Source organism: Erpetoichthys calabaricus, chromosome 7 (genome assembly GCF_900747795.2).
Source record: "Erpetoichthys calabaricus chromosome 7, fErpCal1.3, whole genome shotgun sequence".
Classification (NCBI taxonomy): Eukaryota; Metazoa; Chordata; class Cladistia; order Polypteriformes; family Polypteridae; genus Erpetoichthys; species Erpetoichthys calabaricus.
This window is the reverse complement of record NC_041400.2, coordinates 25,108,826-25,180,914: the sequence shown is the minus strand read 5'-3', so window position 1 is coordinate 25,180,914 and position 72,089 is coordinate 25,108,826. Positions and strand designations below refer to the sequence as shown.

The 72,089-nt window shown below is 40.5% G+C and overlaps 1 protein-coding gene across 1 annotated transcript; it reads right to left on the bottom strand.

Annotated features, from left to right (window-relative positions):
* Positions 1-24,210: 24,210 nt before the first annotated feature.
* LOC114654410 (endoplasmic reticulum metallopeptidase 1-like) lies at positions 24,211-67,298 on the bottom strand. Its single transcript, XM_028804955.2, has 15 exons — positions 66,929-67,298; positions 60,096-60,397; positions 57,565-57,692; positions 56,589-56,694; positions 53,703-53,849; positions 47,509-47,601; positions 47,004-47,216; positions 36,411-36,631; positions 31,838-32,021; positions 30,828-31,006; positions 28,672-28,824; positions 27,001-27,194; positions 26,052-26,167; positions 25,709-25,866; positions 24,211-24,442 (listed from the first exon to the last, which is right to left on the bottom strand). The coding sequence occupies exons 1-15, from the start codon at positions 67,252-67,254 to the stop codon at positions 24,275-24,277; spliced, it is 2,688 nt and encodes an 895-aa protein (XP_028660788.2). The 5' UTR covers positions 67,255-67,298; the 3' UTR covers positions 24,211-24,274.
* Positions 67,299-72,089: the final 4,791 nt, after the last annotated feature.

The window sequence follows — 72,089 nt, the reverse complement described above, 5'->3', positions numbered from 1 at the left end:
GTTGTATCACTGCATGTAGCCTCTTGCTCTGAATGTGTGACTTTATTTATTTATTTATTTTTATATATATATATATATATATATATATATATATATATATATATATATATATATATATATTGTGATGGATGGTCGGCTTCCTATTCCGGCCCTCACCCCCAGGCCGCCAGGAGGAGCTCTCCCAACAGCATGGACGAGCCCCGAATTCCAGCAGGGCCTCATGGACTATGTAGTTTTTATGCACAGCCCTGCTGGATACCTTGGGGACCACTGGGAGTCGCTGTCGGGAGGCCCAGGGTCTCATATATGCCCTATAACCCGGAAGTGCATCATAATCCCGGGACAGGAAGAAATGACGTGCTTTCGGGGTGAAGACAAGGACTGTTTACCCTGACCCGGAAGGAATAAGGAATTGTGGACTGTTGGGCAGGAACACCTCCAGGTCAGGGTGTATAAAGGACACTGGGAAAGCCCAGTACACGGAGCTGAGCTGGGAGGTAGGGTGGCGAAGTGTCTGGGAGAAGAGGATTGGTATTTGTGATAGTGTTTATTGAGTACAGTGATCCCTCGCTATATCGCGCTTCGCCTTTCGCGGCTTCACTCTATCGCGGATTTTATATGTAAGCATATTTAAATATATATCGCGGATTTTTTGCTGGTTCGCGGATTTCTGAGGACAATGGGTCTTTTAATTTCTGGTACATGCTTCCTCAGTTGGTTTGCCCAGTTGATTTCATACAAGGGACGCTATTGGCAGATGGCTGAGTAGCTACCCAACTTACTTTTCTCTGTCTCTCTTGCGCTGACTTTCTCTGATCCTGACGTAGGGGGTGTGAGCAGGGGGGCTGTTCGCACACCTAGACAATACGGACGCTCGTCTAAAAATGCTGAAAGATTATCTTCACGTTGCTACCTTCTGTGTGCAGCTGCTTCGTGAAGCGACATGCTGCACGGTGCTTCACATACTTAAAAGCTCAAAGGGCACCTATTGATTTTTCACTGTTTTGTTTTTCTCTGTCTCTCTCTCTCTCTCACCCTGCTCCTGACGGAGGGGGTGTGAGCTGCCGCCTTCAACAGCTTTGTGCCGCGGTGCTTCGCATACTTAAAAGCCAAACAGCCCTATTGATTTGTTTGCTTTCCTCTCTGTTTCTAACTTTCTGTGCTCCTGACACGCACTCCTTTGAAGAGGAAGATATGTTTGCATTCTTTTAATTGTGAGACGGAACTGTCATCTCTGTCTTGTCATGGAGCACAGTTTAAACTTTTGAAAAAGAGACAAATGTTTGTTTGCAGTGTTTGAATAACGTTCCTGTCTCTCTACAACCTCCTGTGTTTCTGCGCAAATCTGTGACCCAAGCATGACAATATAAAAATAACCATACAGTAATCCCTCCTCCATCGCGGGGATTGCGTTCCAGAGCCACCCGCGAAATAAGAAAATCCGCGAAGTAGAAACCATATGTTTATATGGTTATTTTTACCTGACGGGTCCTGCGGAAACCAGAGCCGAGATCGACATAGTGAGAGAACGGGGGCTTAGGCACAAACAGAGCAGTGAACGGATGACTGTACTGGAGCCTGAAGCAACCCATCGTATGTCGGAGGTATGTGTCGCGACAAAACCCGAGGCGCAAGGAACTGTGTTTTCTTCTTTTACAGAAGCCGAGCGATTCGGGTTACCCTATGAGAAAGACACATGCCTCATACCTTGGCAAGATGGCCGCGAAGACGAGGAGTCTACTGAATTACAGCTGGGGAGCCTATTCGTTGACGACGATCACATGGACTATCCTGGTGCAGGCTGGGTAAAACGTCATCAAAATACAAAATCTCCTGACCAGGAAGGGATCTGTTTATTCGCCGACACATGTCGCATGACCTCGCGCGGTGGATGCCTGGAAGGAGAAGGTCAATTGCGATCTGTCGGTGAGGTCGTCTTCTCCAGGACGAATCCGAACTCCTTGAAGGGGAAGGGGGAGGCGAGCGAAGCATCGCCGAATTTAAATAAAGAGAAAGAGGGGCGGGATGTGACCGAAGGGTCTGCCGTTAAAGAAAAAAAGGCAGATCTCAGTCGGCTCGGAGCAGCCAGCCGTCCCTCTAAAGACTCCAACACCCGAGAGCCTTTGCGCGACCCAGCCGAACACGTGTCCAGAGGGGATGTGCTCATTGGCTCTCGGCCAGTAGGTAAGGCGAAAGCGGAAACAGACTTACCTCCGGCCGAATTAAATAACATTTTGGACATGCAGGATCTCGAGAAGTTGCTCGAGCCCGTGAATCGTCTCTTGCAGGGATTACAGGAACTGAAGGAACGCGTGGAGGAGCTGGGAGCTACAGCCGAGGCGCCGCTGAAAGGACTACTGGAATACCTGCGGTGATTAGGCCAAGAAGCCCCAGTCTTGATTGATTCAGCAGTACAGGTAAGCCGTACCGTATATAATAAAGGGACACAGTGCGATCCGGCCCCGCGGTTAATAAGTAGCGGGTGCCAAAGTGCTGTGTGCCTGACAGTAGAGCATGGTATGGTAACCAAAAGGTCGGGGGAAGGAACGAACGAGCCGGGGCAAGCGTATGATGCGGCCTCCCGGAGCGAATCGAACCTCCAGACCCCGGAGCGATACGGTGCTGATGACGCCGCCTCCTAAGAACCATAAATCAAAGGGCGTGCAGACAGCAAAGGGGCTCTCTTTTTCCAGTAGAGAGTCCCCAGCTGTGCCCAAGCCCCACAGTAAGCAGGAGATCCCCAAAGTAAAACGCGAGTGTCCTGACAGGATGGAGAAACGGGCTGAGAGCAGCGAGGCGGCCATAAAACCCCACTTGGCGGAGGAAAGGGCAGAGTTGACAGAATTCCCGAGATGTTTCCGGTCTCGGGGAGAAAGACAACCGGGAGGACGACGGCGGTGTTACAACTGTCATCAGCCGGGCCACGTTTGGCGAAGTTGTCCTCGGAGGACAGGGGAACGGAAGAACAACCGCTACACCGTTCCCCTTAGGTTCTCTGGGGGACCTAGACAACAAGGCCGAGGCCCGACTGACGCATCCTCCTGGAGGAGGACGTCCCTCGCAGGGCTGGACGCTCTGCCCCAGTTGTCATCGCTAAGGGTGGGGGGGGGGGAACTGTGATAGACGGCCAGCTTCCTATTCCGGCCCTCACCCCCGGGCCGCCAGGAGGAGCTCTCCCGACAGCATGGACGAGCCCCGAATTCCAGCAGGGCCTCATGGACTATGTAGTTTTTATGCACAGCCCTGCTGGATACCTTGGGGACCGCTGGGAGTCGCTGTCGGGAGGCCCAGGGTCTCATATATGCCCTATAACCCGGAAGTGCGTCATAATCCCGGGACAGGAAGAAATGACGTTCTTCCGGGGTGAAGATAAGGACTGTTTACCCTGACCCGGAAGGAATAAGGAATTGTGGACTGTTGGGCAGGAACACCTCCGGGTCAGGGTGTATAAAGGACTCTGGGAAAGCCTAGTACACGGAGCTGAGCTGGGAGGTAGGGTGGCAAAGTGTCTGGGAGAGGAGGATTGGTATTTGTGATAGTGTTTATTGAGTATATGAATAGTGTGGAGTGAAGGGTGCTTTGTGCATGTAATTATATAAAAATAAAGAAGTCTTGTACTTTTGCCTGGTGTTTGGAGTGGTACCTGAGGTTTCAAGAGCTGGCTCGATACCTCAACTGCTACAATATATACACAATATAATATAATGTATATGTATAACCGTCAAGGTGTGAACGCGACATAATGGCAAGGATAATGCTTATGCACAACCTTGCTCAACAGGCAGTACTTGTCTGACTGCAATTTTACTGCAACACGAAAATGAAACTTGTATAACTGGTTTGATTTTAATTGTTCTTGTATTATTCACTGCACTTTGAACAGCTACTGTATAAATTAAACAATGAGCATGAAAACACAGGACAAATTGCGTCCCATATTGATTCAATACAGTACACAGCATTATAAGAGACGGGTGGAAATCCTACTGGTGTATGTGGATGAAGTCCGTTATGAAAAAGGAACATAGGAAATGAATTACCTCCAGTATCCCACTACTATAGACTTGGATTCATTTGGCACTGCTTCAAATTGACCTGAATAAATTAACACATTTAAGGGATGAGTTAAAATTTTTAATCACAGAAATTTGTTACACATTAACAGCAACTAATCAGCAGCTCTAATATATACAATGGTTAACACTTTAATATAGAACACTAGGCTTCTATGTGTCTGGTTATGCAGGAGCTTAGTGTAATTTTCTTTTCTTTTTTTTCATGGATGAAGAAAAATCAGTTCTAGTAACATGAAATTGGTGATTGGTATCGGCCCTAATAAAACCTGATTAGAGCATCCCTAGCTCAGATAGGGGAAATCACGTTTCACTAATATGCTGGAATTTTATGAGGTCACAACAAAAAGAGATTATCAGAGAGCTGAATATGAATTTTAAGAAAATGCTTGAAGGTACCATATCAGAGATTTGTGATCAGACTGTGGGAATTCAAGGTGCAGTATGAGGATGGGTGCAAAATTATCACAAACACTGGAAGCAAAGGGTTATTGTCCACAGAACCCTTTTGTAAACTGGGCATATATACAGTTTTTGTATATATATAAAAGAAAATCCTGGAATGGAAAGCAAATGCAAGGCTACAATACGTGATAATCTCGAAAGACATTTTAAAGACCCATGAGACCAAGGAGACTTGCCACGGTGCATCTCGCGGGGACCGTAAACATGAGACTTGGTGCCAAGAGATTGTCCCAGGGCCATAGCAAAAAGGACAGCGGCTGTACAGGCTTTAAAAAGATCGAAGGGTAGAGCGACAGCAGCTACCCCAACTGAACGTGAGCAGCGTTATACATCCTGCAAGAAAGAATTCAGCCACACCCGCGGCCAGAAATAAAAGACAGGTATTGCTTTTACAATGTCACGCGAGGCCAGGCAGTGAGCCATCATTTAAAACAAGTCAACAGACCTCTAAGCTAGCAGTTGTAAGGCTCAGAATAAAAAGACAATGAGTAAAATGACAAAGTAGAACTTCATAAAGATGTTTACAAACGTTGGCGTTAAACACATGCAGAGCAGGTTAGAGACTATGAAACCAGTGAAATTAGAAAGGCTCAAAAAAAAAAAAACGTCGCTATACACATGTGGAGAAAGTTAAAGGATATGAAAGTAGGAAAATTAGAAAATATAAAAAAAGAAACTAAGGATCGCAGTAGCGCAAACAAACAAACTGCCTAATTTAACTATGCACCAGTCTAACTTTGGTTTTGCACAATAATCACTACACTATTGCACCTTAACACTTAATTCTACTTTATTCACATAATTTTACTTATTTATTATGTTCTACTATACTGTTATCTTTCAATCTATGACTTTTTGTTAATCTAACTGATATTCTTCTAACTTTGCACAGTTTTTGATAAGCGGATCAGGATGCATTTCACTGCGTGTTGTCCTGTATAACTATGCATGTGACAAATAAAGAATCTTGAGAATTTCAAAAACGGAGTTTATCGCACATGCATTTATTGGTTACTTTGTTAGTGTATATATATTTATCTGTCTGCTTATTTAAAAAGCTACATTTACCCCAGGAGTCAAAAACGTTCTGTCTAGCCCTTGTACAAAAACCTAGACAAAAGCTGGGGTATCACCTTGGTAACCCCATGTACTTTTGGAACTGTGAGAGGAAAATAGCACGACTTTACAGACAGGAGTCCAATGCAGAACTGTACTTACTTTTTTTAAAAAAAATTATTAACTGCTGATGATGTAGATCGTTTTGTCTGTGCTGAAATTCCAAACAGAGAAACCTGTCCTGACCTCATTAAAAAGATTCAGTATATTGGGACTCGCAAGATTACAAATATTGTTTTTACAGACGTTCTGAAATAAAAGTGAAACTAATGAAATAGCAACAATTCAAAGAAAAAAAAAATCTTAAAAGTGTGTATCCGGAAAACCAAACACAGGGGTTGGCGAGCGAAGCCCCCTAGTATATATATATATATATAATGTCACACACGTGCGTTTAGGAGGCAGCCAGAGTGTCAAAATGAGAGTGAAAGTACAACAGAGAGAGGGTTGGGAACAAGTACTAACACATTTCCCCTTCCCAAACAGACTTAAAGAAGAATAACAAATCTTTTCCAGATGACCACAACGTTACCTTTCCGATGACGTCACTTCCGATCCCCAACTGATGACTTCACTTTCATCTTCCTCCAATAATGTCACTTCCGGTCCCCCATCTGATGACATCACTTCTGTCTCCTCTTTGACAACATCATTTCCAGCTCCTGTGTCAATGTCATTTCTGCTTCTTCTGTTTTATGCCATTTCCTTCCTGTCTTGCGTCGTATCAAATAACCATCATGACTGTGACATTTTGTCAATTGTAAACCTTACATATGACCAGAAGATCAGTCCTAATTGACTACTCTTCCCCTGAAGATTATAAGGGGACGCTTTCCCAACACTTTATCTTTGTGTTCTATTTTTGTGACAATATAAAATATAGTGTGGAGGATGGCCGGGAGTAATTGCCCAGCCGGGGTGCCTCCACGCTTGAATGACCAGGGGAACAAGTGTGGCCAGAGTGTTCCCTCCCCTGGAGCACTGAGATGGCAGCCCCACTGGGTTGCAGCAGTGACTAGGACTCCCACAGGGCTTCATGGTGGGAGTTGGAGTTTGGTGCAGCCCTTTTGGGATCCGTGGGCACCACCAGGGGGTGCTGCAGCTGCTGCTGAGCTCTGGAGAGCAGTACTTCTGCCACACCTGGAAGTGCTGCCGGAATTAGGTCAGCGAGCACCTGGAGCACTTCCGGTTGCCTTATAAAAGGAGCCAGCAGCCACTACTCAGGAAGCCAGAGTCGGGAGGAGGGAGACAAAGCTTGTCGAGAAGGAGTGGAGGAGAACGGATAGAGAGAAAGAGAAAGAAAAGTACTGTGCTTGTGCTAATTGGACTATGTTGTGCCTGTGGGAAATGGGGAAGGCGTTTCCCATGAGTGGAAGAAAAAGAAAATAAAAAGTATTGTCTTTTTATAAGTGTGCCTCTGGTGTCTCTCTGTGTCGGGTTGTGTGGCATGTACACTCCCTATTGTCACTATATTTATATATATATATACACACACACACACACAATCTACTTAACAATATAAATAACAAACTGATCAAGGTTGCAGATCATACTGAACTAGGTGGAAGGCAGAAAATTAGCCAAATTAGTACAGAGGAATGTAGACAGAACACATGTTTTGGTAGATTTAATATAAGTAATGTAAAATGGTACATGTACGGAAAAAAAATTACATTTAAATAAATAATGGGAAACTTCCAAATAAACCTTATGAGAAAGACCTTAAAGTTGTAGAGGGACTCCTCACTATCTAAAGTACATGTAGAAAATGTACAGAAGTGTCATTAAGAAAGCAAACAGGATGTTAGGTTACCAACATGTAGTGTAAATATCAAAGAAGGGTATACTTAAGCTATTTAAAGTATTTGTCAGGCCTTAAGTGAAGTACTATAAACAGGTTTGGTCTCTGTGCTATAAAAAATATTGCAGCACTAGAAAAAGTCCAGAGAAGAGCAACTAGGCTGATTTCAAGAATGTAAGGTATGAGTTATGATGTAAGAATAAAGGACTTAAACCTTTTCAGTTTAAGAAAATGGCGATTAAGTGGTGACTTAGTATTGTGAATCCCAGAGGTTACTTTAAAATGAGTTCAACAAGAACACTGGGTGACAGATGTAAACTTGTTAAAGGTAAATTTCACAGAAAATATTAAAAAGACTGAATGAGAGGAACATCTTTGAAATATCACAATTTATTAAAAAATATGTTTGTGGCTTTATTTTTCCATTTTGCATTGTGTTTTTTGCATTTCTATTACATGCATCTTTTTCATCATATATACAATGCACCTACAAAAGTTGTAATTCACTGTTGATAATTATGTCAATAAACAAAATTTGAGTATAGAAACATGACTACTCTTGATCAAACAAGGATTTCATAGTACAAATGTAACATTTACTGACCCACATTACAGGTATGCAAACTGCCAAGCAGCATTATGTCATTTTGAAGTGTGTATTTGCAACTTTCCAAAACGTCAGACTTTTACTATTTTGTAATCACTGTAGCTTTAGCAGATCTACATTACTAAATGAAGGTTGTACGGATGCCAGACGCCAAAAGCAAACCGTGCTGAAAGCGCATGCGCACAACGCCTCAGCGCCCCAGAGTCAAACCCAGCGGCTTCCCAGAGTCAGTAGGTGGCACCCAAACAACACAACACAACCTGTAAACTAAACTTGAGGTAAAGCGTGCATGCCAGGTTGTATATATGTATGGATGCCAGAGGCCAGAAGCAAGCCATGACCCTAAGCCTAACCCTAATACAACCGGCGCCTGAATGCAAACCCGCACACCACCGCATATACAACCTTCGTTTAGTAATGTAGATCTCCAAGCCCAGATCCGCCGCCATGGTCACTTCAGCACGCGAATCTGCCGCCGTCACCATCAGGGAACTAGGTGGCACTGCAACCGCACGCGCACAGCGCGTCAGCGGCCCAGAGTCAAACCCAGCAGCTTCCCAAAGTCAAACCCAATGGCTTCCCAGAGTCAGTAGGTGGCACCCAAACAACACAACACAACCTGTAAACTAAACTTGAGGTAAACCATGCATGCCAACAAGTTGCCATGATGACATATTTAAACTTGAGGTAGTGGTGACTACTGACAGTGCCAGCAGTACTCCACTCCACAGTGCCAGCAGTCAATGTTCTCCACTCCACAGTGCCAGCAGCTACTCCACTACACAGTTCCAGCAACAACAACAACAACATTTATTTATATAGCACATTTTCATACAAAAAAGTAGCTCAAAGTGCTTTGCATAATGAAGAAAAGAAAAATAAAACACAAAGTAAAAAATTAAAATAAGACAACATTAGTTAACATAGAATAAGAGTAAGGTCCGATGGCCAGGGAGGACAGAAAAAACGAAAAAAAAAACTCCAGATGGCTGGAGAAAAAAATAAAATCTGCAGGGGTCAAACAACAGTCAGTGTGCTCTAATCCACTGTGCCAGCACTCAGTGTGGCAGCTGTCAGTGTGGCTTATTTGAATCACATTAAGGTAATTCAGTGTTAAAAGTAAGTTCAATTATGATTCCTAACAGCAAACAACTTTTAGTTAATGACACAGCCATAGAAAAACAAAAACAAGACCGCATGGATAAAAACAATGAATGAAGGTGCCTACAACACGCTTCTGAAACACAAGAACCAAAGGAGTCACGGCTCTAAAAAGAAACAGCTTTAGTACAAATATATTTATTTAATTAAATGAAAACTTTCCCAGGACACTCCCACCCTCCATGATTTTTCATCCCTCCAAAGATCGGAGGGAACAGAAAGTGATTGCCATTCTTGGATTTGCAATTCTTTAGAGAATCGGGGGTTTACTGGTTTACTAAGATTTGTCATTTTTTTAGGCTGTGCTGTTTAGTGATTAAAGCGAAAACCGCAGTTCACAGTTAAATCCTGAATGCTGACTCCATGTTTGACTGTCACTTAGCCTACCATGACTAGTAATAGGGATATGATGTAAGTATTATATTATTTCAATTACGACAGTTGACAGCTAAAAAAATAAAAATAAGGTAACACTAGCCTGAAGAAAAATACGCCTGGGACATGGGCTGTCAGGATCAGAAGTATATGGAAAAAACAAACCTCAAGAAACTAAAACTCCATTATAACAAAAATTGACACCAACCCATTTTTGAGGATATTTTTCTTATGGCAGAGCTATGTGCTCCATTTTGATTAGTGCTGCTGCATTTTATTTTTATGCATAAAAACCCTTTTTATTTTTTATAACATATGGCTGTGTGCCTCCTCACTCATATCCACTACTGTTTTGTTTTGTAAGTACATATTGGTTTAAGATCAGGACCTTTTAGCTTTACTTTGACAGCAAGTCTACACGGAGGACTTTTTGTCCAACAAGCTGCTCTACCAAATACAAAAACAGCTCCTCACAGAACAAAAATCTAAACTAACATTTATTTCATTCTTTCTCTATTGCTTTATTAGTAGTTACTCGGCCTGCTACCCCTCCTAAATGTGTACTTAAACTCCAGTTTGCTAAAAAAATTCCAATTTCTGTGTTTTTGATGAAAAGCAAATTAATCCTCCAACCCCATTCTTTCTTCTGCTTTACCACCTAATGGTTTAACTGCTAAACTATCACATTCTTTAAAATAACTTAAAGGAATACTCCAAACAAAAATTACATTTTTTTATATGCTACTTATTGCATGTAGCTTGTAGTGACTGTTATGAAACATTTTGATTTCATGTTTTCATGGAGAACAGATATAGCAATGTTTCTGATAGAACAGGAGCCCACGAAGACCAATGCTTGACAACAGCAAATAATGTCAAAAATTTCCAAGAAAAAAGTCCCATGTCACTCATAAGCATACACTTGGATGGCTTAAAATGTGGATTATGAGACAAAATTTGCAAAATACAAATTTTTTGCTAAAATATTGTTAAATAAATACCACCTCTAAACAAAAGGCAGACCACAAATGGGAAGCACTGGATGGTGCTTTTCATTTGAAGACTGGATTCTTGACCAAGAACAAGGGGGAAAGGCAGGTGTTCAATTCAGATGGGTAATTTGACATGTGGATTATGTGACACAAGTAACATGAGATTTTCCTCATGGATGTTTCAAGGATGACAGCTGGAGAACTGTAAATGTTAGTTGGGTCACCAAAACTACAATCAGAAGCCACCTGTGGCACCAACTTTGTCTGTTGTTTTTTCCTCAGTGTGGAGATGTTTTCTGAATATGACCCCCTAGCCACACCCTTCTGGGCTTCAGAAGCACCGCCCCCTCCGGGAGTGGGCCATTATAAACATGCAGCATAAAAACAGAGGTTGGCTTTTGACTAGATTGAGAAACAAACGGAGTTCTCATAGAACCAAATTACATTAAAATGTGCAAGGAGCACAAGAAGCCTTTGTTTTTCTCTGTCCTACAGAAAGTTATTTTATTTTGTAAACCTTCTCTCATTAAACAGGGACTTGGCTAGATTGGAACTCCAAACATTTTAAAGCCTGACGCTTCTTTGCTTCACATTTGGAGTAGTCTTGCAAATTGCCTGGAGAGGAATGGACAACCGGGCGGACCAAGGGATCACAATGTGACACTTGGCTAAAGAAGTCATGCAGCTCCAGATGCAAATGGCAGCTCAACCAGTTGAACTTGCATTAGCTGGAACTGGCTGGAGCAAGTCAGTACAGGACCATTCACAATTGCTATTGCCCCTATGCTCGTGTGATGATATTCATACCTACTTTTTCATTTTGAGAAGATGACCCAGGGACAGCACTGGGCATAAGAAAATGGGCCCAAATACTGGCCACTTTCCTAATGGGCAAAGCACAGTGCACTTATTTCGATCTGGATGAGCGCACTGCCAAAAAACTACTTGGCCCTCAAGCAAAAAATCCTTGCCTAGTACAGACAAACTTTGGGCTGCCTGGCCCAGAAGTACGGAGAGTGATGGTTTGATGCCTTGCAGCCTGGTTGGGCCTAAGCATTTCAGCTTTGGGGAAACCCTGCGTACAGGCTGTAGACCAGAAAATGCCATGGAACAGGTCATGGAGATGGTTGAGTGCAACTATCACATCCATGCTCTCCCGGAACACCTGGCCTGTCCAGTACACTGACACATCTGGGCCAATATGCAAGTGCTATTTAAGACTATAGAGCACCATTGAACCAAAGTTGAATCTGAGAAGCCAGAGGAGCAGAGACGCTGCAAGCCAGACTACCACCAGAAATGCAAAATGTCATTCTAAGAAATAGAACCTGTTGTTGGCTAACCAGAGGTGTTACAATTGTGTGTGCATTGGAAGGAATTGGTCCCCATGGAATGTGGATGGGCCCAGACCAAGAGGTACTGTAATGCGGGTGTGCTTAACCCTCTAGCCTTTCCTGTTTTAGGCAGCACAAAGGTGAACAGACATGTCATGGTCGGCTTGTATTTCCCTTGTTGCTCTCTGGTACAGTCTTTCATGACAGTATCATAAAAAAATCAGTCAGTCTTACCTGCATAGGCAAGGTGACATGATAGTATCCTATGACCATTTGCAGGTTGAGCACTCAGGGGGTGTCCCACAACCCCTGCTTGGTAGTCCTTTCTTGTCCACTGTATGCCCTGATCCTGGGCAAGGACTGGCTTCAAACCAGAAGCAACAAGGAACAGCCACTGTCTGATCACTTGGTGCACCAAAGACTAGCTATGGACAAATCACTATCATCTTCAGGAAGTCCCATGTCATGCAAGAGGGCAGGTAAGGACATCACGACCCAGTGCTCCAACACCGACTCCTCCAAGCAAGAGGGGCTGACATCAGTAATACCAGTCTCTCTTGCACAGTCAAAGCTGCTAACCACCACTACAGACCTGCTTTACCAGCTGCAGCTACAATATCATTTACTCCCAGCTTCCTTTAGAAGGGAGCAGTGGAATGATGATTCCCTGAAGTTTGTGCAGAATGCTGTTACCTTGGAGAACATGCAGCTGACTGCAGAATCCACACTTGTGGGTGTCTTTTTAGAGATGATACTGGCCACTGTTATCCTGGGTGGCAAGCACCAGGGGAAATTGAGGCGCCAACTCCTGATTCTCCAGTCATATACTGTAGGAATGAGGTCTGTGTGCTCGTGCATGCCCACCTGTTAGGAGTTCATCTAGACACAGAGAGAACCCTTGAGTCTATCAAAACATGATTCTTCTGGTCAAGCATTAATGAGAAAGTGTGCTGCTTTTGTGCTTCGTGTCCTGACTGCCAACTAAACCAAATTTCGAGCTGGGAAAGAGCACCCCTCGCCCCCTTACCACTAATTGACATCCTCTTTTGAAAGCACAGGCATGGATATAGTGGATCCACTCAAACCTTTGGCAAGAAAGCATAAGTACATATTCGTTATTAAATATGCCACTCAGGAGATGCAAAGACTATTGCACAGGAACTGGTAGGAGTCTGTGCGAGCAGTCATACCCAAGGAGGCCACGATGGATCAGAGCATGCACTTCACATTGTGGACCTTTAAACAGATTGTCAGACTCCTCTGCTTCATGCACATCAAGACATCTGTCTATCATCCCAAGACAGACAGCCATGTGAAGCATTTTAACCAAACTAAGACAAATGCTGCATGAGGATGGAGAAACTGGGATCAGCACCTCCCTTTGGTCCGGTTGCCCCTATGCAGGCCTCAACAGGTTCCTCACCATTTGAGTTACTGTACAGGCGTCATCCTTGCAGGCTGCTGGACCTCATGAGGATGAGTTGGGAGGAGGAATAAGAGCCTCTGATGAATGTCTTGAAATGCATCGCTAGCCTAAGGGACCGATTGGCCATACTCCAGCCCTTGGTCATGGAGCATTAAGAAAAAGTCCAGCTTGCACAGAGCCGCCTATACAACAGAGGCAACATGCAAGTTCCGTCTGTGGGATAGGGCCATGGTATTGGTCCCTACATCCAACTCTAAACTCCTTGCCCATTAGAAAGGGTCTTTTGAGGTAAAAGAGAGAAAGGGACTTCAGAATTACTTCGTTATCCAACCAAACTGGAACTTGCTAATTGAATCTGCTATGTACACCTCCTGAAGCCTTGAAAGTAGTTAGAGGCAGAGATCAGGTCTGCACCCAGTATGAAAATCTTTGTGGGCACAGGGTTGCTTAACTTCAGAGCAACCCTGCATCCCAATGAGCAGAAGGGAGCTAAGTGTGGCCATCATGACAGTGGGGGAAGTGGTAGATTTGACCCTTGGGCTGATGGATGTGGTGTTCCACGACATCATCATGGAGCCCAGTGTAGTGGTGAGGGAATGCTCCAACCACCTTCCCAAGGTGAAGAGGGCTGAGGTGGAGCTCAAAGTCAAGAGAACTTTATGATTAGGGGTAACTGAGGAAAATCGATCTCATACCCAAGCCAGATGGGAGTGCTGTTTCAATGACTTCCACCAGTTTAACCAGGTCTCTTGCTTTAACAGCTACCCTATGCCAAAAGTCAATGACCTTCTTGAGCACTTGGGAAGTGCCAGATACCTCTCCACCCTTGACATCACAAATGGGTATTTGGTATATCCCCTTGATGGACTTGGTGAATGAAAAAACTGTGTTTAGCACCATTACTGTGTCCTGCCCTTTAGGCTGCATAGAGCCATGCTAAAACAGATTGTTGACAGAGCTGAACACGCCATCTTGTACCTCAGCTGAAAATTGCTGCACTGGGAGTTAAGGTATACTGCTATTGAGTGTGACGCGCACACCATCAAGTGGGCCATCACCCAACTCTGATATTACCTCCTTGGTACACAGTTCACCCTGGACATGGATCACAACACCTTCTAGAGGCTGGTGCTCCATAAATAATCCAACATTTCCCATTGGTTCCAGGAGCTCCAGCCCTACAGGTTTGTAGTCTGTAATTGGGAAGGAATCCTCCCAGGCAATATGGATGCTCTCTCCCAGGTCCAGGGTCTCACTGCTAGGCCTGCCCATTCAAATGGGTATTATCATTGTATACAGTACCTGGTGTTATGCATGCATCCTCACATAGAACCGATTTATGTTAAAACGTGCAAGGAGCACAATTTGCTTATGTTGCGTCCTATGGGAGATTGTTTTATTTTGTGAACCTTCTTTTATTAAACAGGGATTTAGCTGGGTTGGGACACCAAAGATTATAACAGCTTATGATTCTTCACACTGTATTTAAAAGGTACCGTACATAAAGTCTATTTTGATTCTGCTGCATTTACAAAATATACAGTAGACTCGTTGGCATGTATTTTAAAGAACTTGTTATGAAGTTTATTACTTGTTTATACCTAAAACAGTATTAAAAACAATGCAATTATGTGTTTGAAAAGGTGCAATTTAAATAAGAACACAGAAAAATACTTATTTTATACAAGAAATGGAATGATATACATATATATTGTGATATATGGCTGGCCGTTCATCCCGGCCAATACTCCCAGGCCGCCAGGTGGAGCCCTCCTTGCAGCATGGAGGTGCCCCGAATGCCAGCAGGGAATCCTGGACAATGCAGTTTTTATCCCCAGCCCTGCTGGATACAATAGGGGCCACTAGAGGACGCTGCAGGGAGGAACAAGGATTATTTGCCGTACGCCCCGGAAGTACATCCAAGTCACATGGACAGGAGGAATGAAGTACTTCCGGGGTGAAGAAAAAGGATTTTTATCTGATCCGGAAGTGTTCCTAGTCACATGGACAGGGAGGGCAAAACACTTCCGGGTCAAGGACTATAAATAACTGTGGGAAATCCTCAGACGCTGAGCTGGGTGGAAGGGTGGCAACGCGTCTAGGAGTGTGGAGGATTGTTTATTATAGTGATTATTATTGATTTATGAGTATTGTGGAGAGGAGGGTGCTTTGTGCACTGTGTAGTTCGAATAAAAACAATATTTGGACTTTTACCTGGTGTCTAGAGTCAAATCTGAGGGTTCAAGGGAGCGAGAGCGCCCCCTATAGACCACAATATATATATTTAGCACATTACTGTCTCAACTAGCTGTTCTAAATTTACTTTTCAATATATGAGTTTTCTGTCTCAGTCACCCATCCATCCATGACGAATCAAAAAAGTTTATGCCCAGTTTACAGCAAAGATTTTTTATTTCATAATGTTATTTTTTAAAAGTCTGCAACATATACAGCACACTCTGATTTGTATATTTTATTTATTCAATTTGTTTTAAATTTGTCAGTTTTACAAACAATTTGATAGAATGGTTTTGCAATAAAATATATAGCAAATGATAGCAAATTAACTAACTACCTGCCTCACTGCTCCATTTTCATGTTCTCAAAGAAAACCAGACACTCATGCTTATACCGATTATGGATGACCGGAGGCCTTTGCAGCTTTTTAAGTGGTAAGTGTGGTCAGTTATTAGAATGTGACAAACAAATGAAGCATTTTCAAATGCATCCCTGGCATTTTATAGTAGATTTTCTAAAGAAAAAATAACATTCTATAACATTCATCCCAATGTTGTCTTGAAGAAGCAATTAATATTCAGGTTTATCATTCTTACTTATCTATTTATATTTTTTCCTTTTAGCATTATCTAACCAAATTACTAACAATTAAGAAGATATTAAACAACATAGTAAGCTGATAGCTGTCTGATCTTGACATCATAAAAGTACATTTAACTACATGGGTGACAAATGCAATATCTGCAGGTCTTCTAGGTTTAAATAATGAATGCAGTGTATAGCAGGCATGTCAAACACGCGGCCCCCGGGCCGCATGCGGACCGCAACAGAATCTGTGCGGCCGGCATAACAGATCCTAGTTAGTACTGAACTTGTACAAAATGATTACTATCGTTTGTGATTGAATCATTCTGCATCTTCGATGTTACTTATTGACTTTTCTTACTTCTGCCTTCTGACAAAAGCGTGTTTTCCCATGGCATTACGGTACTGGAAACGTCATCTGCTAGTATAGCCACGAGCCTTGTTCAAAGTTAATGAACCGCAGCGTCACAACTGAAGTGCTAGGCTGCAGCAGGGGTGGCCTCAGGCATGTGCACACTGTGCACCTGCACAGTGCCGCCAAATCCCAGGGGCCGCCACGCCAATATATATTGAATATAAAACAGAAAGAGAAAATAACGACACAGCTGACGGCAATGTGGCCGAAAAACATTGTGTTTCTTGTTAATTAGTACGCTGTATTTACAAATGTCGCTAGAGTCGGAGCAGTAAGCTATATGTAGTATTATAATGTTTTGCCGTAATGAGAATATCATGGGCCGCCACTTGGTTTTCAAGTTACGGACACGCGTATATAGAAGCGTGTCATGAGCACGAGGCGGCTATGCAGTGTCCGCAACGGATGTTGCCATCCGCCGTGCATAAGATACCGTATTGACATTGCCAGGCTAAGGGGCCACCAATTCTTTCTCTGCCCAGTGCCGCCACGAGCCTAGAGCCGCCCCCTGCTAAGGCTACACTACTGACTGGGCTTCTGAGACTGACCACTGGGCAGAACTGACCATCACGAGTAGTAATAGCCCGCATATTTTCAGGTTTTCTGCTCTAGTTTCATGTAATTTCGTGCTAGTATTGTAACGAACAGTTAGTGCAGACTACAGCTGAAGATCTGAAGTGGACTCGAGAAGTTGGTGAGTTGTTTATTAACATATTTTTGTGATTTTGAGTTTGTAAAATTATTGTAGGTCAGGTGGCTTTTTGCATATCGGCTTATTTTAGGCCTAAAATATAAACTTTGAAGTAAACTTAGTAAAGTAAAATTTGATTTTTGGAGGATTTGTTTTCCAACTTGAATTACTGAGCAATGAATTCAGTGAGCATTTTCGTGATTTCAGTTCACACAAACAGGGCATTGCGCTGTTCTCTTACAACGTTGAGAATGCGCCTAAGAATATCCAAATGGAATTGATTGAAGTGCAGTCAGATTCTATTCTGAAGGCAAAATACAACGATGTTGGTGTGCCAGGCTTGTATGGTTACCTGCCACCCTCGTATGTGCAGATCCGTAAGTTGGCATCGAGACTACTGTCTATTTCCGGAAGCACTTACCTTTATGAGCAATTGTTTTTGTTAATGAAAGCTACCAAAACCCCACATCGCTCAAGACTTACCGTCGAGCACCTTTCATCCCTCATAAAAGTTGCAGATGCACAAGATTTCAAGCCTGATATTGACGAACTGGTTACTAAAAAGAGATGCCAAGTGTCGGGACAAAAGAAATAAATCTCACACTGTAAGGCTCCTATATAAGCAATGAATATAATATAATGAATATCAATCATCAAGACACTATATAAAAGCGGTCGGGATTGTCCTTCTGTCCCATGAGTGCAAAGCGTAGCGGTATTCCGCTTATCACAGACTTACTACTTGCGGCTTGCAGTACGAAGCGACGCGATGTGAGCAGAGTTCTGGTGCTCCCATCGTTCCCTTGCTTTTGTGCGCGATGCGCTGGAAAAATAGACAAAATTATGTCTAATGTTGATGGAGTACAAATGCCTCACCGCGTAGTAAATATCAGGGGAGATGGTGCTTGCTTATTCTCATCTATAGCTTATTTAGTGCATGAAACTCCGTCTTTAGCGGTACAGATTCGGTCTGACATTGTACGACGTGTTTTAAGTAATTGGTCAAGGTTTCAGCCATTTACAATGATGCCGTCAGGATTCTCTTATACAAATGAGCTTCAGTATCTCACTGAAATGTCAAAGACTCAAACTTATGGTACCATTTCTGAGCTAATGGCAGCGGGAGAGTTGTTCCCCAATGAGTTTCAAGTATATTATTATGGAGTCCTACACTCCAAGTTTGGACAGGCACTCGAGGGGATAAAAAAACTTAGGTTTTCGGGAGATGTTATGAATGGGCACTTTGATGTTCTCATTCCCTACACTTACATGCCTGATGTACACATGGAGCACACACAAATTGAGGATAAAAGTCGGGCGCCTTAAAAGGCGGGTGAGCCTAGTAATATAATAAGGACCTAGCTAAGAGGCTAAGACTCTAATACTACACTATTGTATGGAGACTGTATGGAAATAAATTGCTTTTCTTTAAACTTTAAGTGCTACATTTTTTAAAGTTTTCAGTATTGGAAAGAAAGCTACAGTAACATTGTATAATAGTATAATAGTATTTGTTACAGTACGGCCCGCTGACGCACGTATGGCAGTCGAAGCGGCCCACCAATGGTAGTGAGTTTGACATGCCTGGTGTATTGAATATGTCTTTGAATTATTAATGTTCTACTTTGTTGTACTATTTTCTTTGAATGTACAATAAGTCATTTTTAAAAAGTGTTGCAGAATATTTGTTACATTCTCGTTATGACTTAGGGTAAATTATTCCAGTTATGATTATATATGGATGTGATGAATAAGATTTTAATAATTCATGATTTTTTTTAGATTTTTTTGTAATATCTTTAAACTTGGTTGTTGATAAACAGATAAACCCTTTTATTATATTGTAAACTGTTGCTTTCTTTTACAATGTGTTGGGGGGGTTTTCACTTGCACTTGGTGATGTACTTATTTTTCATTTTGCTGTAAATGCTTCAAGTTTCCACAAAGGTTGGTTCAGAAAGAAGACTGAAGCAGAGGGCCATTAGGTCAAAAACTGGATGAGTAACCTGCAAGGAGGAGGGGTCCAAATATTGGGGAAGAAATAGATTTGCAGCCAATTCAAAAGGAATAGACAGGCTTTAAGTCTGGACAAATGTAAGTCAAAAACAAAAAAATTGAGAAATTTATGAATTGTGACCATATGAAAAAAGACTAACTGCCTGTATCTGCTTACAGCTCTTTAATCTATTCCAGAAGCATAAAACCTTGAGTTGGATGCCATGGAAATCAAGATATGTTGCTTTTCTTCCTTCACAAATTCTGGTTTATAATTTCAAGGCTCAAGTAACCGCCCTGTTGAAAGAATCAACGACATCATGTCTAGCCATTTCATACTTCAAACCTTAAGACATGCTCTTCCAAAAAACGAATATTAAGGCATTATTGTTACAGTCTGAATCTACCAGAGGCATCTTAAATTATATTATATATTCACTAATACTGAGGTCACATTTAAAATTTTAAAAGTTCATTAATTGCTACAGATTTCCACTATCCATAATTGCTGAAGCCCATTATAAACATTTTCCAATGAGTAGAAAGATGAATGCTAAAGCATGCCTACATTTCCATTGTTTAGTCACAAATGCTAAAAAAAAGAGACAGTGAGGTGGAGGAAGTTTAGGATAAAAAAATTGGCAATCAGACCAAAATGAGTAGCCAGGCTTGAAGTAGCTATACACTACTTGGAAAAAAAAATTTGTCAGAGGAGTTAACTTCATCTTGGTAGGAAACAAATTCATAAATTGAACGTGACTTGGCTGTGGTTAATAAAATCTGTCAATAATATCCTGGCAAATACTCTAGCTGTTTATAAAATGTGTATAGTCTACGCAGTCTACCAGCACTGTAGCTCCTTTTTTCAGTCACTTCTGACCCACCAACAATACAAAATAAATACTCTCATTAACTTCTTAACATTTTGGTACTTTCTGTTAAAGAAGCTGTTAATATTTAATAAAAAGTTAAAGGCAGAAATTAAAAGGATAATCAGAGAGTAGATTTTTTACAAAATCACACATATCTGCTTACAACAGTTCTGAGAAGACTGTCTAACCCAAGCTGCTTTTTGTGTTACTCTTAAAAACGTTCATCCTCACCTTAGGGCTTCAGGATTCTTATATGAAGTGTTGGCAATTTCCAAACTTACAGGATGATTCTGTAAAAGTGGCCTTTCCAGCTCAGTCCTTCACTTCCTTTCTGTCCTGTGGTCTTCAGCTGATAAACTTCAGGAAGTAAAACCCCAGATTACACACCATTTGTAGTGTCTACTTCACTCATTTTACTACATTCTATTGGCTTTTAATTTTTTTCCTTCATTATGGGAGTTTGTTAAATTTCTAAAGCCCATTTAAGCAATCAAGATTTCATCTACTGAGCCACAGGGTTACAGTACCTGAGTGACCTGCCTAAAGTTCTCAATTGAGATTCCAGATTTCAAATAAAATAAGGTCACACACAGCCATCATGAGGTTGTAGTTAATGATATTACTTCCCCTGTCATCGAGTTTTACTGAGCATGGTGAATGGTAAGTAAAGTTCTGTAGTCATCCCAAAGTTTAGAGCCAGAAGAAGCAGCCCAAGAGATGGAGGTGAGTGGAGTCTTGAATCATTGAGCATCAAATTTTTTGGCCATTGATAATTTAGTTCAAATTTGCACCACAGTTGTGAGAAAGAGTTTGTGAACCTTTTGAGTTTTCCAGATTTCCAGATTACTGAATCTGACCCTCCTCATGAATTTTAATAATAGATATTAAACAGTCTGGCTTTACAAACTGTGCACACACAATTGCTTTAATACTCAAGGTCATGGATGGGATAAGTAAATGAACCCTTTGACATACTCACTGGTTCAAGCTCCTCTACCAGTAATAATCTTAAATAAAATAATTCTGTATCTGCTGATCAGACCTGCACAGTATTTAGAGTGTATTAATCCACTCCTCATTAGAGCTTTGTTTCATTTAACTTCTGCTTCTGGAATGTTTTGCATAAACAACTTGCTTAAGATCACACCACAGTATGTTAGTAGTATGGAGGTGAAGACTCTGACTTTGCTACTCTAAAATGCAGAATTTCTTCCATTTTAGCCATTCTGCCATTTATTTACACATGTGATCGAAGGCATCATCATGCTGCATAGCCCAGTCTGTCTTGAGCAGATCAGACAGATGCTGTGAAATGTTCCTACAGAATTTTCCAACACACTGCTGAATGTCTGTCTGACTGTGTCTTTAGAAATGCTTTTTATGGCTTTCCAACTCTTCTGAGGTCCTCTGAAATTTATTTTGATCAGGCCATGTTGAACACTTCAACACATCTCTTATGTGAGAAAAGTTGACGGATAGAATTAAGTTGCACACCTTCTCACTGAATAAACTCCTGACTCCATGATGCTGTGGACTAAGTTGTCAGTAACTCTCCCATCAATAACTGTTGCATTGATCCTTGGGTTTTTGAGTTCTCTCACTACACAAGCGATGTCACTAGACTGCTCTTTTCTGGCAATTAATACATAAACAGCTGCAGTAGTGCACAACATGATTTTTTTCAAAGCTCCTACATGAAAGAGTCATTGTCACTACTGAAAGATTAAAAATCATGACTGTTCCCCTTTCAGAAGCCTATGGAAAAGAGCCTACTGTGCTGCAGATGAAAGACTTGGATACAGTTGAAATCATCCATGCATTTTCATAAACAGCTTATGCAGGTATGAGGATGTGGGGGTCTGAGCAGTGAGGAAAAAGAAGGACTAAAATCTAGATTGGCCTGGTGTGGGATGTGCCAGTTGGAAAACATGCCGTTTCACTCACACTTGGTCAGTCTAGTAGTAGTAGTAGCGGAATTACTGCCAGGAGTACAGAGTGCAGGGAAATTCTTTCTCATGTGTGACCAACATGCAAAAGATCTCCTATCATCAACAAATATACTCAAATACCTCATTTTAAAAAACAGAAATAACACTCTCTTGTTCCTGTGCTCTTCCAAATGATGCATTACCGTAATTAATACAAACATGTACCCTCCTGTTTCTGTATTGTTCGTTATTAGTAGTCACTCTGCCTCCTTATTTCAGAGTTACCAGTTGGACTAAACACCATTGAGAGGTGAGAAAGAATATTTAGAATTAAGGTGCTTCAGCCTTTCCAAATAATAAAAGTATGGTGCTAATAGAACTATAAGAAGCGTGCCACTTATGCATTAAATAAGGATGAGTTAAACTAACTTAACAAATGTAATCTAATGTAGATATTAAGCTATAAGAATGTATTTCTAGTACTATTACTGTAATGTAATGTATTGAACTAACTTTATGTAACCTTTGATATTGTATAAGCTATGTGCATACAAAAAGAATAAGGAAGTGAGTACAGTATTGTTTAAATCTGTTGTAGTTGCACACACTCTGTGACAGGATTGCTGCAACTGGTCTTGTGTATGTGCGGTGCTGATAAGGGTGTATTGCTTAAGACTGTGAATGTGCTGACAATTTTTTTTTCTCTGTTAGAAACACTGTGCGCTCTTGCATGTTCCAATCCAAGATGTGACCATAAGCTATAGCAATATATGTATGACCTCAAAATGAACTGCCATATTTCCTCTTTTTGTTTAATAAGCAAGCTGGTTATAAAAAGAGGGAAACTCCCTGCTGACAGGAGGCTGGCTGTCTGTAGCAATCTGAGCTGACAGGTGCTGCAGCCTTTCTGCTCCCCAAGAATAAAGAAATTGCTTTTTACTTTACATTGATATCCATCTCCTGTTGTTCCTGACTTTCAGTGACCACAGAGGTAAGCCAGAGAAACCAAAGAAAAACCCACTGACACAAAGAACAAGCAAACTCCACAGAAGTAGTCACCACACTGGTCTTTGAAGCCCAGATTTTTTAGCTGTGAGATAGCTGCACTAACTACTGTGGCTTAGAGAGCCAATCAAGATAAACAGCTGAAATGTGATTTCATCCCAATGCTGGTTAACCTTCTTACCAATTTTGTTTACTTTAACAGGCAGCAGCAAGTCAAATGTGTAATCATATGCTCCTGTGCTTCTCTGGTCATTCCTGGTAATCGGGTAACATTTGGATATTGTGTCATACATTTTCACAATGTGGTCAGTAAGAGGAGCTCCTGAGACTTTTCCAATCCACAATGACACCAAAAAGACCAAGCTATACTTGAAATGATGGTGTTTATTAATCAAATGAAGTTTTGTTAGCATCGTACAAAATAAAGCTGAAGCTACTCTCAGGTCTCCCTCTGTGGGTCTCAGATCCTTGTTTAGCTGCAGCCCTGTCACCTGGCTGCTCTTCTTCCTATTTATTTCTTCTCATCTCCACGTTCCACACTGCCATACCTTCTATAATGAAATACTTTTAATTCAGATCAGCCCTTAGTGTCCCTGCAGTCCTAAACTGCACAGATTTGTGGGTAATCACCATATCAGATAAGAGACAGCACAGCCTTGCACATCCCTATTCTAGGTCATGAGCTTTCTAGCTGTCAGGAGATATCTCCTCCCAGCTTTTTTCTAATATGGCATCTAAAGGATTTGCCAACCCTTTACTGACCACCATGCATTGCATATGGCGTCTTCCACTTCTCAGAAAACATTTATGGAGATTGAGATTTAAGCGTTCCATTACACAGACCTGCCTGATACTTGAGGTAGAACACGCTTCTTTTAATTGTAGGTACAACTCTCTAAAGTTAATGAAGGTGATCTATTAAAAATGGGGGAAATGTCACCAGCTGTACCATCTTTCTTTGTTTCCCCATCACAATTATAATTACTGTATTTCACATATGTTTGACTGTAGTCTGTTGTAGTGCTTGTGCTCCATTTTTAAGTGATGTTCTGTTTTCAGTAAACCTGCCAGTTAACATTTGTTCCTCTTGTGGGAGAATAGCTGAAATGAACCAATTCTGTACTTAATTAAAACACTGTAAACAATTTTGATGAACTAATTATTGCATCTTTCATTAAAGCAGCATTACTGGAACTTAAAAGACAAAGAAATGGCAGGTGCTGACTGAGTGTGAAGGGAATGACCAATCTGGAAAGCGTTGCAGCAAGTCTTTCAGCATGTCAGTATTCTGATCATCTCCATGAAGATACTGGGATATCACAGTGATGGAGATTATGCCTTCTTCTGAATTGGTCTCAGTGACCTAGAAGTGAAGATAGCAAGATGTAAAGTTGACTGGAAAGCCCTACCAGAAGGACATACAGTGTACACCACAAGTGTGTGAGCTGCAGTTTGAGCATTTGTACTGGCGTGTAACCTATGGCAGGACTTTCATCCATTAACTACAACTTCAGCCTACTGAGTAAGTATACAGTAGTAGTAGAAATAATGAAAGACATTAATTAGGGTTAGTAGGTGGTGGTAGATCATGGCCTAAAGTTAGATATTTTCTTCCTTACAAGAAAATGCTCTATAATAATTTAAAGGCCACAGTGAAAATAAAGTACAGTACCTAGGAAAAGCATTTATGGTTGGGATGGTATGTTTTTCATGTGCAGTGTTTGGCAAACATGGCAATTTGTCTGATGGTCAAAAATCTCAATTTTGGTCACATCAGACCAGAGAAGCTTCCTCCAGCTTCCCATGAGGTCTGTGGCAAACTCTAGCTGAGGTATCACATACATGATTTCTCTTTACCACTTTTCCATGAAGCTGTAACTGGTGAAGCACCTGGACAACAGTTGTTTTCTGCACAACCTCTCCAATCTCAGCAAAGGTAGCTTGTAACTCCTTTAGTGGTCTCTTGGTGGCCTCTTTCACTCTCTTGTTGTCTTTTTGCATGATCACTCAGTTTTTGTGGACGGCCTGCATTGGGCAGATTTACAACTGTGCCACCAGAGTCTTTCCATTTCTTAATGACTGATTTAACTGGACTCCATGGATATTCAGTGACTTGGATATTTTCTTGTCTCAATCCTGACTTCTGCTTTTGAATCACCTTTTCATGGAGTTACTTGAGTGTTCTTTTGTCTTCATTGTGTTGGTTATTCCACAAGTTGGATCTTCTGTGTACAGAGGCATTTATATTATAATCACCTGAAACCCCTGATGCGTAATTTCCATTGAACTAATTATGAGACTTCTAAAACCAATGGACTACACCAGTGATGATTTAGATGTGTCATATTAAAGGTGGTGAATACTTACGCATTCAATTACTTTTACTTTTATATTTGCAAAGCAGTGTAAATTAATTACAGAGATCTGTTTTCACTTTGACATTAAGAGTCTTTTTACCGCCAAATTAAATCCACTGTGATTCAATGTTGTATAACGATAAAATGTGAGAACTTCCAAGACAGTGAATCGTTTTTATATTCACTGTGTATATACTCTGTTGTATTTCCCTTTCAAAATGCAAATAGCTTTTTTTTATAAACAAAAGAGTAAAATAAAATGCTTTACTTACTTTCATCTCTAACCAGAAATGCCAGGCTGAAGAACTTAAGCCACGGTAAACTATCAAAACCTGCTTCCCCCAGAACCATCTCCAGCCTTGTGTAAAGGTCCAGTTTTTGAGTTGTGCTCCATTCTGTGTTTCCAGGTGTAAGAACAAGTGACTGGGCCCTTGAGGACGAAAAAAAGAAAAGGTCACCATCTGACATTATAATTCATAACCTTTTTAGTCACAATATGCAAGTTAAATGATTAAAACATGAAGAGAATGAAACAAACGAACAACATATATTTTGGAAATGCTAACAATCAAAAAGTATGATAATTTCAACAAACAAGATTTAGGCATACAATACCTAAGACTTCAAACGTTAGGTTGGTGGTCCCCCACGGCGTCTCATGTCTGTTCAGTAGAGTCAAATTAAGGGCATGCTTTGGGTGCACCTCTGGGGCTGGCAGGTACCACTGCGCCCTGACAAAGCAAAGCCCAAAGTAATACACAAAGATAGTGCTGTAACTGGTCAGAGACCACAAGCTATCTAGACCACCAGTTCAGAAGGAGTACACACTTACTTTGGGTAACTTAGAGGCAGCAGCGCTCTACCATTTTGTAGCACTTTGTCTTTGCATGTCAGCAATGTTTAAGAACATTTTGTATGCATATCATGCTAAGCAGAAGTGACTCTTTTTATTAGCAACAAAGGGGCAAAACATAATGAATAAGAAAAATATGTTGTACTTGTGTATGCAGTGAGGTACTCCTCTACGCAAATACAAGCAGCAAGAAACGCACTCCATCATCATTTGTACAAGAAGTACATACCTTCAGATAATTATATTGAAAGTTAATTTTCTTGGGTAGCAAAGAGCTGTTTGTATATTAAACATCTAATTATTTATGAAAATATGGGCAGTTTGTTTTGTAATTAAGTAAGTAAGTAATCCCTTTTAAATGTTTCTTACATAAAATGTTTCCTAATAATTGCACTTACTCCACCATTAGCAGTTCTGGATGAAGAGCGACTGCCTTGATGGTGTACATCTAACCACACGCCATACAGCATCAAGTGAATATGTGTTTTGCTGCCTTGTCCTTTAGGGAGATTCACTGCACAAGGTGAAGCTCCAGAGAATTTTGTTTTCATACCTTAAATTCTTTTTCCCCTTTTTTTCTCATCTACACAAATTTTTCTTGTCTTTTTTAAAAACTGACTTTGGATCAACTCCTTCATATTATCACTGACAAGAACCTGCACCTATGGCCAATCTTGTTTCATTGGTGTTAACTTGTTTCATGATACTCACGTAATGGGAAACAGGAGACATGCAAAGTTACAGACGTGAGCTGTACTCCTACAGTCGGCACGAATGGAATCATTGATTTCAGGGATGTGTGGAGTCACGTGATCCATTCCAGTATAATCCATGCTAGTGATCCATACCCCAGAGTTCTTCGTGACCACTTGCCCAGTGAGGTCATGGATTGTCCTGGTTGTGTGCTAGAAACAAAATCACCTCAACCATAAGTACGTGTGTTCATCTGCCAGGTTGCTCATTCTAAATTGTGACAGTAGACTTGTGTGAAATTTGATCTCTTCACGTTTCTAACGGCAAGCAAACAAAAATCTAATAATTCAGTTTGTTATGTTTTTCAGTTCCTTACTCTGCCTCTCCTTGTCCTAGTATAGGCAAACATTTTTCTATATGTGGTTTGCAAAGACTGACATGATTTAACAACATATGAGATGGATTACAAAAAAAGAACAAATGAAGACTGATCATGTGGTTCATAAGAACATCCCATTCCAATCCTTTTTTTTTAATTCAATTTATTGTGTGTTTATACCTTAATGTATAATGAAAAGTGTTTGCTGCTGCAGCTAATGTAGAAACTTTAAGCATGCAGTGATAGAACACGTGGCACAATGACAGCAGGAAACCATGCTAGAAATGAGAAAGAGCATGAAATATAAAATATAAATGTCAGGTTCAAAGATACAACATGCACCAGGTAGAACAATTAACAATCGGACAATATATGTGACAGAGCTGAATAACAGTGAAGTAACTAAGGGTCAGACGTGCATGTTGAATTCAGTTCATTTTATGCTGGTTGCTTTTTGGAGCCACTGCACCGATCAGGTCAAATGCAGCATTTAAGGCCCTGTCACATTACATGACTTTATCCAGCAACTTTCAATGGCATTTACATAATTTTAACAAGCCGGAGGCCGTCATACTGTGCTTACTTGACCCCCAGTCATGTAACCTAACATTCCCAGCAATCTGTGACTTGCCTCAACAAAGTTGTATGGATGGGCTTGTGTGTGTGTAAGAGCTAAGTACTGAGGCAAAAGTACAGTGCAAATAACGTAGCTACAAGGAAGGAGAAACACGGGTGTTTTGGACCTGACAAACAGAAGATAGATTTGTCTGTCTGATGTCACGTGTTTTACATACCTTGACTGAATGGGCGGTATGGGAGGGAAGAGAATATGGCAGAACTTGCCATACCGTTACATGCGCACCACCTCCTTCAGGCAGCATATTATTGGCTGTCAGAATAAGGGACAAGCCCATAAGACTTTGAAATGTCAAACTCTGCTAGAAGTCATTGCACAGTTCTCCAATTTGACATCCACTGCGATTTTGTAATCGTGTAATATAACAAGCTAGGGCGACAAGATCAGCAACTAAAGTCACCAACTTGGACATCCCCACTGACTAGAATTTGTGTGATGTGACTTCAGGTTTTTATAAACATGTACTGTATAGCGCATTGGCTATATGCTTGAAACGAGAAACTTGAACTGAAATTTAAAAAATGCAAAGAAACCAAAATAAAAGCGAGAAGTTAGAAAAAGTTTAGCTTATTTGCCACAGGATATTACAATTCTTACTCACTAAAACATAAATAAAATACCCAGAACAAACAGACTTGTAGCAACATAAAGTGTTATTAATTCAAAATCTTACCTGAAGGAAAATACGCTTTGGACGAGGGCTGGCAGGATCAGATGAGTATGGAAAAAAGGCGCCACAAAGAACCAGCACACCCATTACAACAAAGACGGACACACACAGAAAGAGTATTCTTTTTGTGCACTTACATAAATAAAAAAAGGGCACCTAAGAATAAACAGAAGACAGAATGGGTCAAATAATGTGGTCGGGTGTTTACACTCTTTAAAATTAGTCAATAGTTAAATTATAAAATAAAATCTAATACTGACCGGCAATGCTTTATATACACAGAGCACCCAGAACAGAGTAAGCAAAAAACAAAAGAAAAAATGTCATTATTATAATTGCAAATCCATGAGGATTAATGCTGGTCTGAATTCAACTTTAATGACGTGTATACTGGAATTGTCTGTTACAGCTCACATCTAGCTGTGTTTATGTGCTTGTGTGTTTTGACATTCATGTATTTCTATATTAATTCAAAGCCCACTACTGCTGCTTGCTTACCAGATTCTTATAGTTTTTCCCTTTATTATCTTTCCTTAATTTCCTTCTCCAGCTTTATTATACCACAAGCTCTGCACTGCCTTAAAGCATTTAGCTAAATATGCTTCATTTCTGCACAGTCAGCTGTAAGTCCACTTATGATGTTGACATCTTAGCGCTCTTCCTGTCATTACGAGACTCAGACTGCTATACAAATTAGCAATAACATCACTTACAGCACAAGATTATGAGTTTAGTTAAAGGCCATCCTGAACTGTCTACATAAGTTGTTTTAACACTCGTAATTTTTAAACTACTGTACAACAGTTTTTAAGATGAAGCGAACAATAACACTCCTAGAATAAATGAGCTCTGAAATTCATCAGTCTGTTAGTAGAGTTATAATGACAATGAATGAGGATCTAGTTGAGTCCTTACTTTCTAGCAATATGTGTGAGTGGTTGAGGACACATTACTACAGAATTAAGGAGCATTCTGCAATATTGGTGCTCTGTACAAGAGAGGACAGAGTGGACTATACTTCCTTAGAAGGCTGGTGTCTTTCAACATCAGCAATAAGATGCTACAGATGTTCTATCAAACGGGTGTGGCGAGCGCCCTCTTCTATGCGGTGGTGTGCTGGGGAGGCAGCATTAAGAAGAGGGGCGCCTCACGCCTGGACAAACTGGTGAGGAAGGCAGGCTCTATTGTAGGCACGGAGCTGGACAGTTTGACATCTGTGGCAGAGCAACGGGCGCTGAGCAGGCTCCTATCAATCATGGAGAATCCACTGCATCCACTGAACAGTATCATCTCCAGACAGAGGAGCAGCTTCAGCGACAGACTGCTGTCACAATCCTGCTCCACTGACAGACTGAGGAGATCGTTCCTCCACCATACTATGCAACTCTTCAATTCCACCCGGGGGGGTAAACGTTAACATTATTCAAAGTTATTTTCTGTCTGTATACCTGCATTGTTATCACTCTTTAATTTAATATTGTTCTTTATCAGTATGCTGCTGCTGGAGTATGTGAATTTCCCCTTGTGATTAATAAAGTATCTATCTATCTATCTATCTATCTATCTATCTATCTATCTATCTATCTATCTATCATACAGTTAGGTCCATAAATATTTGGACAGAGACAACTCTTTTCTAAATTTGGTTCTGTACATTACCACAATGAATTTTAAATGAAACAACTCCGATGCAGTTGAAGTGCAGACTTTCAGCTTTAATTCAGTGGGGTGAACAAAACGATTGCATAAAAATGTGAGACATTTGGATTAGACCAAGCATATACAAAGGTGCCTAGAAGTCTAGCCTGATACTATAGTGTACTTTTCCAGCAAATAAACTCATGGAAGTAATTTAAGAGAAGGGTCGTGCAAGCATTGCGCGTGTATCTCGACAATATGAGGTGTATAAAAGTTTGAATTTTGAGAAAAAAAAAACATTTTAAAGGTGAGGAACTCCATTAGCAAAAGGAAGTAAGTGGAGGTCTGTGATGTTGTGTCCATAGAGAAGCACCAAACCCTTCTTTCTCATACTGTTAAGAAAGTACCTGCCTTGGAAATTCTTCAGTTATGACGCTCAGTCTTGATCTTTCAGTACCGTACTGCAGCTTTCAGCAAAGCAATTTATCACCCTTTTAGGTTTAAGTAAAAATGCAGCTTACAAGATAGGTTGCCAGAATAAGGGTGCTCCCCGTAGTTAGAAAAGCCATCACGATATCTGGTGACACATCTCCAACACTGCGTCCTAGGATTGCACAGAAGCTCTCAAAGACCAACCAAATCAGGAATGTGATGTGCATGTAGGGAAGAGACAAGCCCAGAAGGTACTTCACCGTGGACCCTACAAGTACAGCACATTAAACACTATTAGCATATTGTTTCTTGATTTATCCTGAAGAGAAAAATATGCACACTCTTGATAATAAAATGCACCTTGGCATTTGAAAGATGAAGCCATTGTGCCCATCTATACAGATACTTCTTTAAAAAATTAAATGCATTTTAATTTATAAAAAAAAACAAAAAACAGGGACATTGTGAATAATTGCTGTTGGAATGCTCATATTAACATTAGGAAGTTCTTGCTGTTGTCCACTTTTCTACAATAGGTTTGGAATTTCACCTAACACACATTCAGTGCTTGGCTATTTCATAAAATTACAACACAGACTTGCATACTTTGCACTGACTTCTGTGAATCGTTTTTTTAAATTCACTGTGTATATACGGTTGTGTTTCCCTTTCAATATGCACTTCTGTGTTCTGCAGCCAGGCAAAATGATGACATTTTCAATTTTCCATTGCTCATACAGTATATACTGTCCAGAGTATTTATTTTACTGAAGGCTCTATGAGGTGGCCAGCAATAAAAATGAAGGACAATACGGTTTAAAGTTTGCCTCAACAAGCATACTGAACATGCTTGCAATACACTGCTTGAATTTGTTTTGATCACATTTATTATATTTCATGTATCACTATATACAAATAAAAATTGTCTTACATAAAAAGACTACCTTCTCAAAATTAAAACATAAAACTGGCTCTAGCACTTGTAGTATTTTATTTGTCTGATCAAAGTGAATGATTTTAAGACAACATGGCGGAAATCAAAACACTGTAGGCGCCAATAGGCCTTTTAGGGCTGGGAGCTCAATAGGCGCAGGCTTACCACACTGAGTGAATGAGTGACAGCAAAAGAGCTTGGTGGAAAGCGGAAAAACGACCATCATCAGTGGAACATAAGCAGAACACCATCCTTTTACAGTCAGGTAAACCAGGGCAAGGGACCACAGCATCAACGAGACATCGAAATACAACTCAGCCAGGAAAAAACGGTTCATTTTATGATGAGGCTTATGGGGGGGGAAAAAAATCAAACAAAACACCAGTCAGTAGGGTGAGCAACAGACAGAAGTGGCATTTTAATTAACAGTGACTCTCACAGTTGTAATACATTAAAGGCAGGTTAAAAATGGACTACCAAACATTCTAAAGAAATCTCAGCCTTACTTGTGTTTTCTGTGCTCCCCCTTATTTACTCTTGTGTGCATTTTCTGTCTTGTTTGATTCATGTTGTATTATGCATTCCATCTTTAAATCCGCTCTATTTAATTTATAGTTGCTGGAGGCCAGAAACGAATGCTGTATTGTCAGTAAGCTATTCATATATTGTAGTGAATGAAATGTAAAATCAGACACTATTGTGGCCATGTGGAAAAAGGAAAGGGTGACACCAATGCTTGTGTGACTGCCTGGGTGGGTTCACATTCTTGAAATGTTGCATTTGATTCAAAATGCAATGGAATGAAGAGATTTGCAAAGCACTTTGGCATATGTAACAAGGCGCTATATAGGTGCCTGACCCGACACAGAAGGACACAGAGGCACGTAATAAACCAATGGACTTTTTATTTTTCTTCACCCGTGGGTGCACATCTTCCCCGTGACCCACAGGCAATACCCAGTCCCACAAAGCACAAGTCCAACACAGCAACAGTCCTTTCTCCTCTCCCACCACTCTTCCTCAAGCTTAGTCCTCCTCCTCCCAACCCTGGCTCTTCGAGTGGTGGTGGCTGGCCCTTTTTATAGCCCACCCGGAAGCGTTCCAGGTGCTTGACCACCTGGTCCTAATTGCACTTCCGGGTGGGGCCGAAGAGTTGTTCAGCCAGGCTGTTGAAACCAGACAGCCCCCCCTAGCGGCCACCCCGGGCCCCAACCAGGCTGTGGAGGACTCCATCTCCCATGGAGCCCTGCGGGAGGTTGGGGAATCACCCTTGGCCAGGGAGGCTGCCACCAAGCGACCCGGGGGGAGGTACTGAGCTGTCCATGGCTGCTCCCCCGGAACATAAGTAGCAGGGGCGCACACATATTTAAGTGTTTGAAAGTCTGTTTGTTAACTGCTGTGAGCATACCAAGAGTGGTACTATACTGGATTCCATATAATACAGTTGCCTCAGACAATTTACACGGTATTAGATATTTCTCCTGGATTACAGCACTCCTTAAACAGGTTAGAAACATACAGTTTTACCAGTTGGCAGTTCTAATTGACTTAGTGGGAGCCAGTATGCCATCTGACTTCTACCAGCATAAGCTCTAAATTTATAAAGAACTGTGCTAAAGTCGCCCGGTGTACCTTTGGGAAAGTGGGAGGAAGCTGGGTTCCCAGTAAAAATCCACATAGACAAGGGTAGAACATGGACTCTTGAAATGGAGAGACAGGGCCGGGGCCTGAAGCTACATTACACCTCTGTGCACAGCATACTACAGCATAGAAAATATCTGGGTGTGTACTGGAATAGCTTGTCAAGAAAATCATGTCACAATAGTGTTTTCGAGGGTCTTTAAACAGTGTCGCAGGTGGCTGGGGGGACGACCCAGCCGGGATGCCCCGGTGGACCAGAATAGGGCTTACGCCCGCCTCAGACCACGTGGGTGCGACCACCCTGATTACTTTGGGGACAGAGCTTTGAAGCTCAACCCTGTAGGGGCCCGTGGTCACCGCCAGGGGGCGCCCCGATGCCTTGGGAGCCCTGGACCCCAGCACTTCCGGGTGTGGCAGAAGTGGAAGAGGAGCAGGGACACCCGGAGTGCTTCCAGGTACGCAGCCGGCACTTCCACCACACTGGGGAGTGCCGGTGGAAAATTGCCGGGAAGCACCTGGAGCACATCCGGGTGATTATAAAAGGGGCTGCCTCCCTTCATATGGAGACTTGAATCGGGAGGAAGACGGATGAGGTCTGGGAGGAGGCGAGAAGGCGGCCTGAAGAGAAATGAAGGTATTGTGTGTGTTGGCCAGGACTTTGGGGTACTGGGACTATTGAGCAAGTAATTGTAAATATGGAAGACCTCAATAAATGTGTGTGGGGTGATTACAGCGTGTCTGCCTGTCTGTGTCCAGGTCATGTTCCACAACAGTGAAGGTTTATTGAAAGTGTTAATTACGCTGGTCAAAGGATTTCCCTTAGTTGATATCAGGACAAACATTTGTAAGCAAGGCTTTTAAAAAAAGATAAAGAAAAAGACTTGTCTCCACAATGCATGTATTACTTAGCATTATACACGGAAACACTCATTGGTCTAATATAAGAAAAGGAAAGATGTAAAGTAGCCTGAGAGGTTAGTAATTAATAATAATAAAAAAAAGTTGTGAATGGTGGAAGAGAACAATGGTACAGATTCTGTGTGACCAATGCAAGACAAAATTGTGATAGTAATTAGTCTCAAAATTGGCCATACATTGAACATTTTAGTTGTCAAAGCTCATAAAATAACAAATGTTCTTGTCGAGTATGGCTATGGGCCAGTATGGTATGCATATTCTGTTTTCTTAAACCACACTGAAGTTGGCTGGAATAAAAGAACCAAACGTTGAACATAGAGGTACTTTTATTTGCTTCATTTGACAACTAAAATCATTTCCATCAAGCAGAATTAAGAAAGATGTAAAATGTGTTATAAAATGTGTAAAAAGCTTAGTTTTTAAAAGATTCTAAAATACTTGTAACATCAACACTCTGCGCAAACTGGTTCACCGACAAATGCGCGATAGACAAATGCGCCCCGACAAACCCGCAAACTGATTTTTGACAAATGCGCGCCGACAAAGTCGCGAAAATTAAAATCTCTGTATCAACAAGCTGTGGAAAGCCTATTGACTGTGCTGACCCACTAATATGTAGCCAGGTATCACGTAATATATAGCAAAATGTTTTATTTCTCATATCTCATAATATTGACATCTAAATTAAGTTTTACAAACCATATTTAAGTAGAATTTTTTATGCTTTTATACTACTAACTAGTCATTTAGCCCGTTACAATAACGGGCGCTAGAACAGTAGTGCATAAACATTAGTAGGAACAGTCTGTATTAAATGGCAAGGGACTTTGACCTCATTCTTTTTGTTGGTCGTATTTTTCTTTCTTTCAGCCTTTCTTTTGTTGATGTTTACTTGCTGAGCTGACCGTTCTTCGTGGGCTGCCGCCGTGTATTGTGCGTCTTTAATTTTCTGTGACAGTAATACTGTCTTGTACGGCTCTATTCAATAAGGGCGCGCAAAAAAAGGCGTAGATAATTTAGTTCAAATGGCTCTGGAATATGTGAAGAGCAACAAAGGTGCAGATCTTTATTTACGCGCGCCTTTATTCGCTGCGACCAATTGAGGTCGCCCTTTTGAGGCTCGCCTTTTTGTGCGCGCCCTTATTGAAGGATACCTGGACGCACACAGGGATTTTATTAAAGAGGATTATCGCGCATTTGTCGGCGCGTTTTTGACGTCGTGCATTTGTCGGGTCACTGCGCAAAGTCTGAGCCATGGTGTGTGTGGGGCACATCAAACGTGATAAGACTGCAGTAAAGTTGTGAAATCTCTACTGGACTGTAAAGAAGGTTTCTGGCATGCAAATATGATACGACATTCTCCAACCTGCTTAATCTGGTTCATGGTCATTGGGGGTCTGAGCCTATCCCAGGTACACCAGGTGAAAGGCAGGAACCAACCGAGAGGCCACTCGCGCACACACACAGACACACACACACAGACACACTAGTAGTGTTATGAGCATCTACTTTTAAAAAGGACTTTGTTTTATTCTAACTTCTTGTGATGTTTTAGTAATTAATATTTTTTTGTGTCTTATCGAACATTTCTAAGTATACGTTATAATTTACATATTGTTTACTGTTTCGCCAAAACATTTTCTTTATTTTATAGGTGCCGACATTTTATGGTCTCTTGCTAGGATGCCGCTCCTAGTCGAAGGCTCATACAGCATGACACCTAATATTAGCTGCATGATGGTTTAAATACCAGCACGATGCTCTACACATCACCCATGATTTGGATTCAGACTGCTACAAACCACAAACTTCGAGTGTGTGTCCCTATTAGTGTTTCCTTCAGCTACAATTTCTGATTAGAGGTTTGATTTCAGGCGAAAGTACCTTTTAGTTTCTCAGGTACAACCCTTTTTGTCTTCAGTACTTGACTTTCTTTCATTTCCCAATCCCCTGTGTCCCTATTTTTTCTCCCTGCTCAGTTTGCTGGCAGAATATGTAGGGCCAATTTAAAAGTAATAGCTAACAGAAAACAAACATCTTTGGGATATGTATAGAGCACAGAGGACGAGAGCAACAACACAGACACTGAGAGAACATGCCAGCTCCACAAAGACAATGACGAAGCAGGGCATTTGAACCCAAATATTAGCTCTGTGATGAAAAAATAAAATGATCATACCCCACAGCACCAATTCTTTTCTAGGAAGACCATGAGTTGCAGCACAGTGACAGACGCTGATCCATAAAGGAAGACTGCAGCATAGAAGTGGTTATACCAGAACATGGCACGTCCAGTGGCAGTAACAATGACAGCGACAAGAACAGAAACGCCAGTAGTGATGCCCCAGGTGATCACAGTGACAAATGTTCCATATAAAAAGGACTGCCAGTATCTGCCACCTGAAATAAAGACAGAAGATGCATAAATCACAGTGAGCTACAGATGTTCTTACTTAACACTTCAATAATACTAAGATTCTATTATAGTCCATAAAAAATGAAATAACCAGCTTAGTTTTGAGTTGTCTATGGGTCTATTTATGTAAAGAAAGAAGTAACTATTACCAACATTGGTGTTTAGTTTGAATATTTTAGTTTTAATTAAGTTGCTTTTAACAAGTGTGTAGTTCATGTCAGTTGAAATTCAGTAAAAATAGACCTGTTCATGGCAGGTGAACACTTTTTCACTTTGCTATCAAGATGGACAGATGATAATCACAGTAGTCCTTGGTAAATGATCCACGGTTTACCAGAATGTATGCAAAAATGATTGAGTCATAGCCTAAGTTATGATGGGGGCTTTCTTTATCTCTTTGAAAAACAAATCCTTAACTGATTTTAGTTCAGTACTGATAATTATACGCCTTCTCCCCTCAATAGATCTTGGTTAAACAGCAGATAAGAGCAATGTTACAAACAGCGGTGGGAGAACAAATTGGACAGAATGCTGATATTTTTTAGTGAGTGCATATTTTCTGGAAACAAATCACTCTGGGTTTTCTGCTTAATCCTTCCACATCCACATACACAATATGTATACCTCAAACTAGGTTAGAGAATGACAAAACACTAAAACAATAGAGAAAAATACTACTTACTGTAGCTGGACTTTTAATGCCAGTTTAACTTTTTTACACAAACAACCACTAAGGTACAGGAGAACAGCACAGCACCCCAACAATGTTCACTTGTGTAAAAGGATGAAACAGATCAAGGTTGGGCTATGGGCTTACCTGCCTATAACAGAGATATTGGCTTCTCCAGATTACATAGTTTGGTCCAAAGGTCCAAAAGCTAGATGGGAATGCTGGCTGGCATTTACGTTATAAAACTCTGTGGTGACCGAGTGCCCCTCAGGGTGTGGTAGCTGCTCCTTTCATCATTTTATTCACATATTAAAGGATCTGGTGCCTGATTGTTATTTTTATTCACATTTTGCAGTCTGTCTCTTTTGGGCTGTTTAAGACTTTTACTACCAGCTTGAACTAATTCTTATTATATAGTATTGGACACAGAGTAAAATGTTTTTTATAGTAGAATCTAAATACTGTTATATATTGTCTGTCTGTTGTCACACACGTGCGATTAGGAGGCATTCAAAGAGCCTAAAGGTGAGTGAACTATCGCGAGATATGAGTAGGTCACGTGGTACTTATCTCAATCTCTTCTTTCCACAGAAAACCAGAAGAAAAGTAATTACCTTCACTTCCGGACATAAAAATGGCCGTGACAAAGCCACTTCCGGCCATCCTCAATGACATCACTTCCGGCGCTTACAGATCACATCACTTCCGTCTCACCTCGATGGCGTTACTTCCGGTTCCTGTTCTTAACGTCACTTCCTGCCAACCATTTCCTATTCCCATAATCTTTTTTGTATAAATCCACCATTTTCTCAAAGTAAAACTGTTAAATGTTCTTGTAAATTCAAAGACTTTGATCTCTTTTTTTCTTATATTGTCTTAGGGCAATATACGGGGACGGTCCCCAAAACTTTTCAGTTGTTTTTTTGGGTTAAAAGCCCACACTGTATACCTGCATTGTTATCACTCTTTAATTTAATATTGTCTTTATCAGTATGCTGCTGCTGGAGTATGTGAATTTCCCCTAGGGATTAATAAAGTATCTATCTATCTATCTATCTATCTATCTATCTATCTATCTATCTATCTATCTATCTATCTATCTATCTATCTATCTAACTATCTGTATAAATGCAAGCTACATTTATTAGTAAATATGTAGATATTGAAAAAACAGATCATGTATGCCTGGAGAGCCTCTTGATGAAAAAATCCCAGTGACCTTTTGATTGACGAGATATTGTTTGCTACAAATTGTATCCTTTTTTTATTATTTTATTGATTTAATTGAAACACAACATTCTATACAAATTAATCAACTTTTACAAAAATAAGATTGAAAACAAATCAACCCCCACCCCTGAAAAAGAGAGCTAAGCCAGCAGAGTAAAACTTAAACCTAGTAAAAATAAGTAAATAGATGAATTAATAAGTGAATAAAGATAAGTGGAGAAGAAGAAGAATAAAAGGGGAGAGAATCTGCTTCCTCAGTGCTTTAAAAGCTTATTCTAAAATGTTATTGATTAGATCCTGCCAGGTTTTGAAAAAGTTCTGCACAGATCCTCTAAGTGCGAATTTGATTTTTTCCAATTTCAAATAATATAAAACATCAGTTACCCACTGACTTAAAAGAGGAGAGTTAGGATTCTTCCAGTTGAGCAAGATAAGTCTACCTGCCAATAGTGTAGTAAAGGCGATCACAGTTTGTTTGTCCTTCTCCACTGTAAGCCCATCTGGGAGACCACCAAACACAGCTGTTAATGGGTTAGGAGGGATTGTGACACTAAGGCTGTCTGATAGGCATTTAAAGATTTTAGTCCAGAATGATGTTAATTTGGAGCAGGTCCAGAACATGTGGCCCAGTGAGGCTGGAACTTGATTGCAACGTTCACAGGTTGGATCTTGCCCTAGAAACATTTTGGACAATTTTAAGCGAGACAGATGTGCTTGATATATAATTTTGAGTTGAAAAATCATATGCTTTGCACATATAGAGCTCGAGTGGATTCTCTGCATTGCTACTTTCCACTCCTTTTCTGAGATATTGAGTGAGAGATCCTTTTCCAACTGTCCTCTTCGATCTTTGAAAGGAAAAAACTGCAAAATGGTTTTATATATTGCAGAAATGTTGTCCGAGTCCTCAAGACTGATCAATATTTTTTCTGGCATCGAGGTAGGTGGGAGGTAAGGAAAATTGGGCAGGTTCTGTTTAACAAAGTTTCTGATTTGAAGGAAGTGAAAGAAATGTGTTAACTGGAAAGTTAAATTTGGAATGTAATTGTTCATAGGATGCAAAACATTGTCTATGTACAGATCTCTAAGTGATTTAATCCCAAATGTTTTCCAGACATTAAAAACTGCATATGTTTGAGAGGGTAGAAAAAGGTGGTTCTCGTGCAGAGGTGCTACAGATAAAAGCTTCTTTATCTTAAAATGCTTCCTACATTAGTTCCATATTCTGAGTGAGTGAAGCACAATTGAATTGTTAGTATATTGGCGATACCTTGTTTTTATTGGGGCACAAAGCAAAGAATATAAAGAAGTACTGCAGGATTTTATTTCTATTGTGAACCAAGCCTGTGTTTGTTCATCTATTTGTGCTTAATTTTTTCCATACAGACAGCGAGATTTTGTTGATAAAGAGCTTTATGTCTACTTGGGATTTTTACCCCTAGGTATTTAAACTGATCTGCGATGATAAGAGGGAAGGTGTCCAACCTAATATTGTGTGCTTGAGAATTCACTGGATAGAGCACACTTTTAGTCAAATTAATTCTGAGACCAGAAATCTTTTGTTAGGAATGTAGGCACAGTATTTTGTGGGTTTGATATACTGTATACAGTACCATATCATCTGCATATAGAGAAATTTCTGTTCAAGTACTTCTCTGATAATCCCCTTTATCTCATAAGCATTTTGACAGTGAACTGCCAGTGGCTCAATGGTGATTGCAAAAAGTAGTGGTGATAAGGGGCATCCTTGTCTGGTACCACGTTCTAGTTTAAAGTAGTCTGAATTAATGTTGTTAATACAAACTGAAGCTTCTGTACTGGTATACAGTAGTTTGATCCATGCACAAATGTTTGGGCCAAACCCAAATTTCTCCAATGTAGTGAAAAGGTAGTTCCATTCAATCATATAAAATGCTTTTTCTACATCCAACAATAATAATATCTCTGGGGTGTTTGACTTTGTGGGTGAATATATTATATTAAACAGGCGTCGAAGATTGGAAGCTAAGTGTCGGCCTTTAATAAATCCAGTTTGATCTTCTGATATTACCGAAGGCAGCACTTTCTCCATCCTTCTAGCTAGGACTTTGGAGAGTATCTTAACATCATTATTCAGAAGTGAAATTGGTCTGTCAAGTTATCCTTGTGCAATGTGTTGTACCAGGTGCGTAGGTGAGGAGATACACACTCATGGGCCCTGGACAAGACCATTCAGATGGATAAGGGACAGGAAGTAGGGACACATTTGTCTGTTCTGCACTAGCATCAGGTGTTACAATATTATTGGTTTCTGTGTACATTGCATTGGAAAGTGGGAGTGCAGGTTACTGTCATGTCCTCCTCTAACACCTCTGAAAGACAACAAAGATTTGCCTGAAGAAACTGCTCTTCCAGAAAATATTCATAAGGCTTATGTCACCCAATGTATTGCATCCTTCTTTGAGAAGCTATAGCATGTAAAAGCTGGTTTCAGTTGCTTATTCATAATGACATCATTACCTCTAAACTTTATGTCTACAAAATGGTCAAACTGGTTACTATAGTCCTCATAGGCACCATCGAAATTGTGACTTTATATCACAATAACATATAGCACACACAGCTATAAGCACTAGTAAAGCTCCTCAAAACATTGTTACTTAAAAGCCTGCCAGGTCTTGTGACATTAGAAAACTTTTGACAAGAACAAGTCAACAAATCTCTCTAGATAGATAGATAGATACTTTATTAATCCCAAGGGGAAATTCACATACTCCAGCAGCACCTTACTGATACAAAAAACAATATTAAATTAAAGATTGATAATAATGCAGGTAAAAACAGACAATAACTTTATATAATGTTAACGTTTACCCCCCCGGGTGGAATTGAAAAGTCGCATAGTTTGGGGGAGGAACGATCTTCTCAGTCTGTCAGTGGAGCAGGACAGTGACAGCAGTCTGTCGCTGAAGCTGCTCTTCTGTCTGGAGATGATACTGTTTAGTGGATGCAGTGGATTTTCAATAATTGATAGGAGCCTGCTGAGCGCCCGTCGCTCTGCCACAGATGTTAAACTGTCCAGCTCCTTGCCAACAATAGAGCCTGCCTTCCTCACCAGTTTGTCCAGGCGTGAGGCGTCTTTCTTCTTAATGCTGCCTCCCCAGCACACCACCGCATAGAAGAGGGCACTCGCCACAACTGTCTGATAGAACATCTGCAGCATCTTATTGCAGATGTTGAAGGACGCCAGCCTTCTAAGGAAGTATAACCGGCTCTGTCCTTTCTTACACAGAGCATCAGTATTGGCAGTCCAGTCTAATTTATCATCCATCCAATTGTCTGACTTATCCAAAATGACAGAAAGTCAAGTTTTGAAGGCCCCCAAAGTACTATTATCTCTCAAACTGCTTGACAGTTTTCTCCATTTATCTATGACTGGAAGAAAATGAGCTCTTCTGTTTCTGTTTTGAAACTTTCCGACATTTGTGTGAAATTTACCCTTAGCAAAGTTCCATCTATGCCCTTGTTGAAGAACTCAGTTTAAAGCTTAAAATTACAGAACCAGTTAAAACATACTACTTGTCACCTTTGTTACAAAATAACTCCAAATCTAATTTAGCGTACATTTGCACTTGTGATTCAAACAACCATCTCATGGTTACTGTATTTTGTGAACAACGGCTATTTAGAGAAATGACTGCACCAAGTATGAGCTAGAGATTCAGTCAGCCTTCACTTATGTTGTCTTTTACAAAATTGATAAATTATAAACAAAATCATAAGATTATACAGATATAATTGTGATACCTAGCAAACTAGGATGTTATTTAAATAGTTGAAAAAGTTCATTTAAATAAATAGATAGATAGATAGATAGATAGATAGATAGATAGATAGATAGATAGATAGATAGATAGATAGATAGATAGATAGATAGATAGATACTTTATTAATCCCAATGGGAAATTCACATTCTTCAGCAGCAGCATACTGATACAATAAATAATATTAAATTAAAGAATGATAATAATACAGGTGAAAAAACAGACAATAACTATGTATAATGTTAAATATTAACGTTTACCCCCCCTGGTGGAATTAAAGAGTCGCATAGTTTGGGGGAGGAACGATCTCCTCAATCTGTCTGTGGAGCAGGACAGTGACAGCAGTCTGTCACTGAAGCTGCTCTTCTGTCTGGAGATGACATTATTTAGTGGATGCAGTGGATTCTCCATAATTGATAGGAGCCTGCTGAGCGCCCTTCGCTCTGCCACAGATGTTAAACTGTCCAGCTCCATGCCAACAATAGAGCCTGCCTTCCTCACCAGTTTGTCCAGGCGTGAGGCGTCTTTCCTCTTAATGCTGCCTCCCCAGCACACCACTGCGTAGAAGAGGGCGCTCGCCACAACTGTTTGATAGAACATCTGCAGCATCTTATTGCAGATGTTGAAGGAAGCCAGCCTTCTAAGGAAGTATAACCGGCTTTGTCCTTTCTTGCACAGCGCATCAGTATTGGCAGTCCAGTCTAATTTATCATCCAGCTGCACTCCCAGATATTTATAGGTCTGCACCATCTGCACACAGTCACCTTTGATGATCACGGGGTCCATGAGGGGTCTGGGCCTCCTAAAATCCACCACCAGCTCCTTGGTTTTGCTGGTGTTCAGGTGTAGGTGGTTTGAGTCGGACCATTTAACAAAGTCATTGATTAGGTCCCTATACTCCTTCTCCAGCCCATTCCTGATACAGCCCACGATAGCAGTGTCATCAGCGAATTTTTGCACATGGCAGGACTCCGAGTTGTATTGGAAGTCCGATGTATATAGGCTGAACAGGACCGGAGAAAGTACAGTCCCTTGTGGCGCTCCTGTGTTGCTGACCACAATGTCAGACGTGCAGTTCCCAAGACGCACATACTGAGGTCTGTCTTTAAGATAGTCCACGATCCATGCCACTAGGTATGAATCTAATCCCATCTCTGTCAGCTTGTCCCTAAGGAGCAGAGGTTGGATTGTGTTGAAGGCGCTAGAGAAGTCTAGAAACATAATTCTTACAGCACCACTGCCTCTGTCCAAGTGAGAGAGGGATCGATGTAGCATATAGATGATGGCATCTTCCGCTCCCACCTTCTCCTGATATGCAAACTGCAGAGGGTCAAGGGCGTGTTGAACCTGTGGCCTAAGGTGGTGAAGCAGCAGCCTCTCCATGGTCTTCATCACATGTGATGTTAGAGCGACAGGCCGAAAGTCATTCAGCTCACTAGGACGTGATACCTTTGGGACTGGGGTGATACAAGATGTTTTCCAAAGCCTCGGGACTCTCCCCTGTTCCAGGCTCAGGTTGAAGATGCGCTGTAGAGGACCCCCCAGCTCCGATGCACAGACCTTCAGCAGTCGTGGCGATACTCCATCTGGACCCGCTGCTTTGCTGGCACGAAGTCTCCTCAGCTCTCTACTCACTTGCGCTGTTGTAATTATGGGTGGGGATGTCTTTCCTATGCTGGTATCAGCAGAAGGATGTGTGGAGGGTGCAGTACTCCGAGGTGAGAGTGAGAGTGGGTTAGGGTGGTCAAACCTGTTAAAAAAGTTGTTCATTTGGTTTGCTCTCTTCACGTCTCTCTCACGTCCGCTTTGAGCTGCAGCCAGTGATGATCTTCATCCCATCCCACACTTCCTTCATTCTGTTATTCTGCAACTTCTGCTCCAGCTTTCTCCTGTACTGCTCCTTCGCCGCCCTGAGTTGGACTCGGAGTTCCTTCTGCACGCGCTTGAGCTCATGCTGATCACCGTCTTTAAAAGCCCTTTTCTTCTGATTCAAAAGGCCCTTGATGTCACTTGTAATCCATGGCTTGTTGTTAGCATAGCAGCGTACTGTTCTTACTGGAACTACAATGTCCATACAGAAGTTGATGTAGTCAGTAGTGCAGTCAACAACTTCCTCAATGTTCTCACTATGAGATCCCTGCAGGATATCCCAGTCTGTAGTTCCAAAACATTCTTTCAGAGTATTCTCAGCCTCCGGAGTCCACTTCCTGAATGATCGTGTGGTTACAGGTAGGACTCTAACTTTTGGTTTATAGTGAGGCTGAAGCAGAACCAGGTTATGATCTGCTTTCCCAAGCGCAGGCAGCGGGGTGGCGCTGTATGCGTCTTTAACGTTTGCATAAAGTAAATCAATAGTCTTATTTCCCCGGGTGTTACAGTGCACATACTGGGAGAATGCAGGTAATGTTTTGTCCAGCGTCACATGGTTAAAGTCTCCAGCGATTAGCACAAGCGCCTCAGGGTGCTGCGTTTGTAACTTAGCAACAGCGGAATGGATGATGTCACTCGCTGACTCCTCGTCTGCCCGAGGAGGAATGTATACAATAACAACAATGACATGTCCAAACTCTCTGGGCAAATAGTAGGGACGTAAACTTACGGCCAACAGTTCGATATCCCTGCAGCAAGTGGAGATTTTGACGTTAACATGTCCAGAGTGACACCACCGTGTATTAACATAGAGAGCGAGTCCTCCTCCTTTGTGCTTACCACAGGTACTTGCATCTCTGTCCGCTCTAACTGTGCTAAACCCGGGTAGCTCCACGTTGGCATCTGGGATGGTGTTATTTAGCCAGGTTTCGCAAAAACACAACAAACTGCATTCTCTGTAGGTCCTTACATTTTTCACCAGCGCAGCCAGTTCGTCGATCTTATTTGAGATTGAGTTTACATTCCCCAGAATCACAGAAGGCACCGAAGGCTTGAAACGCCACTTTCTCGCAAGCCGCTTCTTTTTTAGCTTAGTGCCGGCTCTGCTGCCACGATACCGCCTTCTTACCTCGTCGGGTAAATGTGGAACCACACCGGCACTGGCATTTGTTCTCAGCGCCCGAAGTTGAGTACTTGAATAGGCAAGTCTCGGCGTGTTAAAATCCATGCCCATGTTGTAAAAGTAAGTGTGTCCAGGGAACGAATCCACATAAAATGATGCTGAACAGGGAAAATTTCTTTGGAACTACTAATGCACAGCTCTAAAGTAAAGTGCAAATTGAGTTGGGTAACCAGGCTGAGACAGCAAAGTACTTCTTGCTTACTACAGATGTAGTCAAACAATAACATAATGCCCTACATGTAGCTTCAACTTCATCCAAGAGTAATAGAAATGGAAGTGTGTTCAAACCAGCTTCTTCTGGGAGACTCGCACAGTGAAAATTCTTGCAGAAGCATTAACCATAGCTCTTAAAGCCTGGATCATCGATAAAACGAAACTCCTTCTTGCATTATGACAGACAGTGCAGTAATTATTACAACTGTTGTCGGACATTTGGATTTGACATCAATTAATTATTTTAGTCATAATTTAAACATGGCAGTGACCACAAGAGAAGAAGTACTGAGGGGGTGTATAATAATTATTGCTCATTTAACAGTAGCCGAAAGAAACTGGATTACCAAAAAGCCCATATTCCAAAGCATTCACTCATTACAGTAAATGGTATGCTTTTAAATTCTGCAAAAAAGTGTTTTATTTAGTCGTTTTAAATGAAGGGTTAAGGACCATAACAATCTGACATTTTCCTATCAATAGAGTTTACTACTCATTTTGGGTGAAAGCGAAACAATGATTGAGAGTATCGCACAGACTAAAGCAGACGGCAAATACTCCATCCAACCCTTACAGAGCAGGTATTGTCTCTGGAGAGAATTACATCCTGGCTTCTCTCAGTACATCAGAAAAATAAACTCTTGAAAAAAATTCCCACAGGATACACAGCTGACACAAAATCTAAAAAAATGTAATCCTCTGTAATCCATGACTTTACTTTCAGCTGCTTATTGATTTCCACAAAAACATAACAAACTTCTGTCTTGTGTATTTGCTGAGCTAGCATCCTATTAGCCTCTTTTCAACGTGACTCAAGTAATAATAGCTCCATTTCAAGTGGTCTATTTTAAAGATGGACACTTTATTATTTTAAACAAATAGTGCATCATTCTGTATGACTAGCACTATGCATAGATTACCAGTAATTCAGTCATATTGTGCCTACCCCAAATCTTTACTCCAGCAATCAACCACTTATCATAATGGTACAATTTCTGCTATTGGCCATTCAGAATTTCATCATGAAAATGTAGTGTTGAAAGTGTTCACAAACATTCAGGCAGCATTTCATATTACATAAACTGAACACGGGACACCCATGGACACAAAAGAACTGAACATGTCATACAAATACAATCTGTGCGCACATATACTTGTGGTGTCATTCCTGCCAAAAATACAGATGTCATGAAGTTCAGCTCAAATTGAAAAAGAATTTTACTAGTGTAATGTTCTGAAGATGTAGAAAGCAATTCAAAAAATCTACAAATAAATCATAATAATACTTACAGGCTTTGGTAGTCAGGCTGTACGTTCATCTTCACATGATAAACATATCACCTACTTAGAACTGTGTATAAAAAATGAGGTGGTAAATATTAACTCACCATTGTCCTTAGGAAGAAACATTCTGTTTATAAGATAAATGAAAGTCACCACTGCGACAATGCAGTTAATGATTGTGCCAGTTCGTGCTGGGTAAGCAACCAAGTACACTCCCAGTAGATCAAAGTAAACCATGCTGTCATGCTGATACTGTACGGAGGCAGACAGCTCATTAGATGTAGCAAGATGTTTAATCACAGCCAGAATATTGTCACCTGCATCATAAATAAATAAAACAAAAGCTGGTTAAATGTACTGCATGTAACAACCACATCAAGGGGACAATTAACATTTTCTATGAGTGGATCTTCTTCCTTGCAATAGAACTGAACCGAAATGAGTAAGGGAAGGAAAAGTCATATCCCTTGCTGTCTGTTGTCAGCAGCAGCCTACTTCCATATAATATATCCATATTTATATTATGAACCTTTACAACCCCAGCCTTCTAACTGCAATAAAATCAAGAAATTAATTCAAAAAATTAAAAGCCTCATTTACTTGACTCACCAGCTCTTTGTATGGATTCTGTCAGAATTCTGTTGGCTGTATCAAACCTGGTATGATAGAGGTAACCATTTTCAATGAAGGCCATATCTATGCCTGCAAAGAGATACACAAAAAGAGTTTTATTTATCTTTAACTAGGCACCTCTGTCCTGTTCTATCTTTCACCAAGTCAGCAACAACAAAGTCTAATTGGTGACAAACAAAATACAAGAGTACCAGAAATAGAACAAATCTACATAAGCAAAGCACAGCCAAAAAGTGTAAACAGTACGAGCAGATAATAACTAGGGCTGCAATGATTAGTCGACGTAATCGACAACATCGACTTCAAAAAATCATCAACACGGATTTTTTATTCTCGACGTATCATAAACAGAACCTTCAATAGAGGCTCCGGTCACAAAGAACCACATTGGTTTTTGTAACTGCAATGCACTACATGAACGACGTTTGTTATTATTTGTCAAGACTGCACACGGTCCTACCAGTGAAGAAGAATGTCTGAGGAGAAGAAGAATGCAGAGGAAAATAAACGTGGTTGCAATGGCGAGTCGGACACAGGAGGAGGAAAATTGAGACCGAAGAACACTTCATCTTCACTTTATGCAGATTATGCAAAGCGGAGCTTTCTTTTCACAGCAGCACCACCACGATGCACGGGTATCTAAAATGCAAGCATCCTGGAGCTGTGATGCCACCGTCTCTTGAGAATTTATGCTGGCGCTGTTAGTTAGTTAGTTAGGGTCAGATCAGGAAGGGAGGGAGAGCGTGAACGAGACTGAGAAAATAAAAGTGAAAAAAGCTAACTTTTATAAGTAACAAATTTACACCCGATCTGTTCGTTTTCAAATAATATTGCATTAGTGCGATGATGTTTTCTGATTGGTACTATTCAGGCCATACAATGATTTCTTCAAAATGTCACATATATTTGTCTCTTCTTTTTTTCCCCGGTGCTGCACACTGACACCAGAAGGCGTGAGCTTACTCAGTGCTAGCAGCAGCACACAGGTGGCCGGTTGCTTGTGCTATAACAAGTTGACCTGGCGGCGATCAAAGCGCATGTACTGTGTAAGGCATAAACGGGGTCCACTGAGAAAAGAAGAGCCTTCATGGCTCACCTTGCAGAGGGACATTCTTTCCTCTGCATGTCCTGGAGTCCTGTGCAGACTGGGCAAGGTCAGGGGGAAAAAAAAAACGCGGTCACCAATTACAACCGCAAGAAGGTACGCAAATGAATATGAATAAAATGAATAATGTTGTACATATCCGTGCCACAATGTTTTCCGAAATGTACTATAAGGTCATAAAATGAATAATTCCAAATATAATATATATCTATGTCAGTGTGGCTTTGACATCACGGGCCTTAAGGTGCATACTAATTTAGCGTAAACGGAACACTCAATAAAATTGAATTAAAAAAATCAAGTGATAATGAGATACGAGTAAGGCAGATTCGTCAGCGTTTGTGTGTCAGCGTTCATCCATCCAGATCAGAGAATTTCCAGTTTGTCTCAAAACACCATTCACATCTACAGTTATTCCCAGTTTCAGATAAAAAGTAACGGCGTCAGATCCCTGGGGGGTGGTAGTATGTAACGTGATCGTGACTGAGAGAATAAAAGTGGAAAAAAAAAAAGGATAACTTTTACAAGTACTATACATATACAGTGGCTGTTACAGATGCAAATCAAATGTATGTGTTTATTGTATAATATTAACAATAAGAGCAACTCACAACGGTAAATATACAAGGCAGTCAGGATCGAACCTGGGGACTCTTGATTACAAGTCAGCAAATCTTACCGCTACGCCACAGAAGATATTGTATCATCCTTGAACATATGTGAAAGTGTTTATTTGATCTTTGCACTTCAGGCTTTACACATTATATAGTTTACGTCTACATTTTGTCATTTATTACTAAAACATGAAAATGTTTCTGTTTTAACAATGTATTTTTTGGTTAAGTTAAATGCACTTTTTTTGTTTAAAGACTACGTGCACTTTAGTTTGTATTGTTTAATGTATTTCTTTTTTATTGTGATGGTCACACTAATATAAAAACATCTGATTATTTTCAAATTGATATGTTTCACTGGTTGTTATTTTAATTTGATTATTATTAATTTTAATCGTGTTAATGCAGAGACATCAGGGTGACATTCACAGGTGGACAGACGTGAGCAGATGAGGTAAGACATGCACTGGAGCCCAGAACAGGATGTGCAGCCACAGGTCGCAGACTTCAAAATATTCAGGCATGAAATAATCGTGACTAATCGAAAAAGAAATTGAACGATTAGTCGACTACCAAAATAATCATTAGTTGCAGCCCTAATAATAACACATTTGTATAGTACAGTGTATGCCACACATCAGTATTTTACAGTTGCTATAAGTGAATAGTACCATAAAAAATCTTTACAACTAATGCTATATGAAGTATAGTTAGACAAGAACATGGAAGTACAAACTGCACAAACAAATACCTTAATATGTATACAGTACATAACATGCAGGGAAGGAGTATGTTACACTGACGACAAAAGAGCAGTGTTGCATCAAAACAAGACAAAAACTTTAGTTTTAAAAATAACAAAAAAGTTGGTTGATGATTGACTAAGGGAGGGTCTAACCTTTTCCAGTTTACCAGAGTACACCAGTTAGAGTTCAATGGAGTGCCCAATGTGTAGCTCCTGGCATGCGGCAACAAGGACATAAAAGACATACAGTACAATTAGTTCAGTCTTTAGATAAGTTCACTTCACCTGGTGAAACTCATGTAAAATGAAGAGATATACCTGTCGGTTATGGAAGACCTTGAAGACTTCCAAAATAATGTTATTTTAGAAAAAGACCATCCATCCATTATCCAACCCACTATATTCTAACTACAGGGTCATGGGGGTCTGCTGGAGCGAATCCCAGCCAACACAGGGCACAAGATAGATAGATAGATAGATAGATAGATAGATAGATAGATAGATAGATAGATAGATAGATAGATAGATAGATAGATAGATAGATAGATAGATAGATACTTTATTAATCCCAATGGGAAATTCACATTATCCAGCAGCAGCATACTGATACAATAAATAATATTAAATTAAAGATTAATAATAATGCAGGTGAAAAACAGACAATAACTTTGTATAATGTTAAATGTTAACGTTTACCCCCCCCGGGTGGAATTGAAGAGTCGCATAGTTTGGGGGGAGGAACGATCTCCTCAATCTGTCAGTGGAGCAGGACAGTGACAGCAGTCTGTCGCTGAAGCTGCTCTTCTGTCTGGAGATGACACTGTTTAGTGGATGCAGTGGATTCTCCATAACTGATAGGAGCCTGCTGAGCGCCCTTCGCTCCGCCACAGATGTTAAACTGTCCAGCTCCATGCCAACAATAGCGCCTGCCTTCTTCACCAGTTTGTCCAGGCGTGAGGCGTCTTTCTTCTTAATGCTGCCTCCCCAGCACACCACTGCGTAGAAGAGGGCTCTCGCCACAACTGTCTGATAGAACATCTGCAGCATCTTATTGCAGATGTTGAAGGACGACAGCCTTCAAAGGAAGTATAGTCGGCTCTGTCCTTTCTTACACAGAGCATCAATATTGGTAGTCCAGTCTAATTTATCATCCAGCTGCACTCCCAGATATTTATAGGTCTGCACCATCTGCACACAGTCACCTTTGATGATCACGGGGTCCATGAGGGGTCTGGGCCTCCTAAAATCCACCACCAGCTCCTTGGTTTTGCTGGTGTTCAGGCGTAGGTGGTTTGAGTCGCACCATTTAACAAAGTCATTGATTAGGTCCCTATACTCTTCCTCCAGCCCATTCCTGATGCAGCCCACGATAGCAGTGTCATCAGCGAACCTTTGCACATGGCAGGACTCCGAGTTGTATTGGAAGTCCAATGTATATAGGCTGAACAGGACTGGAGAAAGTACAGTCCCTTGTGGCGCTCCTGTGTTGCTGACCACAATGTCAGACGTGCAGTTCCCAAGACGCACATACTGAGGTCTGTCTTTAAGATAGTCCACGATCCATGCCACTAGGTATGAATCTACTCCCATCTCTGTCAGCTTGTCCCTAAGGAGCAGAGGTTGGATTGTGTTGAAGGCGATAGAGAAGTCTAGAAACATAATTCTTACAGCACCACTGCCTCTGTCTAAGTGAGAGAGGGATCAGTGTAGCATATAGATGATGGCATCCTCCGCTCCCACCTTCTCCTGATATGCAAACTACAGAGGGTCGAGGGCGTGTTGAACCTGTGGCCTAAGGTGGTGAAGCAGCAGCCTCTCCATGGTCTTCATCACATGTGATGTCAGAGCAACAGGCTGAAAGTCATTCAGCTCACTAGGACGTGATACCTTTGGGACTGGGGTGATGCAAGATGTTTTCCAAAGCCTCGGGACTCTCCCCTGTTCCAAACTCAGGTTGAAGATGCGCTGTAGAGGACTCCCCAGCTCCGATGCACAGACCTTCAGCAGTCGTGGCAATACTCCATCTGGAACCGCTGCTTTGCTGGCACGAAGTCTCCTCAGCTCTCTGCTCACCTGCGCTGTTGTAATTTTAGGTGGGGATGTCTCTCCTATCCTGGTATCAGCAGAAGGATGTGTGGAGAGTGCAGTACTCCGAGGTGAGAGTGAGAGTGGGTTACGGTGGTCAAACCTGTTAAAGAAGTTGTTCATTTGGTTTGCTCTCTTCACGTCTCTGTTGATGGTGGTACCCCACTTCGAGCTGCAGCCAGTGATGATCTTCATCCCATCCCACACTTCCTTCATGCTGTTATTCTGCAACTTCTGCTCCAGCTTTCTCCTGTACTGCTCCTTCGCCACCCTGAGCTGGACTCGGAGTTCCTTCTGCACGCGCTTGAGCTCATGCTGATCACCGTCTTTAAAAGCCCTTTTCTTCTGGTTCAAAAGGCCCTTGACGTCACTTGTAATCCATGGCTTGTTGTTAGCATAGCAGCGTACTGTTCTTACTGGAACTACAATGTCCATACAGAAGTTGATGTAGTCAGTAGTGCAGTCAACAACCTCCTCAATGTTCTCACTATGTGATCCCTGCAGGATATCCCAGTCTGTAGTTCCAAAACATTCTCTCAGAGCCTGCTGTGCTTCAGGGGACCACTTCCTGAATGAGCGTGTGGTTGCAGGTAGGACCCTCACTTTTGGTTTGTAGTGAGGCTGAAGCAGAACCAGGTTATGATCTGCTTTCCCAAGCGCAGGCAGCGGGGTGGCAGCCCACCGCAGTAGAAAAAGACCAACTCGTATGAATACATACATGAATACATACATGAATACATCTATCACATATATTGTCCACCTCTGGATAAATATTTGATATTTTGATATTTGATATTACCCTGCCTCTCTGCAAGCAGAATTGATTTTAGAAAGATATATTTCCTGCAGAGATGTAGTAGTCACTCTCAGCTGTTCAACAATCTGAGGTCAAGTCACAGAAAATGTGAGATTTTAATATTGTAGAAGAGTATAACTTTTTATTATCTGCTACCATATGTAACGATAAACCACATCACAAAAAAAAAATTCTCGCCAGGATTATTTTGATGCACCTTTCCTCAAGAAAGAGAAAAAAACATTTTCAAGATACTGTAGTTTATAGAACAGTACATAGGGACATAACATTTTTAAATAAAATGGCTTTGGTAAAGTGATGGTAATGTATACCAAATCCAAGATGTGGTAAAGATGGAAAAACTGGACTCTGTGAATTATAATGTCTGTACCACAAGCTCTATTCTGTGGAAGAACTTTCCCAGGATAAAGTTGGCCTTGGATTTAACTCAAGATTCAACTCATTTTGTAATGGAAATAAATCTGGGTAGGCAAATATGAGCAACAGCACTGATGTGTACAGAGAACATAAACAAACAACCTTCATTTCATATCTCAGTACTTTTAAAATGGACCAAGTACTTTACAAGAGCTACAGTACAATTGTTACCATATACTCTTTACAGTGGGCACAAAGACATGGGAAGGGAAATACTTAGGGTCTCATATTGTGCTGTAAACTGTGAATGAGTTGAAATTCATGTGATTTAAAGTTCCGCCTCTCATCCAGTAGGCAACACTGCTTAAATTATGAGGCTTAGTTGGAAGAAAAAGAAATACATTGACATTTGGGTATAAGACTTTGATAATTTAAAAATTAACCTACCAGGAATGTGTCCATGTTTTGTAAAGATTATGAAATCTGTAGTTGATGGGATAGCACCACTCTGGAAAATGTCTTGTCCAACTACAGAGGCAAATGGGTGCACAGCAGCAAGGGCATAAGCCTTCACAAGCCACGGGCTGTTAGGACCTGAAAGTGGTAAAGAAAAAAACATTAAAACAAAGCTTGCTAAAATTAATTTATTTAAAATTTAACGATTACATGCATAATCTTGAGCTTTCGCGTCACTGAAAATTAAACAGAAATATATATATATGACATACAGTATATCCATCCATCCATCCATTTTCCAACCCACTGAATCCGAACACAGGGTCACGGGGGTCTGCTGGAGCCAATCCCAGCCAACACAGGGCACAAGGCAGGGAACCAATCCCGGGCAGGGTGCCAACCCACCGCAGGACACACACAAACACACCAAGCACACACTAGGGCCAATTTAGAATCACCAATCCACCTAACCTGCATGTCTTTGGACCGTGGGAGGAAACCGGAGCGCCCGGAGGAAACCCACGCAGACACGGGGAGAACATGCAAACTCCACGCAGGGTGGACCCGGGAAGCGAACCCGGGTCTCCTAACTGCGAGGCAGCAGCGCTGCCACTGCGCCACCGTGCATACAGTATATATGTATATCAAAACAAAGCTGTCGCTACACTTCTAGTGCCCCAGGTTTTGCAGTTACATGGCACAAATACACTGGTTTAATGAAATGTGGGAAATTATAAATAAACAGACATTTGCAAATTTAGTATAACAGAGGGATGGTAAGATGTTAAGGTCACGTACAGAATCTACTAATTAACATTAATGTAAACTTACTTCGCTTTGTGCTCTTTATTCTGCAGCATTTTATTTGTGCAAAATCACATCAAGCTTTGGATTAATGGTGTAAAAACTGAAAAATGGCATAGAATGGTGTAGAATTTAACCTGCTGTTGCTAAAGTACAATTAAGTTCACTTTGAAAAGTATTCATTTTGATTGTTTTATACACCTTTTCTAGAAGTGCATTATGCTTAATGCTGTTATCAAAAGAAATTTCTATATGAAAGCATTCTGGTAAATGCCTTGGAGGAAAATTAAACATATGAAGTTTAGGATTCAGTGTTATTGGTTTGATATATACAAAAATCATCACAGTTTAATCTGAAACAGACTTTTAAAAAATGTTTTAACTACAGATATAAACGTTATACATTGACAACCTGATTTTCTTTGTATTCCATTAGCCATGCTCTAACAAAAATGCTTCATATCCCAATATAATACATGACTACTTACCAAAATATCTGTTAAACCTACCATTAGGTTAAGCTGTACTGTGCACAAGCGACAGCAGAAAATCTGGTAAGTGTTGCCAGAGTGGGTTCAGTTAGGACGGTAAGGTCTCAAAATAAAAATGGCCTACGGGTAATGTAATTATGTAATAATGTCCTGCAATGTTAGCCTGATGTTCTGCACCTAGGGTGTGTGCGTGTGTGTGTGTATTGGCTCTGTAAAGGACTAGCACCCTGTCCAGGGTTGTTTCCTGCACTTTGTCCAGCACTACAGTGTTGGGCTCTGGCTCCCCATGACCCCAAACTCAATTAAGCTGGCTGAGAATGAGATAACAGGTAACATAAGCATAACAGTAACCTTAGAACCTGACCATGGATGGACCCCAGTTGGATTCCCAATTGGGGAGTATCGCATATTCTGTTATAGTCCAAAGAGATGTCGATAAGTTGTTTGGCCACATTCATTTATCCTAGTGTTACAATAATATTAAATCAGACTGGCGTCCTGTCCCTGGCTGATAAATTCCTTGTGCATGCTTAATGCTACCAGGGTAGGTTTGTGATGCTCTGCAATTTGGTAATCACGAATAAAACAGCTAAAAAAATAAATCAAAGGCTTGGCATTTTTGTGAACACACCTATTCTATAACTAAGTCTCACAAGAGATCTGCAGCGCCATCACAAGTCATGTGCTCATATACAGGGTCAATGAATAGTCACTAATAAATATAATGGGTCACTGAGACGAGGGTGTAAAACACCACACAAGCACAAACAGATTATGGCAGTTTCATTCAGAAAATGACCAGCCGATGATTTGATTTTAAACCTTGGTTGCTATGTGAAGCTACAAAAACTTTTGTTTTAAGTGATGGAGTCTTTGTAGTGGTCCATTACTACCACTGAACAACATGCATCTCAGTCTTAGTAATGCCCAGCACTACTATGTGTAAAAACAATAAACATAATAAAATTCCATGTGGTGTGTGTCTGTCTGTCTGTCTGTCTGTCTGTCTGTCTGTCTCTCTCTCTCTCTCTCTCTCTCTCTCTCTCTCTCTCTCTCTCTCTCTCTCTCTCTCTCTCTATCTATCTATCTATCTATCTATATACTGTATATAGGGTGGCGCAGTGGTAGCGCTACAGCCTCGCAGTTAGGAGACCCGGGTTCACTTCCCAGGTCCTCCCTGCGTGGAGTCTGCATGTTCTCCCTGTGTCTGCATGGGTTTCCTCCCACAGTCCAAAGACATGCAGGTGAGGTGCATTGGCGATCCTAACTTGTGCTTGGTGTTGTGTGTGTGTGCCCTGCGATGGGCTGGCACCCTGCCCGGGGATTTGTTCCTGCCTTGCACCCTGTGTTGGCTGGGATTGGCTTCTTTCGTTTGCAATTTCAATTATATAGGTTTTGCTTATGGGTTACCAACTCTTTATAATTCATATACATATATATACACACATATAAGCTTTTACTATGTTTTTTGTATTTGTAATAGTGTATGGAGCACTGGGCTTATGCATGGAAATATGCTATTTAGGAATAAAGTGACCTGTTACGAATACCAGAAATTAAGTATTTTTAAGTTTTGATGTACCTATTTGAAATACAATCTCCTTCCCTCCAACTCCAGAAGCTTCAAGATTGATGAAAGCCCGCACAAGCTTAGCCCATGGATGCTGTGTGATGAATCCATGACTAGCCTAGAAGACACAAAAAGCAAACCTTGCATGAGGCTGTTTGAAAAAGAAAGAGTTTGAAGTGCACTTGAGAAAAGACATTTTATGGTAAAAACACAAAGCATTCTGTCCCAGTTTGCAAAAAGAATAAGGAATCACCTGTGACTTAATATGACTGTGCACAAAAAATCATTAGATGAGGGTATACTCAAATGTTTTTCTTGGTGTATCATGTCGAAGAATTTCAATATAAAAATAAAATGACATTTTTTTCTGTTTTAAATTATTTAGTACTGTACTTGTATTAGATAGAACTTAAGGTCATCTTTCTTTAACAACCCCCAGTAATGTGTTTGGGATTTTAACTAGGCGATTACAGATTAAACTTGTTTGTTTGTGTGCATATCAGTGGTTGAGAACCTCTGCATTAGATAATGTTACTAGAATAAATTTCTCACTTCTAGAAAAACTGAACAACTGTTAGGAGTAAAATATATGAATATTCTTTTTTATATTTTCCACAAAAATCACTCAATGCCTGCAGTGTAGTCTGTTGCCTAAGAAGCTGTATTGGAAGTGGCAGCGGCAGCTATAGCTTGAGCTAATGTGCCTAGATAACAATTGCACAATAATGCACTACTTTAAACCACTAGATTAGGATGCTAGTTTATAACACAACATACTTACACACACATACACAAGCCAGACAAAGTCAGATATATTAATCATGTAACAGCATGTCTATTAATTATGGGATGAGATCCCCAGGAATGCAAGGATAGCATTGGTCTTAGCAATGGAAGGCAGTAATGCTGCTTACTGTGTCATTGTGTTTGTTTGCCTAAAATAAGAAAAACCTCATACACAACAAATGTCACTTAGTATATCTTTTACCTGAAGCCCACTTTCTTCTGCACCATTAAAAAGGAACAAAATGGCATGGGTCAGAGGAGCGGACTGATTTGATAATGAACGCAGTATTTCAAGCATAATTGAGCAGCTGACAGCATCATCACTAGCACCTAAATAAAAACATAAAGAATATATAATTAAAATCGAAATGTATTTACTTTATTATAAAGAAAAAAGTAATGGAGCATAAATTTATAAATCATGGTTAAGTTACTTTTTCTCGCCTTCCTGGGTTGGTTTATGCCTTAAGGACAGGCTGCAGACCTTGTTATGGTTGAGCTGGATTGAATGGGTTTGAAGGTAGATGAGTGGAGATTTGTTCTTGTCAGAAAAAACTGAAAATGTAACCTCAAAACATGACAACAGTACTGTTACAATGGACCTGCTTGTTAACTTGATCTGTAAATATACTGGGGTTAAACTAACTTTATTATGTTAATTAGTGATTGGCATGTCACAGATATCCATCCATTTTCCAATAATGAGTTGTGAAACATCATTATATAGATGGAGATTGCTGTATTTTTAAAATACTGTTGTACAACTTAAGGATGCTTTGATGAAATTCTGGCCTTGTGAATCCGTATGAACTGTTGCCAATTGTGAATCACCACTTACCTCAACCTTTACAATGAAAACCTTGAGGAACCTCTAGGAAACACACCGACAGTGTACCAACCCATTCAGACAGGTGAGAATTTCATTAAAGTATCCTTAAGTTGTACAACAACATTATAAAAATATAGCAATCTCATCTATATAATGATGTTTCACAACTCATTATTATTTAATAATATTTCTTATGTATTTTGTTAAATAATTTGCCCAGCAAATACACATCACAAAGTTTTTAAGGCTTCTTAAAAATCAATTTCAAGTTCTTTCCATGACTGCCTGAAGATCACCAGTGATGGTTTCTTTAAAGTTACTGCTTTATAACCAAAGTGACGGACTGTAAACCACAATCCCTTTTTGACCCTAAGAAAGTCACTTAACTTGTCAGTGCTCTAACTGTAGTTATTTTGTAAAGCAGTCTAGGCTAAAGTATTATTATGAAATTATTTATTGCGAAGAACAGACAATCTGCCCTCGGTCGGTACCTGCCTTGAGCCCACTGCTGCCAGAATAGATTCTCTTCTTCCATGTCACTGGACCAAAATAAGCATAAACTTAAGATGTTCAGTCAAAGAGAAATATTGACATGAGACTTACCCTAAATTGTATACAGAGAGAATAGTAATCGCCATATGGATAAGAATATAAAAGCAAGCTGGTTATGTTTTCAAATGAAACCTAACTAAGTGAAATGGCAGATAATCTAGAATCAGTCAAATGATACCAGATGGATCTGGAGAACATTCAGGTTTTGCACAAAGAAAATGTAAGGCATTAGACATAGAATGTAAAAATGTTACATGAGCTGAATGCTTGCGGTGAAATTTCAAAGTTGAAAATACAACTTATGAGAAGAACCTAAGAGTTTCAGCAAAAACTATACTATCCACATACAGTGTACAGAAGCAATTAAAAAGGCTAATAGGATATTGGGTTATATAATGTATTTATTTATTTGGCTGGCAGTATGGCATTTGGTTAAAACTTTGGACTTCAAACCACAAGGGTGTTGGTTCAAATCCTACTGTTAACACTGTGTGACCATAAGCAAGTTACTTCTCCTGCCTGTGCTCCTTTTGGAAAAAAACAAAAGAAACGTAACTAATTGTATCCCAAATGTTGTATAATAATAATAATTCATTACATTTATATAGCGCTTTTCTCAGTACTCAAAGCACTGTCCACACAGGGTGGAACCGGGAAGCGAACCCACAATCTTCCACAGTCTCCTTACTGCAAAGCAGCAGCACTATCACTGCACCATGTATGGTATATTGTGTTGGATAAAGACGTTAGCCAAAAAAAGAAATATATATACAGTAATGTGATGCGTAGAGTATAAGTCAAGGCAAGTTATGCTTAATATATATACAGTATATAATGCATAAGTGAGGCCTAGTCTGGAGTTTTGGTCTCCATATTACAAAAAATATTATAGCAATGGTAGACAAAGTCAAGAGGAGAGCAACTAGTCTGATCCCAAGGCTGTAAGGTTTGAACTATAAAGAAAGGCTGAAGGAATCCAACCTTTCAATTTAAGCAAACAGAGGTTAAGACACAACATGACTAAAGTTTTTAAAATTCTGAAAGGAATTATTACAGCAGCTCCCAGTTATAACTTTAAATTAAGTCCTTCAACAAGAAAATGGGGACACAGAAAATTGTTCAGGTTAAATTTCGTCCAGACGTTAGAAAGTTTTTCTTGACAATAATAGAACAATAGATACATGGAATAAATCACCAAGTACTATGGTAGACAGTAGGACTTTAGAGACCTTCAAAACTCTATCTGATGTAATTTTAGAAAAAATAGGATTAGTATTCTTTGTTGGGCTAAAATAGCCTGTTCTCATCACTATTGTTTAGATGTTCAAATGACTGAAAGAGCAGTATGGTACCTGGACTGTTTGGTGCAGAATCAAAATGACAGTTTGCCAGCACTGCATGTTGTGCACCTTCTCCTCCTCTTGGCTCCAGCTTAACAACAATATTAGTGATGTTGTCATAGTAATTGATAAAGTAACCAGAGTTTCTGTATCCTGTAGGCCTTTGTACATCCACTGTAATTGTGTGAGCAGTTTGGTTACTTTCCTGTCTGATAAACTCGATTTGACTCAGGAGATAATTCACTGTCAATATTTCATTTTCTGGACTCCCAACAGGTCTGGGGCCAAATGCTGTTATGCTATCAAGATGTTTCCTATAAAATGAAATGAAAATTGAATGTTAAGGCCACATGAAGACTCTCGTAAAGTTAAGAGGTGAATGATAAACAAATACATAATAGTCAAAAGAAGGAAATCATAAAGGAAAAGGTCAATATTCAATGTATAGTCTTTATCTGTGACATTTCAAGTGGTGTGTGATCTTTGTTTTTGTGTGCCCACCTGTTTGTGAAGTGGTGGCACTACGACACATGCTGCTCCCTCACAGCTTTAGCAGACTAGGTTCCAAATTAAGTCCATTCAGCATCCAGGTGAAGTTATATCATTTTTCCCCACATCCTAAAGATATCCAGGCTCAATTAAGTGGCAACTCTAAATTGGCCTGCTGCAAGGGTGCCCTATGACAGAATAGCACACTGCACATACAGTACTTAATTCTGGGATTGCACGCAAAAATAATGATAGGTTTCTGCCCATGCAACCTTAAATTGGATTAAGAAGGTTCTAGAACAGATGTTGGAGAAGCAAATGTGGTTTAAACAGATGTGGTAACTATGCATGAGATGATACACAAACCCATGATAAAATACATATTGCAATTCAGGCTTTGGGATACAGTATTCTCACAATATGTATTTTCCATAAAGGAATTGTACTGTGCATTTGATGCTACTTATTATTAAACATTTATAAATCAAAATGCTGCAAGATAACTTAAAATCAGTGTACAAATTCAGAAGTTGTAGCCAATTGTATCTTAAATGTTGTAGGTCGCCTTGGGTAAATGTGTCAGCCAATAAGTAAAGATAAATGTACATTTTTACACGTCATTATTCTATCTGAGTGCTTTATACGTGTGCAGCACAGTTCTTTGTGCCGTTCTCGTTTGGACGGTTCTCTAACTTTTGGCTTCTCTCTAACTTCTCTGCAAAGGGAAAACAAAGAGCTGGCAATGCACAAAATCAGTTTGAATAGTTAGGTGCCTCTTTCCCTTCAACTTTTCCTTCTCCATCATCATTTCACTTACCGTGTAATCACCTGCCTGCCCTTATAATAATAATAATAATAATACATTTTATTTATATAGCGCCTTTCCCATGCTCAAGGCACTTACAGAATAAATAAAGAACGGCAGAATATACAGTATATAGCATTGTACAAACCAGATAAATAAATAAAGAAGATTAAGACAGTAAATTCTGAGAAAAAAACAGACAACATAATTGATGGTCTAGCACACACATACAGGTTACATTAGCAACTTGACAGAGAGGTAAACTGAGAGAAGGGTAATAAAGTCAAGTAGAGCTAAAAGCCTTCCTGAACAGATGAGTTTTGAGTTGTTTTTTAAAAGAATTCATGGAGTCAGCTGACCTGATTAATTTTGGTAGGTCATTCCAGAGTCTGGGCGCTATACAGCTGAAGGCCCTGCTGTCACCCATGGAGTGTAGATTAGTGAGGGGCACAACAAGATTACCAGAATCAGAGGACCTTAGTGGGCGGGCAGGCACATAGTGATGGAGAAGGTCACTGATGTAGTTTGGTGTGAGGTTATTTAAAGCTTTGTAGGTTATTAGTAGGATTTTATATTCAATACTGTAGGACACAGGGAGCCAGTGAAGACGGAGCAGGATGGGTGTGATGTGCTCGCTGCTGCTGGTTCGAGTAAGGACTCTTGCAGCTGAGTTTTGAATAAGCTGGAGCTGTGATATAAGATTAGAAGGGGCACCTGCCAGTAAGGAATTACAATAATCGATGCGGGATGTGATAAAAGCATGGACAAGTTTCTCAGCATTAGAGAAGGAGAGGAAGGAGCGAACACGGGATATGTTACGGAGGTGAAAGTAAGAAAGTTTCTTAATGTGATTTATGTGGGTGGAATAAGTGAGGGAGGAATCAAAAATGACACCAAGATTTTTTACAGTAGAGGCAGGTCTGATGAGATCACTGCCAAGATGGACTGGGAAGGAGCTCATTTTATTAAGTTGCATTTTAGTCCCAATTTGCAGGAGTTCAGTTTTATTGCAATTTAATGCTTATCAATGATGCAGACCGCTGACGCCTTCTTGTTCTCCGTGCATTCAGTGAGTGTGAGTTTGACTGACATGTTTTTTTTCTTGCCTTTACTGCAGAGTTTCTGTCACTTTTTGAAACTGAAGGTCACCAACACAAACAGAGACAAAATCATTGACCATAAAAATATAATGCACACATTTAGAGCCTACTATAAATCCTTATATTCTACTGAGTGTAAAGACGACAAGACACAATCTAATGCATTTCTGGATCCATTACAGATAACACAAATAGATACTCTTAGTGCAGAGGAATTGGATAAACCTCTGGCACTATCAGAATTATTAGATGCTATAAAGTCAATTCAGAGTGGGAAAGCAGCAGGCCCTGATGGCTACCCTGCCGAATTTTATAAGAAGTTCTCCACTCAGCTAGCTCCCCTCCTATTAGCAACATTCACAGAAGCTAGAGACAATAAAATTCTATCTCAAACTTTTCGCCAAGCATTAATCATCCGTCTTTCCTAAACAAAATAAGGACATATTACAATGTGCATCATACAGACCAATTTCACTTCTGAATAAGGATGTTAAGATACTCTCCAAAGTCCTAGATAGAAGGATGGAGAAAGTGCTGCCTTTGGTAATATCACAAGACCAAACTGGATTTATTAAAGGCCGACACTTAAGTGTCCAATCTTCGACACCTGTTTCATGTAATATATTCACCCACAGTCAAACATCCTAGAGATATTATTATCCTTGGAGGCAGAAAAAACATTTGATATGATTGAATAGAACTACCTCTTCACTATATTAGAGATATTATTTGGGTTTGGCCCAAACATTTGTGCATGGATCAAAATACTGTATACCGATCCAGAAGCTTCCATTTGTATTATCAACATTAATTCAGACTACTTTAAACTAGAACGTGGTACCAGACAAGGATGCCCCTTGTCACCACTACTTTTTGCAATCACTATTGAGCCACTGGCAGTTCACTGTCGAAATGCTTATGAGATAAAGGGGATTATCAGAGAAGAACTTGAACAGAAAGTTTCTCTATATGCAGATGATATGGTACTGTATATATTAGACCCACAAAATACTTGCCTGCAGTCCTAACGGCACTAACAGAATTTCAAAACATTTCTGGTCTCAGAATTAATTTGATTAAAAGTGTGCTCTTTCCAGTGAATCCTCAAGCATACAATATTAGATTGGACACCTTCCCTTTTATCATTGCAGATCAGTTTAAATATCTAGGAGTAAACATCACAAGTAAACATAAAGCACTTTATCAACAAACTTTCACTGTCTGTATGGAAAAATTACGCAAGACTTGCATAGATGGTCAACCCTTCATCTCACTTTAGCTGGAAGAATTAATATTGTTAAAATGAATATCCTCCTTCAGTTTCTCATCTTATTTCAAAACATTCCAATATACATCAATAAATCATTTTTTAAGAAATTAGATTCAACCATAACCTCATTTATTTGGAATTCAAAACATCCACATATCCAAAGAGCGACCCTACAAAGGCCAAAGGCAGAAGGTGGCATGGCTCTACATAACTTTCAGTTTTATTACTGGGCAGCAGACATACAAGCTATAAAAACCTGAACACAAATAGATGAACATACACAGGCCTGGTCCGCAATAGAAATAAAATCCTGCAGTACTTCTTTACATTCCCTGCTTTGTGCTCCATTAAATGCAAGTTATCACCAATATACTAACAACCCAATTGTGCTTCACTCACTCAGAATATGAACCAATGTAGGAAGCATTTAAGATAGAGAAGCTTTTATCTGTGGCACCTCTGCACGAGAATCACCTTTTTCAACCCTCGCAAACATATGCAGTTTTTAATGTCCGGAAAACATTTGGGATTAAATCACTTAGAGATCTGTACATAGACAATGTCTTTGCATCCTATGAACAATTACATTCTAAATTTAACTTTCCAGCAACACATTTCTTTCACTATCTTCAAATTAGAAACTTTGTTAAACAGAACCTGCCCAATTTTCCTCACCTCCCACCTCCCTCTATGCTGGAAAAAATACTGCTCAGTTTCAAGGACTTAAGACAGCATTTCTGCAATATATAAAAATATTTTACAGTCCCTCCCTTTCAAAGATCCAAGAGGACCATGGGAAAAGGATCTCTCACTCAACATCTCAGAAAAAGAGTGGAAGGTAGCAATGCAGAGAATTCACTTGAGCTCCATATGTGCAAAGCATACAATTATTCAACTCAAAATTATATATCGAGCACATCTGTCTCATTTAAAATTGTCCAAAATGTTTCCAGGGCAAGATCCAAACTGCGAACGTTGCAATCGAGCTCCATCCTCACTGGGTTACATGTTTTGGGCCTGCGCCAAATTAACATCATTCTGGAGAAAAAATTTTAAATGCCTTTCAGACAGCCTTGGTGTCACAATCCCTCCTAACCCATTAACAGCTGTGTTTGGTGTTCTTCCAGATGGGCTTAAAGTGGAGAAGGACAAACAAACTGTGATCGCCTTTACTACACTATTGGCAGGTAGACTTATCTTGCTCAACTTGAAGAATCCTGACTCTCCTCTGTTAAGTCAGTGGGTAACTGATGTTTTATATTATTTGAATTTGGAAAAAATCAAATTCTCACTTAGAGGATCTGTGCAGAAATTTTTCAAAACCTGGTAGGATCTAATCAATAACATTTTAGAATAAGCTTTTAAAGCACTGAGGAAGCAGATTCTCCCCCCATTTCTTTTTCTTCTCCATTTATCTTTATTCACTTATTAATTCATCTATTTACTTATTTTTACTAGCTTTACGTTTTATTCTACTGCCCATGCTCTCTTTCTCAGGGGTGGTAGCTGATTTGTTTTCAATCCCATTTTTGTAAAATTGATCTATTTGTATTGAATGATTTCAATAAAATCAATAAAATTATAAAAAAAAAAACCCGAAGGTCAACTACTGTGTACATCACCAATGAGCATTGCAAACGCAGTCGTCAGTAACTGCAGCTACTGCACCACAGAAGGCGGGAACACAATAGTTTGATGCTGTAGGCAATTATGTAAATTAGCCACCTGCTTCCGGTGCCCGCCATAAAAGAGCTCAGCTACAGCAGGCTCTCACTTCACATCCACTGTTGGTCATCCACAGAAGACGTGGGTAGCTGTGCGTAATCAGGTTATCGAAAGATAACCCATAAGAGACGAGTTATACTTCATCTGATAACAGAGAACTGACGCGGTGATATATCACAATTTGGAAGCAAATCTAACAGTAACCAGCGTGATGTGGTAGCTACAAGCGAGAACAGCGGAAACCGGTAAGTCAATTTATCATTGAGTCATTAATGAGTTGTAATGGATCTTTAGGATTAAGTACTGCAAGTATTGTTCATTTTAACGGAATTCGGCGTTGTTTAAGGACAAATGGAAGTCAATATGAGATTCAGGGACACACACGTTTTTATTCTCGTTGACATTAAAAGTGACAGCGTTTTCAAATTACTGGAGTTCACCCTTTTTTCAGAAACGCATTATACTGTATTCGTAAACGTGAGGATCGTATTTGGCGTAGTATTTTCATTACAGACGTAGAGCGTATAGATAAATTTACACCTAAAAAGCACCAGCAGTAACTCGTACGTTTATATATGCAATACACATTAAAGTGAATTAATCCCATAGATGCATGAAGCAATCAACGAGTAGCATATAACTTAGAATTTACCATCCAGTTATTTATCATTTTTCTGTGATATACCTTACAACCATTTGGTCATTCTTAATGGCACACGATCAATTCCATTTCACGCGTGTATAATTCATAATCTAACCAAACTTTCTGCATTTGCGACTCCAGCACTGACAGGCTCGTCTTATTTTTCCCACCCGTGCAATACCCCGACTCTCCGCCACGCACATCTCGTTTCCTTTCCCTTTCGGTGTTTGCAGACGGACACTTTTTTTTTTACTGTATTTTCTGGTAGTGGAATGTGTGAAACTAATTCAGCGTATCTTATATCTGGGTACTTAATTCTCCGATTTGCAAAATAGGTTCCTCCATACAATGTGTCATTTTGAAGCGTTTGTCATTTTGACATTGTACAGAATTTTCTTTTCGTAAATTGACATTTTGCACGTGTTAGCCTATTTTATCTATTTATTACTTTAAAGTTTGCCATGTTTTCACCTCCTCTTTGCTCCTTTTGTATTTTAGTGAATGTACAGATAGTTTCTCGTAAGTTTTACTAAGTAAACATCCGTCATTTTTTTAGTGTCTTGCTCTTTTGGGTTGCCGCTGGTTATTAGCCTACTATCTTTTGTTGTATTTTCAGAATTTTTCATTACTGAGATTTGCGGTATTTTTTATAATTGTTTTGTATAATTAGAACACCTTCTGGAATAAATCTGATGAGGCAGAAGTTTCTTTACGTTCTCCTTTATACAACCGACTCCTGCATCTGTTAAACGCACACGCTCACGCGGACCGAGCTGGCCAAAGCCCCTTGAATTCTCGAGACCTCGTCCTCACCTGGCAATCTCGGCGTTGAACTCCCCAGGGGACCGCCAGACAAGCAGTTGTCGCACGGAGAACTGCACCAACGCCCACAGCAGGAGCAGGAAGACGGGCAGGGGCAACACTACCAAGATCTCCTTCACTATGCTGGCGAGTATCCTCTTTAGGCTACAGCTCCTGTTCCGTGGACTTTTTCGGTCTTCCAGGTTGTTGTCGTCGTCGCCTTCGGTGTCTTCGCCGCCATCCTGTAGTGGGCTGAGTTCCATGACACTGTCGGCTGCCACTCTTCGTGTTCTTCGGACTATCGAACTGTTTGCCATGGTCTTGGGAAAGGCCCGCATTCATTTAACATTGGGGTCGTGTGAATGGGAGTGGCGTGTGGCGCATTAGGAGTGTCCCTCTAATAAGGGGCGGTGTTAAGCGAGATACTGGCAAATGTCACAACACTAGCGTGTAAAAGTAACGAAGATGACATTTGCACAGCTCTGTAGTGTCCGGACGCTGAGGGTTTTGATCAGGGTGCATTGATTGATTAAACAATTTGTAAAGCATCTAAGATTACATCTTGCCTGAAGAAGGGGCCTGAGTTGCCTTGAAAGCTTTAATAATGTAATCTTTTTAGTTAGCCAATAAAAGGTGTCATTTTGCTTGGCTTTTCTCTAAAGCATCTAATACACATTTTGATTGCATATGAATTCTGTCCGGCCAGTGCTTATCAAGTTCAGAATCACTTTTATTCATCAGTACTTAATGTACAGGAATTTGACTTGGTAGATTTGGAGTTGCTTATAACATGTCACATACAAATTACATAAATAGCATAAGCTGAAAAAACGTTATACAAGGTTTGCAGCATAGTGCAATTATAAAAGAGATTCGCAAATGATATACAAGTGAATGTATAGTGTGTATGCGCAGGCACACACATACATTTACTGTTCATACACACCATCATTCAGTATATGATGGAACACATGAATACGCCAAGAAGACGAGCCAAGCTATTGTTTTGAGAGGGCTATGGCTCTGGGAAAGAAACTATTTAGGTGTCTGTTAGTTTGTTTTAATTGACCTGCAGCGTTTACCAGAGGGGATTTTTTGGAACAAGTGATGCCCTTTGTGAAATGAGTCTGTGGTGATCCTTTTGACGTGATTAGTGACACAAGATGTATATGGGTCTTCAACAGATGGAAGAGCACAACCATTTATTTTCTCAGCATTCCTCACAACATGCTGTAATTTATTTTTGGAATGTGCTGTTGCTGTATCAAACCAGACAACAATGGAGCATGTGATTACATTTTTAATTCTGGCTTTGTAAAACTAAACTAGGATTGGCTGGGAAATAAACTGCTCAAAAAAATTAAAGGAACACTTTGAAAACATATCAGATCTCAATGGGAAAAAATCATGCTGGATATCTATACTGGTATGGACTGGGTAATGTGTTAGGAATGAAAGGATGCCACATCGTTTGATGGAAAGGAATATGATCAATTTACAGGGGGCTGAGTTCAAAGACACCCCGAAAATCAAAGTGAAAAAATGATGCGGCAGGCTAGTCCATTTTGCTGAAATTTCATTGCAGCAACTCCAAATCGTCCTCAGTAGTTTGTATGGCCCCCTCATGCTTGTATGTAGGGCTGACAACGTCGGGGTATGCTCCTAATGAGACGATGGATGGTGGCCTCTCCTCCCAGATCTGGACCAGGGTATCACTGAGCTCCTGGACAGTCTGAGGTGGAACCCGGTGGTGTTGGATTGACCAAAACATAATGTCCCAGAGGTGTTCTATTGGATTTAGGTCAGGCGAGCATGGGGGCTAGTCAATGGTATCAATTCCTTCATCGTCCAGGAACTGCCTGCATACTCTCACCACATGAGGCCCGACATTGTTGTGCACCAGGAGGAACTCAGGACTACTGCACCAGCATAGGGTCTGACAATGGGTCTAAGGATTTCATCCCGATACCTAATGGCAGTCAGGGTGCCGTTGTCTAGCCTGTAGAGGTCTGTGCGTCCCTCCATGGATATGCCTCCCCAGACCATCACACTGACCCACCACCAAATCGGTCATGCTGAACGATGTTACTGGCAGCATAACGTTCTCCACGGCTTCTCCAGACCCTTTCAAATCTGTCACATGTGCTCAGGGTGAACCTGCTCTCATCTGTGAAAAGCACAGGGCACCAGTGGTGGACCTACCAATTATGGTATTCTATGGAAAATGCCAATCGAGATCCCCAGTGCTGAGCAGTGAGCACAGGGCCCACTACAGGACATCGGGACCTCAGGCCACCCTCATGAAGTCTGTTTCTGATTGTTTGGTCAGAAACATTCACGCCAGTGGTCTGCTGGAGGTCATTTTGTATAGCTCTGGCAGTGCTCATCCTGTTCCTCCTGCTGGTGGGTTAAGAACCTTCTGTGGCCCTCTCCAGCTCTCCTAGAGTAACTGCCTGTCTCCTGGAATCTCCACCATGCCCTTGAGACTGTGCTGGGAGACACCGCAAACCTTCTGGCAATGGCATGTATTGATGTGCCATCCTGGAGAAGTTGGACTACCTGTGCAACCTCTGTAGGGTCCAGGTATCGCCTCATGCTAGTAGTAGTGACACTGACCGTAGCCAAAGGCAAAACTAGTGAAAAAACAGTCAGAAAAGATGAAGAGGGAAAAATGTCCGTGGCCTCCCTCCACCTGTTAAACCATTGCTGTTTTGAGGGTCGTCTCATTGTTGCCCCTCTAGTGCACCTGTTGTTAATTTCATTAACACCAAAGCAGCTGAAACTGATTAACAACCCCCTCTGCTACTTAACTAACCAGATCAATATGCTAGACGTTTCATTGACTTGATGCTATACTCTGATTAAAAAGTGTTCCTTTTAATTATTTTTTACTGAAGGATCAATCAGTGGACCTACAGTCATTTGTATACAGGGAATAACGTAGGGGTAAAGTACACAACCTTGAGGGGCACCTGTGTCAATATGGACAGTCTGAGAGGTGGGAGTCCACAAGACCGACCATTTGTTTCTGGTTTATCAGAAAACAGTAAATCCATTTATAGATGGAAGGATTCAGTTCAGTCTGTAGATGTTTAGTTAACAACAGCTCAGGGGCAATGGTGTTAAAAGATGAACTGAAGTCTACAAACAGGCATAAGGTTCAATCCAGATGCTCCAGCACAAAGAGAAGGCCCATGTTAATGGCATCGTCCACTGTTCTGTTTGCTTGATATGCAAACTGAAGAGGGTCAAGATCAGTAGCAGTAACAGACTTCAGAGAAGTTAGAACAAACCATTGAAGTATTTTCATTAGAACTGATAGCAATAGGCCTGTAATCATTAAGACGACTTATTTTATTTTTGGGAAGAGGAACAATAACAGAAGATTTAAAGCAATCTGGTACGGTACACTGTGTAACAGAAGGGTTAAAGATGTCTGGAGAGAGGAGCAAGCTGCCTAGCACTGTGTTTGATTGTTGCAGGTGAGACAGAATCGGAACCGGCGGACTTTTTGCAGTTCTGTGCTGCAAACATCTTCCAGACATTGTATTCCTTAATAGAAAAGTTTTTTTGTGAAGAAGTGGCTGGTGTCAAAACCACTTCAGAATTGGAGGATTAGAGGGATTCTTGATACTTAGCACCTTTATTGTTCAATTTTGCAGAAAAACTTACATTTAATAGGGACGGATGAATCCAAATAAGCACTGGGCGATGTCTTTTTGTAATATGTAACAGACTGAAAGCTTCTCCATGCAGTGGACCTATTGTTCCAGTTTATTTTTGTGTATCGATTGTAGCATATCTGATTGCATTGTTTAGATGATTGCTGGCCTGTTTGTTGGCATCCTTATCACCAGTTTTGTGGACTTTTTATTTTAACTGACATAGACTCCTTAGTTCTTTGATGAACAATGAATTTCTGTTGTTGTAAAAATTATAGATTTGATAGGAATGCAGACTTCTTCACAGAAGCTGATGTATGATGTAACAGTGTCAGTCAGCTTATGAATGGTTTCACGAGCATTATTTAAAACATCCTAATCAGTCCAATCCAAACAATCTTGTAGTATTTCAACTGACTCCTCAGTCCATGAATGTATAGATTTTCTTACTGATTTTGGTAATTTTAGCCTTTGTATAAGTGGGTAGCAACCGTAGCATAACATGGTCAAAAATACCCGGCAGCACACCCAGTAAAGCCCGCTATGTGTCCTTTATTGTGCAGTAGCAGCAATCCAAAGTCTTCCCGTCCTTTGAGGGACATTTAACAAGCCGTTTGTATCTGAGAAACTCAATGGCTAGGTTTGTGTTATTAAAGTCACCCATCACTATAATCGTGGAGTTTGCATGACTGTTCTTCAGACTAGTGATGTAATCGGCCACATAAACATTCACCTCAGATGGAACATCAACTCCAAGAAGGACTATTGAAGAAAATTCTCTAGATGAGTAGAATGAGCTAACAGTTAACAGCAAATAGTTGCAAATTGCCAGAGCAGTGCTTAGATAATATGGGAACGTCACTGCACCAATTTTAATTAATACAGAGGCACACACCACCACCTTTTAACTTGTTACAACTCTCTATCTGTTCTATAAAGCAGAAACCCTGGTAGTTCTAATGCAGAGTCGGAAAGTGATGCCTTAAGCCATGTCACAAAGCAATACGCTGAAGAGAGAAAATAATCCTTACTTGTTGTGAGAAGAAGATTAAATTTGTCTGTTTTGTTCCTCAGTGATCTGATGTTAGGTAAAACTAGACTTTGCACACACCCACATCTTCAGCATAGCAAGGGTGAACAATGATGTTCAACAGGCATTGTAAAGGATTTTATCATCACATTTCGGATAACAGATTTGTCTGATTGAGCTCGGGTACACTGATCAAATTCTCTGGCAATACTGGCACATTCAACTATCCATTATGCCTTTAAGTATATATCTGGACACGTCTGACAGTCTTACTGCCACCTTCAAGCATGGTCTTGACAGTGCTCTATGATCCAAGCCAGAAGATCTTTTATGGGGGGCGGGGGGGGGGGGGGTTGTTTTGTTTATTATATTTATTCACCTTAATTAAAGATACAATGTCTCTGTGTTCCTAATGTCACAAAACATTTTTAGTTTAAAAAAAAAAAAAAGTATTGCATTTGTCATTCCAATACATGGCACA

Coding starts and splice junctions, on each gene's coding strand:
- LOC114654410 (XM_028804955.2), bottom strand. CDS start 67,254: ATGCGGGCCTTTCCCAAGACCATGGCAAACAGTTCGATAGTCCGAAGA. Junction 53,850..56,588: donor GGAGATTGTATTTCAAATAG/GTACATCAAAAC, acceptor TACCACTTTCAG/GTCCTAACAGCCCGTGGCTT. Junction 32,022..36,410: donor AAAAGAATTGGTGCTGTGGG/GTATGATCATTT, acceptor CCCCCCCATAAG/CCTCATCATAAAATGAACCG.